The sequence below is a fragment of the Bos mutus genome, chromosome 22 (assembly GCF_027580195.1).
Source record: "Bos mutus isolate GX-2022 chromosome 22, NWIPB_WYAK_1.1, whole genome shotgun sequence".
In the NCBI taxonomy this organism is placed as follows: domain Eukaryota; kingdom Metazoa; phylum Chordata; class Mammalia; order Artiodactyla; family Bovidae; genus Bos; species Bos mutus.
The window spans coordinates 70,312,742-70,384,830 of NC_091638.1; the positions used below are offsets into that span (position 1 = coordinate 70,312,742).

General features: G+C 39.9%; 1 protein-coding gene across 1 annotated transcript; it reads left to right on the top strand.

The window, feature by feature from the left end:
• Positions 1 to 1,259: 1,259 nt before the first annotated feature.
• On the top strand, positions 1,260 to 36,322 carry LOC102276947 (solute carrier family 22 member 10). Its single transcript, XM_005904862.1, has 10 exons — positions 1,260 to 1,661; positions 20,657 to 20,760; positions 26,647 to 26,801; positions 26,903 to 27,071; positions 28,764 to 28,887; positions 29,456 to 29,571; positions 31,630 to 31,844; positions 34,059 to 34,167; positions 34,627 to 34,830; positions 36,262 to 36,322. Exons 1-10 carry the CDS (start codon positions 1,260 to 1,262, stop codon positions 36,320 to 36,322), a joined length of 1,659 nt encoding a protein of 552 aa, XP_005904924.1.
• Positions 36,323 to 72,089: the final 35,767 nt, after the last annotated feature.

The following is a 72,089-nucleotide window of genomic DNA, read 5'->3' on the forward strand; positions in this document are numbered from 1 at the left end:
AACCTAAATAGCATATTAAAAAGCAGAGACATTACTTTGCCAACAAAAGTGCATCTAGTCAAGGCTATGGTTTTTCCAGTAGTCATGTATGGATGTAAGAGTTGGACTTTAAAGTAAGCTGAGTGCCAAAGAATTGATGCTTTTGAACTGTGGTGTTGAAAACTCTTGAGAGTCCCTTGGACTGCAAAGAGATTCAACCAGTCCATCCTGAAGGAAATCAGCCCTGAATATTCATTGGAAGGACTGATGCTGAAGCTGAAACTCCAATACTTTGGTCACCTGATGCAAAGAACTGACTCATTGGAAAAGACCCTGATGCTGGGAAAGATTGAAGGTGGGAGGAGAAGGGGACAACAGAGGATAAGATCGTTGGATGGCATCACCGACTCAATGGGCATGAGTTTGAGTAAACTCTGGGAGTTGGTGATGGACAGGGAGGCCTGGCATGCTGCAGTCCATGGGGTCGCAAAGAGTCGGACACCACTGAGGGACTGAACTGAACTGAACTTTTACCCTCATCAAGAGGCTCTTTAGTTCTTCTCCACTATCTGCCATTAGAGTGGCATCTGCGAATCTGAGGTTATTGATATTTCTCCCAGAAGTCACGATTCCAGTTCATGATTAATCCAGATTGGCATTTCACATTATGTACTTTGCATATCAGTTAAATAAGCAGAGTGACAACATACACCCTAGTTGTTCCCCTTTCCCAACTTTGAACCAGTTAGAAATTGCATCATACGCCACTTTAATTAAAAGCAAAGGATTGTATTTTCTTGAGTAGTGTGTTGTTACAGAACAAACAAGAAAAAAACCATTTGTTTTCTTCTCTTTCCTAGAATAGTCTTTGTGTCTCTCCAGTTCCGTTTTTTAGAAACGACTGAAGACTGTGTAGCTTACTTTAAGGTTATTCAAAGGTCACGTACATGACAAAGTCCTATGCCAGTTTCACAAAATCACAAAGGACAAACACATTCAGAGAGTAAATATTTAAACAGATTTAATATTCATGAGATACAGATATCTTTGGTAAATAATTTTCTCTATAACTTTGCTAAAAAGCAACCACCCCATGCTTTCAAAAGGACTAGGGAAACTGATTCCATTGCTCTGTTACAGTAGTGAGGTGGGTTAGACCCAGGCATGAGAAACTGGCATGAGGTCGCATAGACTTAGTGTGAATTAAAGAAAACATTTTCTCCCCTTGAACTTCTCTCTGTAAAGTCATTTTGACTCCTCTTGAATATCACCTGTTTGCAATGGCCTTTGAGGAGCTCCTGGATAAAGTTGGTGGCCTGGGGAAATTCCAGATACTTCAGATGGCTTTAATTTTCCCTTCTTTCATGATAGTAGTCTGTCACTCACTGTTGGAGAACTTCACTGCAGCCGTTCCTGGTCATCGCTGCTGGGTCCACATCCTCGATAATGCCACTGTCTCTGATAATGACACTGGGATCCTCAGCCCTGATGTCCTCCTGAGAATCTCCATCCCACTGGATTCAAACTTGAAACCAGAGAAGTGTCGTCGTTTCCTCCACCCCCAGTGGCAGCTCCTTCACCTGAATGGGACTTTCCCCAACATGACTGACCTGGACACAGAGCCCTGTGTGGACGGCTGGGTGTATGACCACAGCTTGGTCTCCTCCACCATCGTGACTGAGGTAAAGGCCCAATTTACTTCTTATAAGTGTAGGTGTATACTCAGTCATGTCCTGAACATACAGTCGTGTCCTGAGTCATATCCTGTTTGAAAGTAAAAGTTAGTCACTCAGTCGTGTCCAACTCGTGACCCCATAGACTGTAGCCCACCAGGCTCCTCTGTCCATGGAATTCTCCAGGCAAGAATACTGGAGTGGGTTGCCATTACCTTCTCCAAGCGATCTTCCTGACCCAGGGATCGAACTCAGTTCTTCCTCATTGCAGGCAGACCCTTTACCAACTGAGCCACCAGGGAGTGCTCCTATCCTGTTTAGAATAACATAAATGAATTCTGAAGGAGATCAGCCCTGGGACTTCTTTGGAAGGAATGATGCTAAAGCTGAAACTCCAGTACTTTGGCCACCTCATGCGAAGAGTTGACTCATTGGAAAAGACTCTGATGCTGGGAGGGATTGGGGGCAAAAGGAGAAGGGGACGACAGAGGAAGAGATGGCTGGATGGCATCACTGACTTGATGGACGTGAGTCTGAGTGAACTCCGGGAGTTGGTGATGGACAGGGAGGCCTGGCGTGCTGCGATTCATGGGGTCACAAAGAGTCGGACACGACTGAGTGACTGATCTGATCTGAAACAGGGTTCAAGTCTTCAGCCACTGAGTAGATAATGTAGCCAGCTTCCTTTCATACTTTTAGTAAGGAGTGATTGATTATCCTTTTAATTGCCAAGCACTTTATTCTTTTTAATTTATTTATTTACTTTAATTGGAGGATAATTACTTTACAATATTGTGATGGTTTTTGCCATATATCAGTATGAATTGGCCATAGGTATACATGTGTCCCCTCCATTCTGAAGCCCCCTCCCATCTCCCTCCCCACCCTATCCCACCAGGTTGTCACAGTGCACTGGCTTTTCATGCCCTGTGTCATACATCAAACTCACACTGGTTATCTATTTTACATATGGTAATTTTAAAAACCCAGAAATAATCAAATGGGACTTAAATAAACTTAAAAGCTTTTGCACAAAGAAGGAAACTATAAGCAAGGTGAAAAGACAGCCCTCAGAATGGGAGAAAATAGTAGCAAATGAAACAACTGACAAAGAATTAATCTCCAAAATACACAAGCAGTTCATGCCACTCAATACCAGAAAAACAAACAACCCAATCAAAAAGTGGGCAGAGGCTGAGGACAAGATGGGAGAGGAGTAGGTGGAATACATCTCTCTCCACGGATATATCAGGAATACACCTTCAAACACAGAAGTGCATGCAGAACACCAGCTGAGAGCAGACAGGAGTACCTGACCAGCAGAAAAGAATATGTAGAACCATGCAAAACTCGGTAGGATGAAGGAACTAGGGGGGAAAATAGGAGTGTTAGTAGGACTGGACCTGCCCTTGGTGGGAGGGGGAACTGAAGCAGGGGTCCAGTCCCCACAGTGGGACAGTTGTCCGAGTCAGAGGAGAAACATTTAAGGCTGAGAGTGAAACAGCTGATCTGTGGCAGCCTAAATGGAATGAGAATCAGACAGTCCTTGCTGCAGCCATACATACCTCAGACAGTAACACTGGTCTTCTGGAAGGCGCAGCAGCTGGGAGCTGGAGTTTAGGGATTGTGGTGCACTCCCAGGGCGAGGGCTGCTGTTGACTGTGGAGAGACTGAGGGGATGTGAGGGAGGAGATTGTGGTGGGAAATGCCGGTGGAGGAAAGCTCGGCAGCCATGGAAGCAAGGTGATACTGCTGAGTCACATGTAGGGGGTGAAGCCATTACCATAGCCTCTCTCTCCCCACACACCAGCATTGGCAGCTGAACAATAGACAGCCTGGTCTATCAAATGCCTGACGCACTGAACTAGAGTAGGACCCCATCCAGGGTGCTCCTTTCGGTGACTGATATGCCAAACTACAGAGTAGGACCCCAGCCAGGGGGACCCCTCTATGTGCCTGATTCACTGAACAACAGAGAGGGACCCCAGGCAAGGGAGCCCTCTAAGTGCCTGCATAAGCAGAGCAATGGAGAAAGACTGGCCAAAGAGACCTGATCGCCAGCTACAAGAAGCTTGAAGAAAGACTCTGATAGGGCCATAACTCCTGTGACAGAGGCAGTCAGTGTCCCTGCACACGTGGCACCAGCAGGGTCCCCACAAGCCAAGAAGCTGTGCTGCCTTCACGCTCAGCTCTCACTGGGGCAGAGCTGCCACAGGCAAAAAAAGTCTGGTGTCTATGCACGCAAGATCACTTCTGTCGTGTCCAACTCTGCGACCTTGTAGACTGTGGCTTGCCAGGGTTCTCTATCAGAGAGGGTGTTCTTCAGGCAAGAATATTGGAGTGTATTGGCCAAAACTGGTTGCCATACCCTTCTAGAGCACTATATTTCCTGCTGCCCTAGCCGCCAACCCACCTGAGTACTTGGTGCTGCCAGAATCCCTGCAACTGCAGTACCTCCACACCTGGCCCTCACAGGAGCAAACCCAAACCCTCCAGGACAGCCTCAGAGCTAAACCCCAGTGGACAATCCACATGTAGAGGTGGATTGTGGATTTCAAAACCACAATTGAAACCCAGGGACAGTGTAGCTAGGGAAAAAGACCCAAAACTTTCTCACCAGCTGTACAAGCTCCAAAGTAAATCCACATGATCAACTAAGCAGACTCTGTGTCTATGGAATATATCAAAGGTCATTGAGAGTTCCCACAAAAGAAAACACACTAGTTCTGATAGCTGTGGACATTGAAGGCAAGAACATACAGGAGTAGGACCAGATTAGAATTTGAGCTGCCCCCACAGCAGGTCCAGAGATTAGCACATGTTGGAGGGCATCCTAGGGAGATAAGGTGAACTGTGATTCCCAGGGAGAGAAACTGACAGCAGTGACTCAAGAAAAACATTTACCATTCTTATTTTTTTACTTGTTCTGTAGATTCTTTTGGATTTTTTTTTCTTTTCTTCCCCTTTGTTGTAGTTGTTGATTTTTTCGGCACTAAGAAATCCAATTAAGTTTTTGAGCTTTTTTTTTTTCCAGTAACATTTTTTATTGTTGTCATAAACCTCTGCCTCTACATTGGGCTTTTGAAGTTCTGTGGAGTTTTCCTCTTTTCTTTTCTCTTTTTTAATTTTTTAAACCTATTATTATGTTTCTGCATTGATTCCTCTATTTGCTATTCCTACTGTTCTTTTACCCTTGTATCAATCTTTAATGTATACAAATTTTCTTTGTCTACCTCTATTTAACTTTGCACAGCTATTTTTTCTTTTCTTTCTCTCCTTTCCTCTCAACATATTTGTTAGATTTATTTTCATTGCTTTATTTCCCAATTGGCAACTTGCTTTAGTTTTGTTTTCCAGTTTGTGCTTTAATTACTTTTGTTCTAGTAGATATAATTTTCTGTTTCCTTAGTTTACCAGGTCAGTCTACTGTACTTTATTTTTATTGGACTGTTTTGATTTTGCTTGTGGGAGTATATGTATATGTGTATTCAGTCACATTTTCTATCATTGTTATAAACCTCTGCCTCTATGTTGGGCTTTTGCAGCTCTGTGAAGTTATCCTTTCTTTTCCTTTTTTCTTTCTTCTTCCATTTTTTCGTTTTCTCTTTTTTATAATTTTAATTTTTTAAGCCTATTATATTTTTTGTACATTTATTCCTTTGTTTGCCTTTCCTACTGTTCTTTTCCCCTTGCAGTTAATCTTTAATGTATGTAAAACTTCCTCATCTACCTCTATTTAACTTTGCATATCTATTCTTTCTTTTCTTTCTTTCCTTTCCCCTCAATATATTTGTTAGTTTTGTTATCATTGCTTTATTCCCCACTTGGCTGGCACCTTGCTTTAATTTTGTTTTCCAGTTTGTGCTTAAGTTAGTTTTGTTCTTAACTGGTAAATGTAATTTTTTATTTCTTTTGTTCACTGGGTCAATCTACTATACTTTATTTTTGTTAGACTGTTTTCACTTTGCTCATGGGTATATATGTATATGTGTATATTCCATTATTTTAATTATTATTTTCCTGATTTTGTAATTTCCATTTGTCTGTGGTTCATCTTTGGTTTCTTGGTTTTTGATATTTGTTTTAATCTAACTTAATGCCATAACAAGCCACTTGTGGAATCTTTGTTCCTGACCAGAGATCAAGCCCTGAGCTTTTGGAATGGGAGCACTGACTCCAAGGCCTTAGACTACCAGAGAACTAATCCTAGGGAGTATCAAATAGTGAGAACTCACTCAAAGTAAACCACTTGAATACAAGAACCAGCATCACCCAATCACCAATAGAACCCTGTGAAAGATGCCTCATCTAAACAACAAACAAGACAAAAATACAAACCTAATCATCATCAGACAGGATTATCACCTCACTCAGCCTTGCCATTAGAGGGAAGACAAACAAACAAAAACTCAGCACAAATCTCACCCTATACGAAGCTCACACAAACCACTGGACCAATCTTAGGAGGGCAGAAACAAAAAGGAAAACAGAATTCAACCTTCTTCAAGGAAAGAATTCAACTTTCCTTGAGGCCTTGGAAAAGGATACCTCAAACACAATAACTTAAAAAAAATAATAATGAAAAGGAAGAGAAATACTGCACAAATGAAGGAACAAACTAGAAAAACAGAAGTCCAAATAAATGAAGAGGAAATGGGAAAAATACCTGAAAAATAATTCAGAATAATGATAGTAAAGATGATCAAATACCTTGAAAATAAAATGGAGAAAATGCAGGAATCAATTAACAAAGACCTAGAAGAATTAAGAATAAACATACAGAGACAAGCAACACAATTACTGAAGTCAAAAATACTCTAAAGCAATCAATAGCAGAATATGTGAAGCAAAAGAATGAATTAGTGAGCTGGAAGATAAAATAGTGGAAATAAGTTCTGAAGAGCAGAATAAAGTTAAAAGAATGAAAAGAGCTGAGAACAATCTCAGAGACCTCTAGGACCACATCAAATGCACCAGCATTCCAATTATAGGGGTCCTAGAAGAAGAGGAAAAGAAAGGATATGAGAAATTTTTTGAAGAGATTATAGTTGAAAATTCCCCAACATGGAAAAGGAAATAGTCAATCAAGTCCAAGAGGCACAAAGAGTCCCATACAGGATAAACCCAAGGAGAAACATGCCAAGACACATACTAATCAAGCTAACAAAGACTAAACACAAAGAATATTAAAAGAAGTAAGGGAGAAGCAACAAGTAACATACAAGGGAAACCCCATATGCTTAACAGTTGATCTTTCAGCAAAAACTCCACAGGCCAGAAGGGAATAGCAGGATATATTTACAGTACTGAATGGGAAAAATCTACAGCCAGGATTACATACCCAGTAAGGATCTCATTCAAAATTGATGGAGAAATAAAAAGCTTTTCAGATAAGTAAAAGTTAAGAGAATTCAGTACCACCAAAGCAGCTTTACAACAAATGTTAAAGGGACTTATATAATCAGGCAATACAGGAGAAGAAAAAAGATCTACAAAATCAACCTCAAACAATTAAGAAAAGGGCAATCAGTTCACTTCCGTCCCTCAGTCGTGTCCGACATTTTGTGACCCCATGAATCGCAGCATGCCAGGCCTCCCTGTCCATCACCATCTCCCAGAATTACTCAAACTCACGTCCATCGAGTCGGTGATGCCATCCAGCCCTCTCATCCTCTGTTATCCCCTTCTCCTCCTGCCCCCAATCCCTCCCAGCATCAGAGTCTTTTCCAATGAGTCAACTCTTCGAATCAGGTGGCCAAAGTACTGGAGTTTCAGCTATAGCATCATTCCTTCCAAAGAAATCCCAGGGCTGATCTCCTTCAGAATGGACTGGTTGGATCTCCTTGAAGTCCAAGGGACTCTCAAGAGTCTTCTCCAACATCACAGTTCAAAAGCATCAATTCTTTGGCGCTCAGATTTCTTCACAGTCCAATTCTCACATCCCTACATGACCACTGGAAAAACCATAGCCTTGACTAGATGGACCTTTGTTGGCAAAGTAATGTCTCTGCTTTTGAATATGCTATCCAGGTTGGTCATAACTTTCCTTCCAAGGAGTAAGCGTCTTTTAATTTCATGGCTGCAGTCACCATCTGCAGTGATTTGGGAGCCCAAAAAAATAAAGTCTAACACTATTTCCACTGTTCCCCCATCTATTTCCCATGAAGTGATGGGACCAGATGCCATGATCTTCGTTTTCTGAAAGTTGAGTTTCAAGCCAACTTTTTCACTCTCCTCTTTCACTTTCATCAAGAGGCTTTTTAGTTCCTCTTCACTCTCTGCCATGAGGGTAATGTCATCTGCATTTCTGAGGTTATTGATATTTCTCCTGGCAATCTTGATTCCAGCGTGTTCTTCTTCCAGCCCAGTGTTTCTCATGATGTACTCTGCATATAAATTAAATAAGCAGGGTGACAATATACAGCCTTGACATACTCCTTTTTCTATTTGGAACCAGTCTGTTGTTCCATGTCCAGTTCTAACTGTTGCTTCCCGACCTGCATATAGGTTTCTCAAGAGGCAGGTCAGGTGGTCTGGTATTTCCATCTCTTTCAGAATTTTCCACAGTTTATTGTGATCCACACAGTCAAAGGCTTTGGCATAGTCAATAAAGCAGAAATAGATGTTTTTCTGGAACTCTCTTGCTTTTTCCATGATCCAGCGGATGTTGGCAATTTGATCTCTGGTTCCTCTGCCTTTTCTAAAACCAGCTTGAACATCTGGAAGTTCACGGTTCACGTATTGCTGAAGTCTGGCTTGGAGAATTTTGAGCATTACTTTACTACCATGTGAGATGAGTGCAATTGTGTGGTAGTTTGAGCATTCTTTGGCATTGCCTTTCTTTGGGATTGGAATGAAAACTGACCTTTTCCAGTCCTGTGGCCACTGTTGAGTTTTCCAAATTTGCTGCCATATTGAGTGCAGCACTTTCACAGTATCATCTTTCAGGATTTGAAATAGCTCAACTGGAATTCCATCACCTCCACTAGCTTTGTTCAAAAAGGCAATAGGAACATGTATATCAATAATTACTTTAAATGTAAATGGATTAAATGCTCCAACCAAAAAACAGACTGGCTGAATGGATACAAAACAAGACCCATATATATGCTGTCTACAAGAAACCCACTTCAGACCTCAAGACACATATAGACTGAAATTCAGAGGATGGAAAACATATTCCATGCAAATGGGAAGCGAAAGAAAGCTGGAGTAGCAATCCTCATATCAGACAAAATAGACCTTAAAATAAAGAGGCTTCCAAGAGATAAGGAAGGACACTTCATAATGATCAAGGGATCAATCCAAAAGGAAGAGATAACAATTGTACATATCTATGCACCCAACATAGGAGCACCTCAATACATAAGACAAACACTAACAGGCATAAAAGGAGAAATTGACAGTAACACAATAATGGTAGGAGACTTTAACACCCCACTCACATCAATGGACAGATCATCAAAACAGAAAATTAATAAGTAAACACAAATCTTAAACAATGCATTAGATGAGATGGATCTCATTGATATCTTCAGGACATTCCATCTGAATGCAGGAAAATACATCTTCTTCTCAAGTGCACATGGAACATTCTCCAGGATAGACAACATCTTGGGTCACAAATCAAATCTCAGTAAATTTAAGAAAATTGAAATCGTATCAAGCGTCTTCTCCATTGACAACGCTATGAGACTAGATATCAATTACAAGAAAAAAAAAAACAGTAAGAAACACAAAAACATGGAGATTAAACAACACGTTTCTAAATAACCAGCAGGTGACTGAAGAATCAAAAGGGAAATCAAAAAATTTCTGGAAACAAATGACAATGAAAACACGACAACTCAAAACCTATGGGATGCAGCAAAAGCACTTCTAAGAGAGAAATGTATAGCAGTACAATCTTACCTCAAAAAACAAGAAAAACATCGAATAGACAACCTAACTTTACACCTAAAACAACTGGGAAAAGAACAAAAAGCCCCAAAATTAGTAGAAGGAAAGAAATCATAAAGATATGAGCATAAATAAATGAAAAATAAATGATGGAAACAATAATAAAGAATTCTAAAACTAAAAGCTGGTTCTTTGAGAAGATAAACAAAATTGCAAGCCTTTAGCCAACTCATCAAGAAAAAAACAGAAGAATCAAATCAACAAAATTAGAAATGAAAAAGGAGAGGTTGCAACAGACAGTGCAGAAATACAAAGGATTATAAGAGACTATTATGAACAACTATATGGCAATAAAATGGATAACCTGGAAGAAATGGACAGATTCTTAGAAAAGTTCAATCTTCCAAGACTGAACCAGGAAGAAACAAATTATGAACAATTACAAGCACTGAAATTGAAGCTGTGATCAAAAATCTCCCAAAAAACAAAAGCCCAAGACCAGATGGTTTCACAGAAGAATTCTATCAAGCATTTAGAGAAGAGCTAATACCCATCCTTCTAAAACTCTTTCCAAAAATTGCATATGAAGGAACACTGTCAAAGTCATTCTACAAGCCCACCATCACCCTGATACCAAAACCAGACAAAGACAACACAAAAAAAGAAAACTACAGGCCAATATCACTGATGAACATAGATGCAAAAGTCCTCAACAAAATTTTAGCAAACAGAATTCAGCAACACATCAAAAAGCTCATACACCATGATCAAGTTGGGTATATTCCAGAAATGCAAGGATTCTTCAATATACACAAATCAATCAATGTGATACACCATATTAACAAACTGAAAGACAAAAGCCATACGACAATCTCAACAGATGCAGAAAAGGCCTTTGACAGAATTCAGCACCAATTTGTGATTAAAACTCTTCAAAAAGTGGGCATAGAAGAAAGCTACCTCAACATAGTAAAGGCCATAGATGATAAACCTACAGCAAACATTATTCTCAATGGTGAAAAACTGAAACCATTCCACCTAAGATCAGGAAAAAGAGAAGGGTGTCCACTTTTGCCACTGTTATTCAACATAGTTCTGGACCACCTACATACAGCAATCAGAGAAGAAAAAGAAATAAAATGAATCCAGGTCAGAAAAGAAGTAAAGCTCTCACTGTACATAGAAAACCCTATGACATGATACTGTACATAGACAGATGACATGATACTGTACATAGAAAACCCTAAAGATGGTATCAGAAAATTACTAGTTAATCAGTGAATTTAGCAAAGTTGCAGGATACAAAATCAATGCACAGAAATCACTTGCATTTCTATATACTAACAATGAAAAATCAGAAAGAGAAATTAAGGAATCCATTCCAGTCACCATTATAACAAAAAGAATTAAATATCTAAGAATAAACTTACCTAAGGAGACAAAAGAACTGCACACAGAAATTATAAGACACTAATGAAAGAATCAAAGATGACATAAACAGATGGAGAGATATTCCATGTTCTGGGTAGGAAGAATCAATATTGTGAAAATGACTTACTACCAAATGCAGTTTACAGATTCAATGCAATCCCTGTCAAATTACCAATGGCATTTTTCACAGAACCAGAACAAAAAATTTCACAATTCATATGGAAACATAAAGACCCTGAATAGCCAAAGCAGTCTTGAGAAAGAAGAATGAAGCGGGAGGAACCAATCTTCCTGACTTCAGATTATACTACAAAGCTACAGTCATCAAGACAGTATGGTACCGGCACAGAAACAGAAATATAGACCAATGGAACAGGACAGAAAGCCCAGAAATAAACCCATGCACCTTTGGGTAACTTATTTTTTAAAAAGAAGGCAAGAAGATAAAATGGGACAAAGACAGCCTCTTGAATAAATGGTGCTGGGAAAACTGAACAGCTACATGTAAAAGAATGAAATTATAACACTTCCTAACACCATACACAAAGATAAACGCAAAATGGATTAAAGACCTAAATGTAAGACCAGAAATTATAAAACTCATGGAGGAAAACATAGGCAGAACACTCGATGACATAAATCAAAACAAGATCCCCTATGAACCACCTCCTAGAGTAATGGAAATAAAAACAAACAACACATGTACCCCAATGTTCATTGCAGCACTGTTTGTAATAGCCAGGACATGGAAGCAACCTAGATGTCCATCAGCAGATGAATGGATAAGAAAGCTATGGTACATATACACAATGGAGTATTACTCAGCCATTAAAAAGAATACATTTGAATCAGTTCTAATGAGGTGGATGAAACTGGAGCCTATTATACAGAGTGAAGTAGGCCAGAAAGAAAAACACCAATACAGTGTACTAACACATATATATGGAATTTAGAAAGATGGTAACAATAACCCTGTGTACGAGACAGCAAAAGAGACACTGATGTATAGAACAGTCTTATGGACTCTGTGGGAGAGGGAGAGGGTGGGAAGATTTGGGAGAATGGCATTGAAACATGTAAAATATCATGTATGAAATGAGTTGCCAGTCCAGGTTCGATGCATGATACTGGATGCTTGGGGCTAGTGCACTGGGACGACCCAAGGGATGGTATGGGGAGGGAGGAGGGAGGAGGGTTCAGGATGGGGAACAGATGTATACCTGTGGCGGATTCATTTTGATATTTGGCAAAACTAATACAATTATGTAAAGTTTAAAAATAAAATAAAATTTAAAAATAAAAAACAAACAAAAGTAAACAAGTGGGACCTGATTAAACTTAAAAGCTTTTGCACAGCAAAGGAAACTATAAGCAAGGTGGAAAACAACCCTTAGAATGGGGGGGAATAATAGCAAATGAAATAAGTGGCAAAGGATTAATTTCAAAATATAAAAGCAGGGAGCATGTATACCTGTGATGGATTCATTTTGATGTTTGGCAAAACTAATACAATTATGTAAAGTTTAAAAATAAAACTAAAAAAATTAAAAATAAAAACATTTTCCTCATAAAAAAAAAAAAAAGCAGCTCATACAACTCAATACAAGAAAAACAGACAACCCAATCAAAGAGTGGGAGAAAGACCTAAGCAGACATTTCTCCAAAGAACACATACAGATGGCAAACAAACACATGACAAGATGCTCAGCATCACTCATTATTAGAGAAATGTAAATCAAAACGACAATGAGATATCACCTCACACCAGTCAGAATGGCCAAAATCAAAAAGATTACAAGTAATAAATGCTGGAGATGGTGTGGAGAAAAGGAAATGCCCTTGCACTGTTGGTGGAAATGTAAATTGATACAGCCACTATGGAAGACGGTATGCTTCTGCTGCTGCTGCTGCTGCTGCTAAGTTGTTTCAGTCGTGTCCAACTCTGTGCAATCCCAGAGATGGCAGCCCACCAGGCTTCCCCATCCCTGGGATTCTTCAGGCAAGAACTGGAGTGGGTTGCCATTTCCTTCTCCAATGCATGAAAGTGAAAAGAGAAAGTGAAGTTGCTCAGTCGTGTCCGACTCTTAGCGACCCCATGGACTGCAGCCTACCAGGCACCTCCATCCATGGGATTTTCCGGGCAAGAGTACTGGAGTGGGTTGCCATTGCCTTCTCCAGGAAGATGGTATGGAGATCCCTTAAAAAACTAGGAATGAAACCACCATATGACCCAGAAATCCCACTCCTACACATATACCCTGAGGAAACCAAAATTGAAAGAGACACATGTATCCCATTGTTCACTGCAGCACTATTTACAGTACCTAGGTGAAATCCCTTATGATTATACAGTGAAAGTGAGAAATAGATTTAAGGGCCTAGATCTGATAGATAGAGTGCCTGATGAACTATGGAATGAAGTTCGTGACATTGTACAAGAGACAGGGATCAAGACCATCCCCATGGAAAAGAAATGCAAAAAGGCAAAATGGCTGTCTGGGGAGGCCTTACAAATAGCTGTGAAAAGAGAAGCAAAAAGCAAAGGAGAAAAGGAAAAATATAAGCATCTGAATGCAGAGTTCCAAAGAAGAGCAAAAAGAGATAAGAAAGCCTTCCTCAGTGATCAATGCAAAGAAATAGAGGAAAACAACAGAATGGGAAAGACTAGAGATATCTTCAAGAAAATCAGAGACACCAAGGGAACATTTCATGCAAAGATGGGCTCGATAAAGGACAGAAATGTATGGACCTAACAGAAGCAGAAGATATTAAGAAGAGATGGCAAGAATACACAGAAGAACTGTACAAAAAAGATCTTCACAACCCAGATAATCACGATGGTGTGATTACTCATCCGGAGCCAGACATACTGGAATGTGAAGTCAAGTGGGCCTTAGAAAGCATCACTACGAACAAAGCTAGTGGAGGTGATGGAATTCCAGTTGAGCTATTTCAAATCCTGAAAGATGATGCTGTGAAAGTGCTGCACTCAATATGGCAGCAAATTTGGAAAACTCAGCAGTGGCCACAAGACTGGAAAATATCAGTTTTCATTCCAATCCCAAAGAAAGGCAATGCCAAAGAATGCTCAAACTACTGCACAATTGCACTCATCTCACATGCTAGTAAAGTAACCCTCAAAATTCTCCAAGCCAGGCTTCAGCAATATGTGAACCGTGAACTTCCAGATGTTCAAGCTGGTTTTAGAAAAGGCAGAGGAACCAGAGATCAAATTGCCAACATCCGCTGGATCATGGAAAAAGCAAGAGAGTTCCAGAAAAACATCTATTTCTGCTTTATTGACTATGCCAAAGCCTTTGTCTGTGTGGATCACAATAAACTGTGGAAAATTCTGAAAGAGATGGGAATACCAAACCACCTGACCTGCCTCTTGAGAAACCTATATGCAGGTCAGGAGGCAACAGTTAGAACTGGATATGGAACAACAGACTGGTTCCAAATAGGAAAAGGAGTACATCGAGGCTGTATATTGTCACCCTGCTTATTTAACTTATATGCAGAGTACATCATGAGAAACACTGGACTGGAAGAAACACAAGCTGGAATCAAGATTGCCAGGAGAAATATCAATAACCTCAGATATGCAGATGACACCACCCTTATGGCAGAAAGTGAAGAGGAACTAAAAAGCCTGTTGATGAAAGTGAAAGAGGAGAGTGAAAAAGTTGGCTTAAAACTCGACATTCAGAAAACGAAGATCATGGCATCTGGTCCCATCACTTCATGGGAAATAGATGGGGAAACAGTGGAAATCATGTCAGACTTCATTTTGGGGGGCTCCAAAAGCACTGCAGATGGTGATTGCAGCCATGAAATTAAAAGACGCTTACTCCTTGAAAGGAAAGTTATGACCAACCTCGATAATATATTCAAAAGCAGAGACATTACTTTGTCAGCAAAGGTCCATCTAGTCAAGGCTATGGTTTTTCCAGTGGTCATGTATGGATGTGAGAGTTGGACTGTGAAGAAGGCTGAGCACCAAGAATTGATGTTTTTGAACTGTGATGTTGGAGAAGACTCTTGAGAGTCCCTTGGACTTCAAGGAGATCCAACCAGTCCATTCTGAAGGAGATCAGCCCTGGGATTTCTTTGGAAGGAATGTTGCTAAAGCTGAAACTCCAATTCTTTGGCCACCTCATGGGAAGAGTTGACTCATTGGAAAAGACTCTGATGCTGGGAGGCATTGGGAGCAGGAGGAGAAGGGGATGACAGAGGATGAGATGGCTGGATGGCAAAACTGACTCGATGGACATGAGTCTGAGTGAACTCCAGGAGTTGGTGATGGACAGGGAGGCCTGGCATGCTGCGATTCATGGGGTCACAAAGAGTCAGACACAACTGAGTGACTGAACTGAACTGAACTGAACTGAACTGAAGGGCTTCCCTGGTGGCTCAGACGGTAAAGCATCTGCCTGCAATGTGGGAGACCCGGGTTCGATTTTAGGGTCGGGAAGATCCCCTGGAGAAGGAAATGGCAATCCACTCCAGCACTCTTGCCTGGAAAATCCCATGGACAGAGGAATCTGATAGGCTGTAGTCCATGGGGCTGCAAAGAATTGCACACGACTGAGTGACTTCACTTTCACTTTCAGAACATGGAAGCAACCTAGACGTCCATCAACAGATGAATGGATAAAAAAGTTGTGGTACATATACACAATAGAATATTACTCAGCCATAAAAGGGAACCCAACTGAGTCAGTTCTAATGAGGCGGATGAACCTAGAACCTATTATACAGAATGAAGTGAGTCAGAAAGAGAAAGATAAATAAATACCATATTCTAACTCATATATACGAATCTATAAAAATGGTACTGAAGAGTTTATTTACAGGACAACAATGGAGAAACAGACATAGAGAATAGACTTATGGCCATAGGGAGAAGGGAGGAGAGGGTAAAATGTATGGAAAGAATAACTTGGAAACTTACGTTCAGTTCAGTTCAGTTCAGTTTAGTCGCTTAGTCGTGTCATGAATCACAGAACGCCAGGCCTCCCGGTCGATCGCCAACTCTCAGAGTTCCTTCAACCTCATGTCCATCAAGTCGGTGATGACATCCAGCCATCTCATCCTCTGTCGTCCCCTTCTCCTCCTGCCCCCAATCCCTCCCAGCATCAGAGTCTTTTCCAATGAGTCAACTCTTCGAATCAGGTGGCCAAAGTACTGGACTTTCACCTTCAGCATCAGTCCTTCCAATGAACACCCAGGACTGATCTCCTTTAGAATGGACTGGTTGGATCTCCTTGCAGTCCAAGGGACTCTCAAGAGTCTTCTCCAACATCACAGTTGAAAAGTATCAACTCTTCGGTGCTCAGCTTTCTTCACAGTCCAACTCTCACATCCATACATGACCACTGGAAAAACCATAGCCTTGACTAGATGGACCTTTGTTGGCAAAGTAATATCTCTGCTTTTGAATATGCTATCTAGGTTGGTCATAACTTTCCTTCCAAGGAGTAAGCGTCTTTTAATTTCATGGCTGCAATCACCATCTGCAGTGATTTGGGAGCCCAAAAAAATAAAGTCATCCACTGTTTCCACTGTTTCCCCATCTATTTTCCATGAAGTGATGGGATAAGATGCCATGATCTTAGGTTTCTGAATGTTGAGCCTTAAGCCAACTTTTTCGCTCTCCTCTTTCACTTTCATCAACAGGCTTTTTAGTTCCTCTTCACTTTCTGCCATAAGGGTGGTGTCATCTGCATATCTGAGGTTATTGATATTTCTCCTGGCAATCTTGATTCCAGCTTGTGTTTCTTCCAGTCCAGCATTTCTCATGATGCACTCTACATATAAGTTGAATAAGCAGGGTGACAATATACAGCCTTGATGTACTCCTTTTCCTATTTGAAACCAGTCTGTTGTTCCATGTCCAGTTCTAACTGTTGCTTCCTGACCTGCATATAGGTTTCTCAAGAGGCAGGTCAGGTGGTCTGGTATTCCCATCTCTTTCAGAATTTTCCACAGTTTACTGTGATCCACACAGTCAAAGGCTTTGGCATAGTCAATAAAGCAGAAATAGATGTTTTTCTGGAACTCTCTTGCTTTTTCCATGATCCAGCGGATGTTGACAATTTGATCCCTGGTTCCTCTGCCTTTTCTAAAGCCAGCTTGAACATCTGTAAGTTCACGGTTCATGTATTGCTGAAGCCTGGCTTGGAGAATTTTGAGCATTATTTTACTAGCATGTGAGATGCGTGCAATTGTGCAGTAGTTGAGCGTTCTTTGGCATTGCCTTTCTTTGGGATTGGAATGAAAACTGACCTTCTCCAGTCCTGTGGCCTCTGCTGAGTTTTCCAAATTTGCTGCCATATTGAGTGCAGCACTTTCACAGCATCATCTTTCAGGATTTGGAATAGCTCAACTGGAATTCCATCACCTCCACTAGCTTTGTTCGTAGTGATGCTTTCTAAGGCCCACTTGACTTCACATTCCAGGATGTCTGGCTCTAGGTGAGTGATCACACCATCATGATTATCTTGATCATGATGCTCTTTTTTGCACAGTTCTTCTGTGTATTCTTGCCACCTCTTCTTAATATCTTCTTACATTACCAAATGAAAAATAGATAGCCAGCAGGAATTTGCTGTATGACTCAGGAAATTCAAATAGGGGCTCTGTATCAGCCTAGAGGGGTGGGATGGGGAGGGAGATGGGAAGGAGTTTCAAAGGGAAGGGTATATATGTATACCTATGGCTGATTCATGTTGAGGTTTGACAGAAAACAGCAAAATTCTATAAAGCAATTATCCTCCAATAAAAGATAATAATTTTTTAAGTGGGCAGAAGACCTAAACAGATATTTTCCAAAGACATAGAGATGGCTAATACATGAAAAGATACTCCACATTGCTCATTATTAGAGAAATGCAAATCAAAATCCCAACAAGGTATTCTCTTACCAGTCAGAATATGAAAGTGAAAGGCATTCAGTTGTGTCTGACCCTTTGCAACCCCATAGACTAAACAGTCCATGGAAATCTCTAGGCCAGAATACTGGAGTGGGTAGCCTTTCCCTTCTCCAGGGGATCTTCCCAATCCAGTCAGAATAGCCATCATCAAAAAGTCTGCAAACAATAAATGCTGGCCAGGGTGTGAAGCAAAGGGAACCCTCTTATATTGTTGGTGGGAATGCAAACTGATACAACCACTATGGAAAACATTAAAAAAAAAAAAAAACTAAGAATAAAACTACCATAAGACTCAGCAATCCCACTGCTTGTCATATACTCTGAGGAAACCAGAATTGAAAAAGGCACTTTATTTTTCAATATTAAGTGTAGTGACAAAACAAACTAGAAGTGAATTTTAGTATCACAAAGCTTTAAATTGTGTGAAGGTGTACAGTTAGAAAAGACATAATATGTGAAAACTACCCTTGGTAGAATATTCTTGCCTTACTTGCAAATTGGAAATACGTGTATCAATTTTTTAATTTCCATATCCTGGCTACTTGTCAAAAAATGAAATCAGAGTGCATTTCACCCTAAATGTAAAATCCAGGCATCATAAATTTTTTAAAAATGTATTTAGTGTGTCCAAAATCACTGCAGACAGTGACTGCAGCCATGAAATTAAAAGACACTTGCTCCTTGGAAGGAAAGCTATGACAAATCATGACAACATGTTAAAGAGCAGATCCATCACTTGCCGACAAAGGTCTATATAGTCAAAGCTATGATTTTTTCAGTAGTCATGTATGGATGTGGGCATTGGATCATCAAGTAGTCCATGCCCAAGAATTGATGCTTTCAAATTTTGGTGCTAAATAGGACTCTGGAGAGTTCTTTGGACTGCAAGGAAATCAAACCAGTCAATCCTAATGGAAATCAACCCTGAATACTCATTGGAAGGACTGATGCTGAACCTGAAGCTCCAGTACTTTGGCCACCAGAGGGAAGATCTGATTCATTAGGAAAGACCTTGATGCTGGGAAAGATTGAACTCAAAAGCAGAAGGCAGTGGCAGAGGATGAAATAGTTAGATAGCATCACTGACTCAATGGACAAGAATTTGAGCAAACTCCCGGAGATAGTGTAAGACAGAGGATCCTGGTGTTCTGCAGTCCATGGGATCACAAAGAGTCACACTTGACTTAGCAACTGAACAACAAAACAAAAGACAGAAACATTGATATATGCAGTGCTAAGTGAATATGAAGATTGGCCCTGACATAACCTACAGGATTTAGCTGAGGATCTGAAAAAGTCATGCCTAATCCTAAAGAAAGGCAATACCAAAGAATGCTCAAACTACTGCACAATTAAACTCATCTCACACGCTAGTAAAGTAATGCTCAAAATTCTCCAAGCCAGGCTTCAGCAATACGTGAACCATGAACTTCCAGATGTTCAAGCTGGTTTTAGAAAAGGCAGAGGAACCAGAGATCAAATTGGCAACATCCGCTAGATCATGGAAAAAGCAAGAGAGTTCCAGAAAAACATCTATTTCTGTTTTACTGACTATGCCAAAGCCTTTGTCTATCTGGATCACAATAAACTGTGGAAAATTCTGAAAGAGATGGGAATACCAGACCACCTGACATAGTTAGAACTGGACATGGAACAACAGACTGGTTCCAAATAGGAAAAGGAGTACATCAGGGCTGTATATTATCACCCTGCTTTTTTAACTTATATGCAGAGTACATCATGAGAAATGCTGGACTAGAAGAAGCACAAGCTGGAATCAAGATTGCTGGGAGAAATATCAATAACCTCAGATAGCAGATGACACCACCCTTATGGCAGAAAGTGAAGAGGAACTAAAAAGCCTGTTGATGAAAGTGAAAGAGGAGAGTGAAAAAGTTGGCTTAAGGCTCAACATTCAGAAAACAAAGATAATGGCATCTGGTCCCACCACTTCATGGGAAATAGATGAGGAAACAGTGGAAACAGTTTCAGACTTTATTTTTGGGGGCTCCCAAATCACTGCAGATGGTGACTGCAGCCATGAAATTAAAAGACGCTTACTCCTTGAAAGAAAAGTTATGACCAACCTAGATAGCCTATTCAAAAGCAGAGACATTACTTTGCCACCAAAGGTCCGTCTAGTCAAGGCAATGGTTTTTCCAGTGGTCATGTATGGATGTGAGAGTTGGACTGTGAAGAAAGCTGAGCACCGAAGAATTGATGCTTTTGAACTGTGGTGTTGGAGAAGACTCTTGAGAGTCCCTTGGACTTCAAGGAGATCCAACCAGTCCATTCTAAAGGAGATCAGTCCTGGGTGTTCATTGGAAGGACTGATGCTAAAGCTGAAACTCCAATTCTTTGGCCACCTCATGGGAAGAGTTGACTCATTGGAAAAGACTCTGATGCTGGGAGGGATTGGGGGCAGGAGGAGAAGGGGATGACAGAGGATGAGACAACTGGATGGCATCACTAACTCGATGGACATGAGTTTGGGTGAACTCCAGGAGTTGGTGATGGACAGGGAGGCCTGGCGTGCTGCAATTCATGGGGTCGCAAAGAGTCAGACATGACTGATCGACTGAAATGAACTGAACTGAAACTGTGACTAGAATGACATGGAGAAGTAAAGGTTGTAAAGGAAACCAGAGAGTAGTTCATTAAAGGACTACTAGATTGAGCAAATATGTAAGGATGTAACATACTGTGAAGCTCCTCTGTGCTGATTTCTTTCTCTTCCAGTGGGACCTCGTATGTGATCAACAGTCCCAGAAACCACTGATTCAATCCCTAGTCATGGCTGGAACACTGGTGGGGGGCCTCATCTATGGCCATCTCTCAGACAGGTGAGTATCTCCACATCACTGCTGCCCCTCCTCTGTAGTGTGTTCACAGTTTATTATTACTTGTTTCGTAAGGAAATGTTTCTTTAGTTCAAGGATACAATTTATGCTGCTGTGGGTTGCCTTGGTTTCCAGGGAGCTATAGATGGAAATTCAGAATTAGACTCATTGTGATGAATGCGATTTGTTGCCACGGGTCTCTCTGTTTTAACACAGAAATAACCTTTCCATAAGATTAAGGGCAGGGGGCATTTCAGAACAATTTTTAGAGGCAAGTTACCATAAAATTAGAGAGACCTCATAAAGATGAGAAGGAGTTACCAATGAGAAAAGAGAAGGTGTTTTCAAGATAGGTGGGTCAGCCTGTTTGAAGAAACAGAGTTGTAGCCCTTTGCCATGAAGTCTGTGTGTCCCTCACAGATCAGTGAGCTAAATGCTTGTAGGTTCCTACCTTGGTCCTCATGTCATGGTCTTGGGGGGGGGGCGGGGGGAGGGAGTGGGGAGGGGGGGTGTTCAGTCACTCAGGGTGTCCGACTTTTTACAGCCCTATGGACTGCATCCCTCCAGGCTCCTCTATCCACAGGATTTTCCAGGCAAGAATACTGGACTTGGTTGCCATTTGCTCCTCCAGGAGATCTTCCCGACCCAGGGATCAACCATGTCTCCTGCATTCCTGCATTGGCAGGCAGATTCTTTACCATGGAGCCACCTAGGAAGCCCATATCATGGTTACCCTACAGTAATTAGTGCTCTATGAAACTTCTGTGTTTCTGGGATGGTACTGAAGTTGGAGTAGAAATTATTGTGTCTATAATCTGGTTGTGTGATTATGTTAAAAAAAAAAAGAAAGAAAGAAAAAGCCTACTTACAGGTAATATTTGCCACCATATAAGCAATTAACTAATCCATAGACCTCATGTGTCACAATATGTGGTGTGAGAAGTTTGGGTTATCCTGTACCTGACAGTGGTCATTCTTAAAGTACATTCTTAAAGCAATAGGACAAACATGACAGCTACACATTTAAGTGTCCTAAAGGGGAAATGGGAGGCTTAGAGTAAGTATCCCTTGTCATTTGTAAACCTAATATTATTTAATCTTATAGCTGAAAATTGCGGACTCTGACTGTATCACCTCAGTGTAATTAGTCAAAGATTTCTGGATCAGAGTGCTCATTTGGACCAGCCTACTGACTGAGCCTTTTATGACTATTCATAATAAAATGCTGATTGAGAGTTTAGATGGACATAGAGTCATAGGTGTCTAGGTTTGTGTGTCTGTGTGAGTTATGATAGGAGTTGAGAGTGGAAAATTAGGTGAAGAGATAACATTGTAGCTAAGCTAAGGATTTTAAACTGACATAGGTAAAAAGTTTATGAGCACTGGCATCAAAAGCACAAATAGGAAAGGGAGACTATGTCAAAACAAGTCTGCTGCATAGCAAAATAAATGATTGACAAAATAAAAAGGAAATATGTAGAATGAGAGAAAAATATTTGAAAGCCATGTATCAGATAAAGAGTTATATCCAAAATGTACAGGGAATTACTACAACCATTTGAAAAAAACATAAATAACCTGTTGCTAAAATTGGGCAAAGGAGCTCAGTAGATAGTTCTTCAAAAAAAAGACAAAGAAATAGTCAACAGGTATATGAAGAGATACTTAGTATCACTGATCATCAGTTCAGTTCAGTCACTCAGTTGTGTCCAACTTTTTGTGACCCGGTGGACTGCAGCACACCAGGCTTCCCTGTCCATCACCAACTCCCGAAGCTTGCTCAAACTGATGTCCATCGAGTCAGTGATGTCATCCAACCGTCTCATCCTCTGTCGTCCCCTTCTCCTGCCTTCAATCTTTCCCAGCATCAGTCTTTTACAATGAGTCAGTTCTTCACAGCAGGTGGCCTTCCAATGAATATTCAAGACTGATTGCCTTTAGGATCGACTGGTTTGATCTCCTTGCAGTCCAAGGGACTCTCAAGAGTCTCCTCCAACAGCACAGTTTAAAAGCATCAATTCTTCAGCACTCAGCTTTCTTTATAGTCCAACTCTCACGTCCATACACGACTACTGGAAGAACCATAGCTTTCACTAGATGGGCCTTTGTCGGCAAAGTAATGTCTCTGCTTTTTAATATGCTGTCTAGGTTGGTCATAGCTTTTCTTCCAAGGGGCAAGCGTCTTTTAATTTCATGGCTACAGTCACCATCTGCAGTGATTTTGGAGCCCCCAAAAATAAAGTCTGTCACTGTTTTTATTTTTTACCCATCTACTTGCCATGAAGTGATGGGACTGGATGCCATGGCTTTAGTTTTTTAAATGTTGAGTTTTAAGCCAGCTTTTTCACTCTCCACTTTCACTTTAATCAAGAAGCTCTTTAGTTCATCTTTGTTTTCTACCATAAGGGTGGTGTCACCTGCGTATCTGAGGTTATTGATATTTCTCCTGGCAATCTTGATTCCAGCTGGTGCTTCTTCCAGCCTGGCATTTCGCATGATGTACTCTGCATACAAGTTAAATAAGCAGGGTGACAATATACAGCCTTGATGTACTCTTTTCCCAATTTGGCATCAGTCGGTTGTTCCATGTTTGGTTCTAACTGTTGCTTCTTGACCTGCATACAGATTTCTCAAGAGGCAGTTAAGGTGGTCTGGTATTCCCATCTCTTTAAGAATTTTCCACAGTTTCTAGTGATCCACACATGTCAAAGGGTTTGACATAATCAATAAAGCAGAAATAAATGTTTTTCTGGAACTCTCTTGCTTTTTCTATGATCCAATGGATGTTGGCAATTTGATCTCTGTTCTTCTTCCTCTGCTAAATCCAGCTTGAACATCTGGAAGTTCACGGTTCATGTACTGTTGAAACCTAGCTTGGAGAATTTTGAGCATTACTTTGCTAGAAAAATCAAAACAACAATGAGATAGAGCCTCACACCATTTGGATGGACATTGTATCCAAAACACTGCTGTCAATCCCGGAGTCAAAGAGCTTTTTCCTCATGCTTTCTCCCAGGAGTTTACTGTTTCCGGGCAATGTTTAAGTCATTCAGTTCAGTTCAGTTCAGTTCAGTTCAGTCGCTCAGTTGTGTCCGACTCTTTGTGACCCCATGAATTGCAGCACTCCAGGCCTCCCTGTCCATCACCAACTCCCAGAGTTCACTCAGACTCACGTCCATCGAGTCAGTGATGCCATCCAGCCATCTCATCCTCTGTCATCCCCTTCTCCTCCTGCCCCCAATCCCTCCCAGCATCAGAATCTTTTCCAATGAGTCAACTCTTCGCATGAGGTGGCCAAAGTACTGGAGTTTAAGTCATTAATCCATCTTAAATGAATTTTTGAATGATATGAATAGGGATCAAAGTTCATCCTTCTGCATGTGATTACCCAGTTTCTCAACATCATTATTGAAAAGAATATTACTGGCTCCTTTATCAAATGTGATATCTGAATAATTAATTTCTGGAATCATGATAAGAGCATTATTATATGTGTCCATCTTTATGGCAGTACCATAATCTTTTTATTACTGTAGCTTTATGGTATACTTTGAAATCAAAAGTGTGATGCTTCTAAGCTTGTATCTTCTTTGTCATAATTGCTTTGGCTATTTGGGAACATGTATGATTTCACATAAATTTTAGAATAGCTTTTGCTATTTCTGTGAAAAATGCCATTGGAATTTTTTTCATTGCAATCTTTTGGCAAGCATGGGAAGTAAATACCACTTGTATCAGCAGTTTACAATGTATAATAAGTTAATTAGCCTGGGGCATTTAAATTAGTAAGCTGCAGAGTCCGAACTCAAACCCCAAGACTTTTTATTTAGTAAACTTTATTTCTTAGAGTAGTTTTATGTTCATAGCAAAATTGAACAGAAAGTACAGAGATTTCTCATATACCCTTGATGCTGATAGTGGGGAAGATTACCATTGGAATTTTGATAGAGATCACATTGAATCTATAGATGGCTTTGGATAATATAGACATTTAAACAATACTAATTCTTCCAATCCATGTACATTGGTTATCTTTCCATTTGTTTGTGTCTTCTCCAAGTTCTTTCATCAAAGTCTTGCTGTAGTGTCTATGTATTTCATCTCCTTCATGAAACTGATACTTACTTTATAATTTTGATGCTATAGTAAATGGAATTGCTACCTTTTAAATTTCTCAGACATTGCATTCTTGGTGTATATAAATGCATTTAACTTCATATGTTGATTTTTGTATCTTGCAGTTTACTGAATTTGTAGATTGGTTCTAGCAAGTTGTTTGGTTGAATCTTTAGGATTTTCTATTAATATATATAAGTTCATATTATCTGTATCAAGGAAAATAAAATTCTTCCTTTCCAGTATGGTTACATTTTTCTTCTTTATCTTGCCTGATATCCCTAACAAGTACTTCCAGAATTGTATTGATAGAACTGGTGTGAGTGGGCACTTTTTATTCCCTGAACTTAAAGGAAAATCTTTCAAACTGTCTCTGCTGAGTATGATGTTCTCTGAAGGATTGTCTATATCACATTTATTGTGTTGAGTTATATTCCTTCTATACCACCGAATTGAGTATTTTTTATCATGAAAGGGTATTGTATCATGTCAAAAGGCTTTTTCATGTTTTGAGATCCTCTTTGGTATGCCCAAACTATCCCTTCCTTCCTGACAACTATAAGTTTGTTCTTTAAGTCTATGAGTCTGTTTCTGATTTGTAAATAAGTTCATTTCTATCATTTCTTTTTAGATTCTGCATATAAGGAATGCCATATGACATCTTTCCTCCTCTGTCTGACATTTTATTCAGTATTTCAATCTGTAGATCCATCCATGTTGCTGCAAATGCCATCATTTCATTCTGTTTTATGGCTGAATTATATTCCATTGTAGATATGTACCCCATCTTCTTTATCCATTCATTTATCAACAAACAATTCGATTGCTTTCATGCTTTGGCTATTGTAAATAGAGTTGCAATGAACATTGGGATGCATGTATTTTAAGGCCCTCTTTTCTTGATACCCAATGAAACAGAGAATTCACTTTTCCTTATTTGTTTTTCACCTTCTTTTTCCTTCATTCTCCATCTTAGGTAATTCTTTCATCTGAGATATTTATATAACAGCCTCTGGCTGAATTATGGTGCTCTTATATTCTGTTCTAGAAAAGTATATTGCTTTAGGCCAATAAAATCAGATTCAACAAAGAGTGACTGTTACCTAACCCTTCAACAACTTTCATGCATTATTCCACTGATCTTTTGCATCCGTTTAGCCTTGCCTGTGTGGTCCTTGAGACCCAAGTACACTTTTAGCTCTCTTATGTTTCAGACACTTAAGAGACTATACACCAGGTTAAACACAGGCTAATACATGACTGCTTACAAAGGGTTACAATTTCCAACACCATGGTTTCTTCTGTGAGGTTATTTTTATTTTTGGCCATGCCACATGGCTTGCAGGATTTTAGCTCCTGGATCAGGAACAGAACTCATGCCTTCAGCAGTGAAAGCATGGAGTCCTAACCACTGGAACACCAGGGAAGAAAGTCAAAAAGAGAAAAACAAATATCATAAATTAACACATATATGGAATCTAGAAAAATGGTAGAGATGAACCTATTTGCAAAGAAGAAATAAAGACACAGATGCACAGTATCTTTTATATGGTGTCAGAGGCATCTGGTGGTTATATGATGAAGTTTTTGTATTATTAGCATATAGTCAAAGATTGTTGCTTTATGGAGATTTGCATTGTTGATTTAGCTCTTGTTTACTCAAGCTTTCAGGTACATGATTCTCTTGTTAAAGTTATAGAGTATGTTTTTGCTTTCTTAATTTGTTACCATAAATTATCATTACTCACATCACCTAAGCTGACTGTTTTGTAGGTTTGGGCGAAAGCTGATTCTCAAGTGGTGTTTACTCCAACTTGCCATCTCTGGGACCTGTACATCCTTCGCTCCCAACATCTTCATTTACTGCTTACTACGCTTCTTGTCGGGCTGTTCCATTGCAGTCATAATAACAAACAACTGTTTTCTAAGTAAGTCAACAATTCTGATCTAATCCATCTTCTTAGCCTTGAATTTGAGCTTGAAATTTCACACTTATTTGACATGATAACACTGTTTTAATATCTTTCAGTTATAGAGTGGACAAGATCCCAGTCGAAAGGCATGGTATTAACATTGATATACTGTGCCCTTAGTATTGGACAGATGATGCTGGGAGGACTGGCTTTTGTCTTTCGAGAATGGCGCACCCTGCAGCTGGTGTTGTCTGTACCTTTCTTTGTCTTCTTTCTCTCCTCAAGGTATGAAGTGTTCTCTCTCTCTCTTAAGGAAATCTGGGATAAAATGCACATTGAATTTGGATATATTGATTTTCTTATTCCCCGGCACATTCTTATTGTTTGGACCTGAAATCCATGTCTCTCACCTGTTCATTCTGGGCAATTTGAGTTTTGAGAAACATAACATGGAGTAACAATAATCTTTCTGCCTGTGAGTTCTGGGTATTTTCTGCCATCTGGTTCCTAAGTCTTTCCCAATATAAAGGTCATAGAGCTATTCCAATATTATTTTCCTTAATATAAAATACAGACTCAATTTTTTATATAAAAAAAGATATACTTTTAATTCTATTTGGCTTTGGAATGAATCAGGTCACAGAAAAGCTTTCAGTGATTTGCTCTGTTGCAGATGGAATTGGATGAAAAAGATGCAGAAAATTTATTCAAAGAGCTGTTTCACAAACTAGCAACAAGATTTTCCACTAGTTAAATTTGCATGCAAATTAGATGATTTACATTATGAATTCAGCACTCCTTCTTCCCTTAAATAACTTTAATAAATAATTATTAATGGATAACTTCATTCCCACACTAAATCCAATCTAGGAAAAATCAGATTTAGGAGAAGACAAGGAGATGACTGCAGGTTTTATAGAACAAGATGAGTTCAGAGAGAGAGGACAGTATAATCCATGTCAGACTCATCTGTTAAGTCATTCTATATTTGTAACAACACTACAAGGAAGCTAGCACTACTGTATCCATGTTATTAATGAGAAAACTGAGGCAGATGTAAAGAAGCAATTTGTTATTAATTGGTATTAGTAACTGGATAATTAGTTATCAACATAACTAGTAGTAGCAGGAGCAATTGTAGTCATTGTTAGGCTTTAAGCTGACATTATGGGGGCTTCTTTTTTAAAGAAATAGATACTATAAATATATATCATGTGCAAAAAGTTGTTTGTCCCATGCCACAGTGGAAGGAAATTATCATGTGAGGGACTCTCAAGATTAAGCTTGTCAAGCTTCTTGTAAATTCTCCTAGTGAGTAAGCAGAGAGGCAATTTGACTCCAAAGTCTGTGTTCCTTACTAGTAGTACAACTTTCAAGTGCACTGTCATGGAGTGGTTAGTCTCATATTCTCCTAGTATTTGTATAATAGATCTGGATTTTCTCACATTCCCTGGTGACTCAGACAGTAAAGAATCTGCCTACAATGCAGATTGGGTTCAGTCCCTGGATCAGGAAGATCACCTGGAGAAGGGAATAGCAACCCACTCCAGTATTCTTGCCTGGAGAATTCCATGGATCCTGGCGAGCTACAGTCAGTGGGGTCACAAAGAGTGGTACACGACGGAGCAGCTAACACTAACTAACTCATCCAACAAGTGAAGTGTTATATTTTAGATGGATAGCAAAATGCAGCTCTTATCAATTGACACGTGACAAATAATCAATGGCCTCTCAGGTGGTGCTAGTGGTAAAGATTCTGCCTGCCAATGCAGAAGACAACGCAAGAGATGTGGGTTCGATCCCTGGGATAGGAAGATCCCCTACAGAAGGAAATGGCAATCCACTCCAGTTTTCTTTTCAGGAAAATCCCATAAACAGAGGAGCCTGGCAGGCTACAGTCTTTGGGGTCTCAAGGAGTCAGACAGGACTGAGCGGCTGAGCACAACTGACTGCACTTGCGTGCTCATTTTTCATCAGGTGGCTGGTGGAATCTTCTCGATGGCTGATTATCACCAATAAACCAGATAAGGGCTTAAAGGAACTTAAAATAGTTGCACACAGAAATGGAATGAAGAATGCTGAAGAAATCCTGAACTTGGAGGTGAGTGGGAAAGGGAAGGGAATATGGTTACTTGGTTGAAGGGAAATCATAAACTGACCTGCCTTCTCCTTCTTGAGATAGACAAGCTGCTTTTCTAACAAGGACAGCTAGTTGAGAATGAAAATTCCCTAATCTTTCATGGGCATCTAATATAAAAGAAGCTTTGAGCACTGTGCAGCTACTTCTTTCTTTTTTAAACTTTATTTTGTGTTGGACTATTGCTGATTAACAATGTTGTGACAGATTAGGTGAACACTGATGGGGATTCAGGGATACATATAGGAGTATCCTTTAGCTCACTTCCTCTGAATCTAAAACTTTTCTACTCTTGAGTCACCCTACCTCCATCTATGGCCTCTTCTTCAAAATAGCACTTTAGCATTTAATTTCCTGAAGTCTCCCTTAACTCCCTACAACTTCCTTCATTTCATGTTCACATGTGATTGTGTATACAATACGATATACTAGAAAGAAAGAGAACACATATCTCTTGTCCTCTTGTGTGCCAGCGCACATCACAATTCCTGGCACTATGTTAGCAAATGCTACATGTTTGTTGTTGTTGAAGGGTTTGAGAGCGACCATGCAGGAGGAGCTGGAGACAGCACAGACTAAAACAACTATGTTTGACTTGTTCCGCACACCCAACCTGCGAAAAAGGATCTATCTCCTGTCCTTTGTGAGGTAGGCTACACATAGTGCATGTGAGAAGAAACATGAATCTGTTTATTTCAAATGTTATAACAGTATCGTGAGAGAAAGGGCATACTTGCATTTTTTAAATTAATTTATTTATTTTAATTGGAGGCTAATTACTTTACAATATTGTAGTGGTTTTTGCCATACATTGACATGAATCAGCCATGGGTGTACATGTGTCCCCCATCCTGAACCCCCCTCCCACATCCCTCCCCAACCCATCCCTCAGGGTCACGCAGTGCACCGGCCCTGAGCGCACTGTCTCATGCATTGAACCTGGACTGGTGACCTATTTCACATATGGCAATATACATATTTGCATTTAAAAGATGAAGGAAATAGGCCAAGTAAGACTCATGTGGAACTGATTTTACAATGACAGTTCAGTCATCTCACACTGTCAGTCTCTTCATTGGAGATTGAGGTTGAGAACTTCCCTCACAGTACAGATTTTGGCACTTAATTTTCTTCATTTATTCTTTGAATTTTAATTGAAGCAAATCTGGCACACTGTAATGTGAAAAGATCACAAATAAATACAGATCAATGAATATTTCAATGTCTAATAATGCACCCAACATACAAATCAAGATAGAACAGTCCTAATTTCCCAGGAGTTCTGCTCATGTAACCCATATAACCACCACCACCTCCACCACGACCCCACTCTCATCTCCTCCTCACTGCCCTGAACTGTGCACTGTTCCGATCTCCATCACTACAGATGAGTGGTGCCTGATCTTAACCTTCACATAATAAATGACAGAAGCATTCTGTGACAGGTCTCCTTTCTTCAGGCTCATTCATGAAGATTCACCCACTCTGTTGCTTGTACCTGTAAACCTGGTAAACTGTTCTCCCCAGTGTTCTAGTTTCTATTACATGAATACACTGCAATGTCTGTATGTACTTCAAACTTGGTGGACTTTATTTGTTTCCTTTTTGGATACAGTTTGTGTGCTAGAACAAGATTTGCTTCTGTAGCAAATCTTGTTCATTATTTCTTGACGAGATGTAACTACTAACTTTGATAGAGTCAGGAGGAGAAACTTTAATTTTTGAAGACTTACACATACATCAGCCACTGGAAAATACATACCCACTGCCAATCTTAAGAAGTAACTACTAAGCTGAACAATTTACTTCTTTCCAGACATATCTTAGTAGATGTCTGCATTTAAATGCATTGTGCTGTTTCAACATTTCTTTACTCACTAGGAAACACAGATTTATGTTCTGGAATCCTACACAATCAGAATGGAAGAAAAAAGTATAGATAATGATCAAGAAAGACCTTGCTTAAAATTGCTGTGATCTGTGGTATTTCTTGTTGTAAGTTCTAAGTGTAGCTCTCTCTGGTTGTAGTAGATCTTTAAAGTGGGCTCATGTCTAGATGCTTTCTGTGTAAGATGTAGATCCCCTGTGGCAATATTTCACTACATTTCTGATGGTACAGTTGGTGCACATTTGCTTTCTGAATTCTCCCATTTTCCCTTGGTGCTAAGAAATCAGATACAAAGTTTAAATTCCCCAGAATTCTGTTAGACCCCAGGGCACTGCTCCCAGGTCAAGGAGATACTGGTAGTCTCTTTGCAACTTCAATCATAGTTGAGAAAAAGGGAATTCTTCCCAGTACTGGTGTTGGGGGACGAGAGGGAGGACTCACAGAATTCATACACACATACGTACATTTATGCAGACAACACACAAAAAGAAATCCTTCTCCAATTTATAAGTTTTAATCATTCTGTATTCAATTTCTCTAAACCATTCACTTTGGTGGACTGGGCCAGATTATGTATTCCTGTCATTGTCAACTCTATGCTTAGGGACTCAGAAAAAAAATGACAAGAGGGAGTGTCACTTTCATATACAGACACATAATCTTTTATTGTATCTTTATCACCTTAAAATGAAGTATTACAGAAATCAGACTGGGCCTTTATTCTTTAACCTTGACCATTGGCTGCCTGGGTCAACATAATCATCAATGACAGCAATGGGCTCTAATCTATGGCTTGGGTCTTCTTTTGTTCACTACAGATTTGCAGGCACAATACCCTTTTTTGGCATTATTGTCAATCTACAGCACTTTGGAAGCAATATTTTCCTGTTCCAGGTAATCTTTGGAGCTCTCACTATCTCAGTCCGATGTCTTGCACTTTACCCACTGAACAATGTGGGCCGTCGACCAACCCAGATGTTTTTCATGTTCCTGGTGGGACTTTCCATTTTGATCAACATGTTTGTGCCTCAAGGTGAGAGAAGATTGGAATTTGGGGAAAGGAAGTGTCTTTTTCAAACCACCATGGATTGTGTTGGGTCATACTGTCTGGAGCCAGCAGTGAAGAATGGTATCAATTAAAAAGAAAGAAAAAAAAAAAAAAAACGAACCACCCCCACACCTCAGGGCCTTTTAAGGTAGATCAGACAGCATTCTGTCTATGGAACGTATTTCTCCCAGTGCAGTGCCCTATCAGAGACCATGACCCCAAACCCTGAGACTGAAACTCTTGCCTTCAGAGACAGCCCACACTCTGTCTATGGAGCAGGTGGTCGTTTAGTTGTTAAATCATGTCTGACTCTTGCAACCCCATGTTGTGGTCCATAAGGCTCCCCTGTCCTCTGTCCATGGAACTTTCCAGCAAGAATACTGGAGTGGGTTACCATTTCCTTCTCCAGGAGATTTTCCCGACCCAGGGATAGAACAAGGCTCTCCTGCATTGTAGGTGGATTCTTCACCAAGTGAGGCACCAGGGAAGCCCAATTAAAGGCTAAGCCCTACCCAAACCAATCAAAGAGTTTATGAGAAATTCTAATAAGATTTTAGAAAAAGAACCAGAGATCAGCAAGTGGCAGTTCAGACATCCATTTATCATCTTACATAGTGAAAGTTGTCTATAAACTGGTACCATTAGTCCTGACAGTTCCTCTAGGACAGGACTTATTCAGTCGCCATTCACACTTTTAATAACAAGGATGGAGGGGTGAGATCTTGCAATTATATCCCAGGTGAAAACAGAGTATGGTCACTCCCTCTGTTTTGGCTCAGTACCAGATATGATGGGGCTACCCTGGTAGTTCAGCTGGTAAAGAACCCACCTGCAATGCAGGAGACTCTGGTTTAATTCCTGGGTCAGGAAGATCCCCCAGAGGAGGACATGGCAACCCACTCTAGTATTCTTGCCTGGAAAATCCCAGGGACAGAGGAGCCCAGTGGACTACAGTCCATAGGGTTGCAAAGAGTTGGACACAACTGAAGGAACTGCACGTGCATGCACTTGGTAGTTCTATTTTTAGTTCTTTACAGAACCTCCATACAGTTCTCTATAGTGGTTGTATCAATTTATATTCCCATCAACAGTGCAAGAGGATTTCCTTTTCTCCACACATTCTCCAGCATTTATTGCTTATAGATTTTTTTGTTGATGGCCATTATGACTGGTGTGAGGTGATATTCCATCGTAGTTTTGATTTGCATTTCTCTAATAATGAGCAATGTTGAGCATCTTTTCATGTGTTTGTTGGCCATCTCTATGTTTATGTCTTCTTTGGAGAAATATCTATTTAGGTCTTCCACTCGTTTTTTATTGTGTTGTTTGGGTTTCTTTTATATTGAGCTGCATGAGCTGTTTGTATATTTTGGAGATTAATCCCTTGTCAGTTGCTTCATTTGCAATTATTTTCTCAGATTCTGAAAGTTGTCTTTTCATCTTGTCTGTGGTTTCCTTTGCTGTGCAAAACTTTTAAGTTTAATTAGGTCCCATTTATTTGTTTTCATTTTTATTTTCATTACTCTATAAGGTGCAGCTAGGGGATCTTGCTGCCATTTATGTCAAAGAGTATTCTGCCTGTGTTTTCCTTTAAGAGTTTTATAGTGTCTGGCCTTACAGTTAGGACTTTTATCCATTTTGAGTTTATTTTTTTAATAGGGTTAAGAAATGTTTACATTCCATTCTTTTTCGTGTAGCTGTCCAGGTTTCCCAGCACCAAATATTGAAGAGGTTGTCTTTTCTCCATTATATTTTCCTTCATCCTTTGTCAAAGTTTAGGTAACCATAGTTCATGAGTTTATGTCTGTACTTTCTATCCTACCCAAAGCAATCTACAGATTCAATACAATTCCCATTAAATTGCCAATGGCATTTTCAAAGAACTAGAACAAAAAAATTTGTATGGAACCACAAAGAACTCCCAATAGCCAAAGCAACCTGGAGTAAGAAAAATGGAGCTCAAGGAATCAGGATCCCTGAATTAAGACTACACTACAAAGCTATGGTAAACAACACAGTATGGTACAGGCACAAAACAGAAATATAAATCACTGGAACAGGATAGAAAGCCCAGAGGTAAATCTACAATATATTTAAGAAATACAAACAGCCTATAGAGTTTTTTTTACTGACTAAATTTTGTGGATGTTGATTTCTTCAGCCCAGATTTTTTAATCTCACTGATCTTCTCGTCTCCAGATATGCAGACCCTGCGTGTGATTTTGGCAAGTGTGGGAATTGGCTGTGCTGCTGCCTCTCACACCTGTTTTTCTGTTCACCAAAGTGAACTCCTCCCCACGATTGTCAGGTATGAGTTTATGAATACTCTGCCAGGGCCCAGAAGAGAACTTTCCCAGCTAATTGGTGCTTATTCAAGAGAATAAACATAATAAGATCTGTTATTATAAAGCAATTATCAGTATTTGTAATAGTGCTTTAAAAATAATTATAACCAAAATTACTGCAAATGCTGACTTTGTGCCATGTACCATGCTAAGCAGTACTTCAATGCATCCTCTCTTAACTTTTTAGAAGATTTGTCAGACTAGTCACAATATGTAACACTCTGTTTAAAGAGTAATTCATATTGACCTTGACAAAGACATCTAGCAAATCACAGAGCAAATGACAAAAGCAAGACGTTTTCATCAAGCTCATGATTTAATACTTGTGGGGTTTTCTGGTTCAAAATAAAGTCAAAATAATAGATCATGAATTAAAGTCCAGAATTTAACTGGATTATTATATATTGTCATTTACCCTTCAGAGCAAAAGCTGCAGGATTAGATTTGTTGGCTAACAGGTGTGGGGCAGCACTGGCTCCCCTGCTGATGACCCTAGTGGTGTATCTACCCACTCTGCCCTGGATCATCTATGGAGTGTGTCCCATCATTGCTGTTCCTGTTCTCCTTCTCCTACCTGAAACTAGAAATCTGCCTCTGCCTGACACCATCCAGGATGTAGAAAATAAGTGAGTAAACCTTCTAACCATCCCCTGGGAGGGACTGTGTGCTTTGGATCTGTGGGTGAGAAAGGCAACACACCACATGGGTCCCTCAGATCACTGGGGAGGCTGAACCTTGCCAGGATACTCCCATCTCGGGCCATTGCCTTCATGAGTGGTGAGGTCATTTCTATTCACTGTGAGTTTCAATCTAGACTGCAGAGATCCCTTCTGCCCTGTTCTCTTTGGTAGTTTTAGTGCTGAAGAGAAGATATTAGCTCTACTAATATCTTAGGGCACATCTTACCTGCCCTCATGAGAGACATACATTTCCGATCATATTTCATGGTCTTCAGATCCATAAAAATTAAAGTTTCTGTTTAAAAAGATACTAGAGAGATAAATATTATATTGGTGCCTATAAGACTAGGCAATTTTGCTGCCATAAATAATGGAAATATTGAGGATAAGGAAAATAAGAAACTGGTAAAAAATATTTGTAAATAAGAAAAATGTTCGGTCACTCAGTCATGTCCAACTCTTTGCAACCCCATGGACTGTAGCCCACCAGACTCCTCTGTCAATGGAATTTTTCACACAGGAATACTGTGATAGGTTGCCATTTCCTACTCCAGGAGATCTTTCTGACCCAGGGAATGAACTCCAAATTCTTGTGTCTTCTGCATTGGCAGGTAGATTCTTTACCACTGCCCCACCTAGGAAGACCATTACTGACCTACAGCTTCCATAATGAAGTGACTCAAACTGAGCTCCTTAAATAACAGAAATTTATTGTCTCACAATTATATAGGCTGGAAGTCTGAGCTGTAGTTGTTGGCAGGGCCATGTCCCCACTATAGGCTCTAGGGAAGGGTCTGTTCCAGGTCTCTCTTACATTTCAATAGTTTCTTTGCTTGTGGCAGCATAACTCCAATTTTCACATGGCATCTCCCTGCACACTTCTGTGTCCTGATGTTCCCTTTGTGTAAAGACACCAGTCTAATTGGATTAGGGGCCCATCCTAGCCCAATATGACCTCATCTTAATTCATTTTATCTGCAACTTCCCTGTTTCCGAATATGGCAATCTCACATTTGAGGTACTAAGAGTTATAACTTGAACACATGAATTTTAGGAGAGACATGATTCAACCCGTAACAAACGGGGAACTCCCTTAGGATTTTCAGTTCACCTCTTTCAGCCTTTCTTCCATCACTGGCCAGACCTCTAAAGAGACCAAATGATAGTAGCAACTTTCTAGGATCTCCACAGTCAGCAGAGCCTATTCCAGCATGAGTGTCAATCCCATAGATTTTATTGAATTAAAAAAGATGATGGAGAGGATCAATTTGTACTTATGTATGGAGGGCACACAAACCTATTTTCACATTTTCTTTTTTAAAGGTTGTTTTTCATTTACTTATTGGTTGGTTGACTGGTTGTTTCTTGTTTTCCCAGGAAAAAATTTTCAAGGAAAGTAAATGAAAAAGATTTCTACATAAAAGTGACAAAGTTTTAAGGAGTTATTGGTGAAGAAAAGAAAAATACAAAGAACAAATATGAATTTTCCTTTTTATTCACAAACTAGCAAGAAAATATACTGGAAAATGTATCTCACTTACAATCATTATATTAATTTGCACTTTATCATATACTTTGTTGGAACATGTAATTTCATGAACAGTTTGATTTGGTGGGAAGTAGTTTAAAAGTTTTGAATTTATCAATAAACTATTAATAGACAGGATGATTCAGATTCAGAAACAAAGAAACACCATGGAATTAGGATCTGACTGGTTGATACATGGAACAGCATATGGTGAACTTTAAAAAAATTTACAAAAATCAGAGCACTATATCATATGTAAATGGCCATTGAAAGAAATCCGGAAACAGATACCCAATATGTATATGCTTAACATAATACATTTGACATCATAAATCTCCTTCAAAAGAAAGCTTATGTAATCCTTGAATATCTTGTGTGTGTGAGCTCAGTCGTGCCTGACTCTTTGCGATCCCATGGACTGTAGCCCACCAGGCTCCTCTGTCCATGGACTTTTCCAGGCGAGAATACTGGAGCAGGTTGCCATTTCTTTCTCCAGGGACCTTCCTGACCCAGGGATCGAACCCACATCTCTTACATCTCCTGTATTCGCAGGTTGGTTCTTTACCACTAGTGCCACCTGGGAAGCAATCTTTGAAAATACAATCATTGAAATGATAATAGTGACTTTTTTAATGGCGGGATTTAAATGACTATTACTTTCTCTTTGGATTTTCTCTTTTCATATTTTCAACAATTAGCATATATAATTTTAGTATTTTAAGACATCAAAATTGAAGTATAAGCAACTTCAAATGTGTATGCATTTAATAAAATCACTACAAGTTAAAAACTATACTCCCAATCTCTCAATTTACCCCTCTCCTTCTTTACCCCAGTAACCATAAGACTGGTTTCTACGTCTGCAACTCAATTTCTGTTTTGTAAATAGGTTCATATACACACTGTGTTGTGCTGTACTTAGTTGCTCAGTTGTGTCCAGCTAGATGACCCCATGGACTGTAGCCACCCAGGCTCCTCTGTCCATGGAGATTCTGCATGTAGGAATGCTGGAGTGGGTGGTCTATCCCTTCTCCAAGGGATCTTCCCAATCCAGGAATTGAACCGGGGTCTCTTGCATTGCAGGAGAATTCTTTACCAGCTGAACTACCAGGGAAGCCCCATATACATACTACAAAATATAAAACAGGTAACTAATAAGGACTTACTCTATACCACAGGGAACTCTACTCAATAATCTGTAATGATCTAGAAGGGTAAAGAATCTTAAAAAGATTGGATATATCTGTATGTATAACTAATTCGCTCTGCTGTGAAGCAGAAAATAATACAACACTATAAATCAACTATGAAGTGAAGTGAAGTCGCTCAGTCGTGTCTGACTCTTTGCGACCCCATGGACTGTAGCCTACTGGGCTCCTCATCCAAGGGATTTTCCAAGCAAGAATACTGGAGTGGGTTGCCATTTCCTTCTCCAAGGGAACTTTCCGACCCAGGGATCGAACCCATGTCTCCCACATTGTAGGCAGACGCTTTACCGTCTGAGCCAAAAGGGAAGGCTGTATCAACAATACTCCAATATAAAAATTTTTAAATAACAAAATATATGATTCAATGGGAAAAAACTGTATTTCAAGTGTGATGGCTAATCCATATAGGAAAAGTTAATAGCAATTTAAGACACAACAAATCTGAAAAATAATATTTCATTTTAAAAAGAACAGACTCAAAAGTAATAACAATTCTCATTGTGGTTGGGGGTACACTGCAATAGGCATTCATATACAAGACAACGTGGTATAGTTTAAAAAAGCCAATATGCTCTAATGCTGCCAAAAACAGTTGACATTATGTTAAGAGTTCTACTCAATTTGTAGTTCCTCAAACACTTGTGTATGAAAAGTGAAAGTGAAAACCACTCAGTCATGTCCGACTCTTCACGACCCCTGGACTATACAGTCAATGGAATTCTCCAAGCCAGAATATTGGAATGGGTATCCGTTCCCTTCTCCAGGGGATCTTCATAACCCAGGGATTGAACCCAGGTCTCCCACATTGCAGGCGGATTCTTTACCAGCTGAGCCACAAAGGAAGCCCAAGCATACTGGAATGGGTAGCCTATCCCTTCTCCAATGGAGCTTCCTGACCCAGGAATCGAACTGGGGTCTCCTGCATTGCAGGTGGACTCTTTACCAACTGAGCTATCAGGGGAGCCCCTTGTCATGTATATGTAACATACAAAGGACTTAACTTGTTCCTGTGGATACAGAGATTTGATGAGACAAAAAACATAATATCAGAACTCTCATGTAGGCCACAGTGCAACTTGGGTGTCATATTTTGATTTTCTATAAGTCTGTGATTATAACTTGGAGGCTCAAGTCTCTCCAATTTGGAAGGATTCCAGAATTATGTTGCATGTATATTCTCAAAATCTCTCCACTGTGGTATCTTTATACAAAGCCAAAATTATGAGTTTCAGATGAAAGGGTGGGTTTCATTATTCTGTTGACTTCTTGCATCTCAATCACAACAGAGAGAAGAATTTCTCTTTTCTCAAATAGTGATTGAAGCTGGAAAGAGACATCTGTGTCACCTTGATCTAGGAGCACAGTTTCCTAGAATCTAACACAATTCTGGGAAACTTAAACTTCATTTCTGATTTCTTAGGACTAAGAGAAAGTGTAAGGATACGGGAAAGCAAACTTGCACCATCAGAAATGGAATCAAAGCTTTCCAATGGGTGGTCTACATTTTACCCAGAAAGCATCTAAGGGAAGAGGTCCACTTTAATGATCTACTACACCCAGAGAGAGCTACACTTAGATATTGCAACAGACGAAACACCACAGATCAGAGCAATTGCAAGCAAGGCCACTCTTGAACATTATCTCAGCTTTTTCCTTGTACTTTGTCTATGATTCAGAAACATAATTCTCTGTCTGAGTGAATACTGAAAAGGTGAAAAAGCACAATGCAATTAAATGCAAATGGGGTCCACTAGGATATGCCCTCAGTTCAGTCAATCAGTCAAGTCCGACTATTTGCGACCCCATGGACTGCAGCAGGCCAGGCCTCCCTGTCCATCACCAACTCCCAGAGTTTACTCAAACTCATGTCCATTGAGTCAGTGATGTCATCCAACCATCTTATGCTCTGTCGTCCCCTTCTCCTCCTGCCTTCAATCTTTCCCAGTATCAGGGTCTTTTCCAATGAGTCAGTTCTTTGCATCAGGTGACCAAAGTATTGGAGTTTCAGCTTCAGCACCAGTCCTTCCAATGAATATTCAGGACTGATTTCCTTTAGGATGGACTGGTTGGAGCTTCTTGCAGTCCAAGGGACTCTCAAGAGTCTTCTCTAACACCACAGTTCAAAAGCATCAATTCTTTGGGACTCAGCTTTCGTTATAGTCCAACTCTCACATCCATACATGAGTACTGGAAAAACCACAGCTTTGACAAGCTGGATCTTTGTCAGCAAAGGAATGTCTGCTTTTTAATATGCTGTCTAGTTTCGTCATAGTTTTTCTTCCAAGAAGCAAGTGTCTTTTAATTTCATGGCTGCAGTCACCATCTGCAGTGATTTTGGAGCCCCCAGAAATAAACTCTGTCATTGTTTCCATTGTTTCCACATCTATTTGTCATGAAGTGATGGGACTGGATGCCATGATCTTAGTTTTTTGAATGTTGAGTTTTAAGCCAAGTTTTTTACTCTCCTATTTCACTTTCATCAAGAGGTTCTTTAGTTCTTCTTCCCTTTCTGCCAGAAGGGTGGTGTCATCTGCATATCTGAGGTTATTGATATTTCTCCCAGCAATCTTGATTCCAACTTTTGCTTCATCCAGTCTGGCATTTTGCATGATGTACTCTGCGTGAAAGTTAAATAAGCAGGGTGATAATATACAACCTTGATGTACTCCTTTCCCAATTTGGAACCAGTCTGTTGTTCCATGTCCAGTTCTAACTGTTGCTTCCTGACCTGCATACAGATTTCTCAGGAAGCAGACCAGGTAGCCTGGTATTCCCATTTCTTGAAGAATTTTCCACAGTTTTTGTGATCCACAGAAAGGCTTTGGCATAGCCAATAAAGCAGAAGTACATGTTTTTCTGGAACTCTCTTGCTTTTTCAATGATCCAACGGATATTGGCAATTTAATCTCTGGTTCCTCTTCCTCTGCTAAATCCAGCTTGAACATCTGGAAGTTCGAGGTTCATGCATTGCTGAAGCCTGGCTTGGAGAATTTTGAGCATTATTTTGCTAGCATGTGAGATGAGTACAATTGTGTGGTAGTTTGAACATTCTTTAGCATTGCCTTTCTTTGGGATTGGAATGAAAACTGATCTTTTCCAGTCCTGTGGCCACTGCTGAGTTTTCCAAATTTGCTGCCATATTAACTGCAGCAATTTCACAGCATCATCTTTTAGCATTTGAAATAGCTCAACTGGAATTCCAATACCTCCCCTAGTTTTGTTTGTAGTGATGCTTCCTAAGGCCCATCTGACTTCACATTCCAGGATGTCTGGCTCTAGGTGAGTGATCACAACATCATGATTATCTTGGTCGTGAAGATCTTTTTTGTATAGTTCTTCTGTGTATTCTTGCCACCTCTTCTTAATATCTTCTGCTTCTGTTAGGTCCATACCATTTCTGTCCTTTATTGTGCCCATCTTTGCCTGAAATGCTCCCTTGTTATCTCTAATTTTCTTGAAGAGATCTCTAGTCTTTCTCATCCTATTGTTTTCCTCTATTTCTTTACATTGATCACTGAGGAAGGCTTTCTTATCTCTCCTTGCTATTCTTTGGAACTCTGCATTCAAATGGGTTTATCTTTCCTTTTCTCCTTTGCCTTTCACTTCTCTTCTTTTCTCAGCTATTTGTAAGGCCTCCTCAGACAGCCATTTTGCCTTTTTGCATTTCTATTTTTTTTGGGGGGGGGGCGGGTGGAGGGGTGCAGGATGGTCTTGATCACTGCCTCCTGTACAATGTCATGAACTTCTGTCCATAGTTCTTCAGGTGCTCTGTCTATCAGATCTAATCCCTATAATCTATTTCTCACTTCCACTGTATAATCATAAAGGATTTGATTTAGGTCATACCTGAATGGTCTAGTGGTTTTCCCTACTTTCTTCAATTTAAGTCTGAATTTTGCAATAAGGAATCCATGGTCTGAACTCCTTAAGTTTCCATTAATATTCATTTTATTCATCTTATGTTCCCATAAGTATTCATCTTATGAAAACTAAATCACTAGCAAGGAGAACATCCTACTGCTACATCAACAGAATGGATGGATCTTCATGAATGAGCATGAGGAAAGGAGGTTTTCACAGAATCTTCTTACCATTTACATTATGTGAAGGTTAGGATCAGACTAAACTGTAATACAGCGATGGAGATCAGGACAGTACACAGAACATGACACTGAGAAGGAAATGAGAGTGAGGCTGTGGTGGTGGTGGCTATTAGTGTGATACAGGATATAAATGAGAGGATCTTCTGAGGGTTTCAAATTTTTCCATCTTGATCAGGACTTTGGTTACATTTTAATTATTGAAATAGTCATTGACATGTACATATTCTCTATTCATGACTTCATGCACGAGATTTGCTTCAACTAAAATTCAAAGAAAAATGAAGAATATTAAATGACAAAATCTGTACTGTGAGGGAAGTTCTCTACATCAGTCTCCAGTGATGAGACTGACAGTGTAATATGAATAAGGAATTCTACACAATGTAATCAGTTCCATGTGAGTCTTATATGATGTGTTTTCCTCACCTTTATCTCCAAATCAATCTTCTCACAACACTGTTATGAACTTTGAAATACATAGATTAGATACATGTCCCCACTCTTTGAATATTGTCATGTACCGTATGACGCTCACCTCACAAAGAACAGGAGCAAATCCTCTTACCTAGGTTGGGTGTGCAGAACAAGTCAAATAGGGTAGTTTTCATCTGTGCTGCTTCCAGTTCCTCTTCTCAAACCCTTCAACAAAAAACACATATCATTTGCCAACATAGTGCCAGGTCTTGTAATGAGCACTGGCACACAATACACAAGAGAGATGTGTTCCCTTTCTTTCTCTATAACATAGTATACATGCAATCACAAGTGTGGAGGTGATATGAAGGATGGTGTAGGGAGCTAAGGGAGACACCAGGAATTTATATAGCCACACTGATATTTTGAAAATGGGAACAAAGAGGAGTCCAGGGCATCCCAGAGAGCATGTGTACTGGAGACTCACATCAGGAAGTGAGCTAAATGAAGCAATAGTTGCACAAAGGGCAAGACTTCTCTTCTATGAGCTAGACATGACAGAGAAGGGAACTGAGCTTATATTCTCAACTAATTTCTCTTGTTATTAATAGAAAAGCAGTTTTTCTGTCTCAGTAAGGAGAAGGCAGGTTTCATTTTGTCTACCTTCCAATCCATTAGCCACCTTCCCTTTCCTCCTCTCTTCTGTGGTCAGGGTTGCTTCACCGTTAATTATTCCATGTCTGTATGCAGCTTTTTAAGTTCATTGTTAGCAAAGTAATGCTCAAAATCCTTCAAGCTGGGCTTCAACAGTACCTGCATGAAGGACTTCCAGATGTACAAATGGGATTTAGAAAAGGCAGAGGAATCAGAGATCAAATTACCAACATCCATTTTATCATAGAAAAAAACAGGGAATTCCAGAAAAACATCTACTTCTGCTTCATTGACTATGCTAAAGCCTTTGACTGTGTGGGTCACAACAAACTGTGGAAAATTCTTAACAAGATGGAAATACCAGACCACCTTACCTGCCTTCTAAGAAACCTGTATGCAGGTCAAGAAGCAACAGTTAGAAATGGAAATGAAACAACAGACTGGTTTGAAGTTGGGAAAGGAGTACGTCACGGCTGTATACTGTCACCCTGTTTATTTCACTTACAGCAGGAGTGCAGCAGGCAAAATGTCAGGCTGGGTGAATCACAAGCTGAAAGCAAGATTGCCGGAAGAAATATCAACAACCTCATACATGCAGAAGGTACCACTCTAGTAACAGAAAGTGAGGAACTAAAAGTCTAAAGAAATAAAGAATCTCTTGATGAGGATGAAAGAAGAGAGTGAAAAAGCTGGCTTAAAACTCAACATTCAAAAACTAAGATCATGGCATCCAGTCCCATCACTTCATGCAAAGAGATGGGGAGAAAGTGGAAACAGTGACAGATTTAACTTTCTTGGGCTCCAAAAGCACTACAAATGATCATTGCAGCCATGAAATTAAAAGATGATTGCTTCTAGGAAGAAAAGCATTGACAAACCTAGACAGTGTTTTAAAAGGCAAAGACATCATTTTGCCAAAAAAAATCTGTATTGTCAAAGCTATGATTTTTCCAGTAGTCATGTACAGTTGTGAGAGCTTGACGATAAAGAAGGCTGAAAAAAAAAAAAAAGTGAAGTCGCTCAGTTGTGTCTGACTCTTTGTGACCCCATGGACTGCAGCCTACAAGAGTCCTCCATCCATGGGATCCTCCAGGCAAGAATACTGGAGTGGGTTGCCATTTTCTTCTCCATGAGCCCCGAAGAACTGATGCTTTCAAAGTGTGGCACTGTGGAAGACTCTTGAGAGTCCCTGGGGCTGCAAGGAGAACAAACTTGTCAATCCTAAAGGAAATCAAATCTGAATATTCACTGGAAGGGACTGATGCTGAAGCTCCATTCTTTGGCCTCCTGATGCAAATGTTGCCTCATTGGAAAAAACCGTGATGCTAAATAAGATTGAAGGCAAAAAGAGAAAGGGGTGGCAGAGGATGAGATGATTGTATGGCATCACCAATTCAATGAACATGAGTTTGAGCAAACTCCAAGAATAGTGAAGCACAGAGAAGTCTGTCATGCTATAGTTCATGGGATTGCAAAGAGTCAGACACAACTTAGCAACTCAACATCAGCAACAAAGTACTCGTGAGGTTTATTGATGATAATCAGCTGCCAAGCAGATTCTACCAGCCACCTGCTGAATGATGGGCACACAAGTTCAGCCAGTTGTCTCTCCATTATTTGTCACATTATTATTGATAACAGATGCTTTTTGCCTTCCATCTAAAATCCATCACTTCACATAGAAATTCATGTTCTGTTAAACAAATTCTAGGAAAATATGAGCTCCTAAATATTATAAATATATAGTAATATATATTGTAAATAAATATTAACTCAAATATGAGTTTCTTTGTACTACATACAAAGGATCACAGACTTTGGAGTCAAACTGTCCCTCTGTTTATTTACCAGGGGATTTTTAAAGAAACTTTAAAGTTTAAACTTAAAGTCACTCACAAGCATAATTTCCTCCCGAAGTTTGGCATGTAATCTAGCAATTTTGTGCACATAGTGTATTTTCATAACACATATTCTTAAAAGAAGAAGCCCTTAAATTATGTAAGCTCCAACACCAACAAGTATTGTAAGTACACCTGCTACTTACTACTCCACTACCAGCGTTATTGGTAACTGACTACACAAATGAGTCACTTATTCACTGGGTTAGTCAAAAAGTTTGTTCAGAGTTTTCAGTAACATCTTACAGAAAAAACAATTTTTTTGGCTAACCCAATATATCTCACTCAGTTCTCTCATCAATAAAGTAAGGAAAGGAACTTTCCTGGCAGTCCAGTGGTTAAGGCTTTTCCTCCAAACACAGCAAGTGTGGATCAACCTCTGGTTGGGGAACTAAGGTCCCACATGCCTGGCAGCCAAAAAAACAAAACAAACAGAAACAATACTGCAACAAATTCAATAAAGTCTTGTTTTAAATGGTCCACATTTTAAAAATTAAATAAGAAAGAGTGGCACAATATTGATTAAAGGGGAAAATCTACAACCAAGATACTCTAACCAGCATCACTCTCATTCAGATTGGACAGAGAAATAAAAAGCTTCACAGGCAAGCAAAAACTTAGAGAATTCAAAACCATCAAATCAGTCATACAAAAATGATAATGGAACTTCTGTAGGTAAGGGAGGCAGAAAAGAGGCCACAACTGTATATAAGAAAATCTTAATGGGAAACCACACAGGTAAAGGCAACCATAAAGTCATTGTAAGACATCATCCACACACAAAGATGATATCAAAACCGGTAATAATTATTAGAAGGGAAGAACACAGCTGCAGGAAATGGGAACTACACTTGAAATTAAGAAACCAGCAACTTAAAAGAACCTTGTACATATATATAAAACTAATAAAAATTCCAACATATGGAGGCTGAACAACACGCTGCTGAATAACGAACAAATCACAGAAGAATTCAAAAAAGAAATCAAAATATGCATAGAAATGAATGAAAATGAAAACACAACAACCCAAAACCTGTGGGACACTGTAAAAGCAGTGCTAAGGGGAAGGTTCATAGCAATACAGGAATACCTCAAGAAACAAGAAAAGAGTCAAATAAATAACCTAACTCTACACCTAAAGCAACTAGAAAAGGAAGAAATTATGAACCCCAGGGTTAGTAGAAAGAAAGAAATCTTAAAAATTAGGGCAGAAATAAATGCAAAAGAAACAAAAGAGACCATAACAAAAATCAACAAAGCCAAAAGCTGGTTCTTTGAGAGCATAAATAAAATTGACAAACCATTAGCCAGACTCATCAAGAAACAAAGGGAGAAAAACCAAATCAATAGAATTAGAAATGAAAATGGAGAGATCACAACAGACAACACAGAAATACAGAGGATCATAAGAGACTACTATCAGCAATTATATGCCAATAAAATGGACAACGTGGAAGAAATGGACAAATTCTTAGAAAAGCACAACTTTCCAAAACTAAACCAGGAAGAAATAGAAAATCTTAACAGACCCATCACAAGCACGGAAATTCAAACTGTAATCAGATATCTTCCAGCAAACAAAAGCCCAGGTCCAGACGGCTTCACAGCTGAATTCTACCAAAAATTTAGAGAAGAGCTAACACCTATCCTACTCAAACTCTTCCAGAAAATTGCAGAGGAAGGTAAACTTCCAAACTCATTCTATGAGGCCACCATCACCCTAATACCAAAACCTGGCAAAGATCCCACAAAAAAAGGAAAAGACAGGCCAATATCACTGATGAATATAGATGGATGCAAAAATCCTTAACAAAATTCTAGCAATCAGAATCCAACAACACATTAAAAAGATCATACACCATGACCAAGTGGGCTTTATTCCAGGGATGCAAGGATTCTTCAATATCCGCAAATCAATCAATGTAATACACACTAACAAATTGAAAATAAAAGCTGTATGATCATCTCAATAGATGCAGAGAAAGCCTTTGACAAAATCCAACAGCCATTTATGATAAAAACTCTCCAGAAAGCAGGAATAGAAGAAACATACCTCAACATAATAAAAGCTATATATGACAACCCCACAGCAAACATTATCCTCAATGGTGGAAAATGGAAAGCATTTTCCCTAAAGTCAGGAACAAGACAAGGGTGCCCACTTTCACCACTACTATTCAACATAATTTTTGAAGTATTGGCCACAGCAATCAGAGAAGAAAAAGAAATAAAAGGAATCCAAATTGGAAAAGAAGAAGTAAAACTCTCACTGTTTGCAGATGACATGATCCTCTACATAGAAAACCCTAAAGACTCCACCAGAAAATTACTAGAGCTATTCAATGAATATAGTAAAGGTTCAGGATACAAAATCAACACACAAAAATCCCTTGCATTCCTATACACTAATAGTGAGAAAATAGAGAAATTAAGGAAACAATTCCATTCACCATTGCAATGAAAAGAATAAAATACTTAGGAATATATCTACCTAAAGAAACAAAAGACCTATATATAGAAAACTATAAGACACTGGTGAAAGAAATCAAAGAGGACACTAATAGATGGAGAAATATACTAGTTCATGGATTGGAAGAATCAATATAGTGAAAATGAGTATGCTACCCAAAGCAATCTATAGATTCAATGGAATCCCTATCAAGCTCCCAAAGGTATTTTTCATGGAGCTAGAACAAATAATTTCACAATTTGTATGGAAATACAAAAAAACTCGAATAGCCAAAGCAACCTTGAGAAAGAAGAACGGAACTGGAGGAATCAACCTGCCTGACTTCAGGCTCTACTACAAAGCCACAGTCATCAAGACAGTATGGTACTGGCACAAAGAGACAGAAATATAAATCAATGAAACAAAATAGAAAGCCCAGAGATAAATCCACGCACCTATGGACACCTTATCTTCAATAAAGGAGGCAAGAATATACAGTGGAGAAAAGACAATCTCTTTAACAAGTGGTGCAGAGAAAACTGGTCAACCACTTGTAAAAGAATGAAACTAGAACACTTTCTAACACCATACACAAAAATAAACTCAAAATGGATTAAAGATCTAAATGTAAGACCAGAAACTATAAAACTCCTAGAGGAGAACATAGGCAAAACACTCTCTGACATAAATCACAGCAGGATCCTCTATGACCCACCTCCCAGAATATTGGAAATAAAAGCAAAAATAAACAAATGGGACCTAATTAAAATTAAAAGCTTCTGCACAACAAAGAAAACTATAATCAAGGTGAAAAGACAGCCTTCAGAATGGGAGAAAATAATAGCAAATAAAGCAACTGACAGAATTAATCTCAAAAATATACAAGCAACTCCTGAAGCTCAATTCCAGGAAAATAAATGACCCAAAGGAAACTATAAGCAAGGTGAAAAGACAGCCTTCAGAATGGGAGAAAATAATAGCAAATGAAGCAACTGATAAACAACTAATCTCAAAAATATACAAGCAACTCCCACAGCTCAATTCCAGAAAAATAAATGACCCAATCAAAAAATGGGCCAAAGAACTAAATAGACATTTCTCCAAAGAACACATACAGATGGCTAACAAACACATGAAAAGATGCTCAACATCACTCATTATCAGAGAAATGCAAATCAAAACCACAATGAGGTACCATTTCACGCCAGTCAGAATAGCTGTGATCCAAAAGTCTACAAGCAATAAGTGCTGGAGAGGGTGTGGAGAAAAGGGAACCCTCTTACACTGTTGGTGAGAATGCAAACTAGTACAGCCACTATGGAGAACAGTGTGCAGATTCCTTTAAAAACTGGAAATAGAACTGCCTTATGATCCAGCAATCCCACTGCTGGGCATACACACTGAGGAAACCAGAATTGAAAGAGACACGTATACCCCAATGTTCATCACAGCACTGTTTACAATAGCCAGGACATGGAAGCAACCTAGATTTCCATCAGCAGACGAATGGATAAGAAAGCTGTGGTACATATACACAATGGAGTATTATTCAGCCATTAGAAAGAATACATTTGAATCAGTTCTAATGAGGTGGATGAAACTGGAGCCTATTATACACAGTGAAGTAAGACAGAAAAAAAAAAAAACAAAAAAAACCACCAATACAGTATACTAACGCATATATATGGAATTTAGAAAGATGGTAACAATAACCCTGTAAGGGAGACAGCAAAAGAGACACAGATGTCTAGAACAGTCTTTTGGACTCTGTGGGAGAGGGCGAGGATGGGATGATTTGGGAGAATGGCATTGAAACATGTATAATATCATATGTGAAATGAATTACCAGTCCAGGTTCGATGCATGATACAGGATGCTCGGGGCTTGTGCACTGGGATGACTCAGAAGGATGGTATGGGGAGGGAAGTGGGAGGGGGGTTCAGAATGGGGAACACGTGTACACCCGTGGCAGATTCATGTTGATGTATGGCAAAACCAATACAATATTGTAAAGTAAAAAAAAAAAAAAAAAGAACCTTGTACATATATAGATTGCTATATAAAAACTCAAGGCTGGGGTGCTTCCCTGGTGGTCCAGTGGTTAAGAATTTGCCTTGCAATGCAGGGGACACTGGTTTGATCCCTGGTCAGGGAAATCCTGTATGCCGTGGAGCAACTAAACCTGTGACCACAACTACTGAGTCTGTGTTCCAGAGCCCATGTCAGAGTCAAAGTGAAAGTCACTCTGCCGTGTCTGACTCTTTGCAACCCCATGGACTATACAGTCCATGGAATTCTCTAGGCCAGAATACTGGCGTTGGTAGCCATTCCCTTCTCCAGGCGATCTTCTCCACCCAGGGATCGAACCCAGGTCTCCCACATTGCAGGTGGATTCTTTATCAGCTGAGCCACAATGGGAAGCCCAAAAATACTGGAATGGGTAGCCTATCCTGTTGGGGGCCAGAGTGAGGTACTCCGCCCATGGCAAAGGTCATGAGGAAAGAGGTTCGACATACGCAAAGGCGGGATCGAGCCTCAGGAGTCCCCCTGGAAATCCTCGAGCGTCTACCCCCATAACCAGAGCCTGCCTACTTTACTACTTTGTGCTCTTACCTACACCTCTGACTTTACGGGGGGCTGTCCCCCACCACCTCTTTCGGAGAAGGAGTTAACCTAGAGCCCCAGTCAATAAAAACTCTTGGGTGTGACAAGAGTGTTTTAACCTACGAACTCCTCTGAAGGTTCTCTAGCCTGCCTGACAGGCTCGTCCGGCCACATGTGATTGCTCACAGCCTCCCAACCGTGAGAGGCACGAGATGCTTTAAACCCTCTAAAAACAGGTTCTTTAGAGAAGTTAGAAAACTATAAGTATAGTGGGCTAATTAGAAATTGTGTTGGTGAAGGGTTTTTCATTTGTTGAGCCAATGTTTGTTGCTAAGTCTCCATATCCCCTGCCCTTACACACATTAATGAATATATAGAATTAACCTTTTATATTAATCACATTAGACCTTAGGCTAAGTAAATTCTTTCCTTAACTAAAACCCACTACACCCTCACCCTGTAGGAATGTAACTTTATTTGGGTGGCGTCTGTTTTGAGAATAATCAGCCCTGGAGAAATAAGTGTCCTGATTGACTGACCACTGTCACAAGGAGAGGGTCGTAAATTGTCAGCAGGCCCCCCTGGCCAGAAGATGATGTAACACCCCTAAGACCTCTGTATACATTTGTATGAAGCACCTGACTTTGATAAAAGTCAGGACTGCTGACCCCGAGTGACTTTTGCATAACATCTCAGTGTATAAAAGTAGACCATGGAAAATAAAGAATTGGGATCAGTTCCTTGAAATACTGGTCTCCCCATTCTCTCTCTCACTCTGGCTGAGTCTCCATCTGGAGCGTGGAACCCACCAAGCTTACTAATTTTGCCTGGGCTTCTAAGATCCGACCGGGGAGGCCTCAGTGTCTCCTCTCCTTTGGGAGAATGGAAGGATGCCTGTGGCCTACGTAAGTGGTGCAAGCTTCTTGTCTTGAAGTTTTATTGGTCCCCCGCGTAAACCAAGCTACTCAGCCTCTTTTCTTCACTGAATTTTCCTACTGAGCTATGCTCATTCTATTACTCCTTACATCTCTAATTAATATCTAATTGAAGCTATCGTATCCTGATCCTCGCCGACGCCGTCTCTCCTTCGAATACCCTGGATCAGCCGGGGCTGGTCCCCGGCACTATCCCTTCTCAGGAGCCCATGAGCAGCAACTAAAGCCCCTGCACTGAAACTACTAAAGTGAGGGTACATAGAGCCTGTGCTCCACAACAAGAAAAGCCACTGCATTGAGGAGCCCACACATGACAACCAGGAGTACCCTCACACGCTACCACTAGAGAAAGCCCCCACGTGCTGGTTTTCATAATGGCTGCATCAATCTACATCAGCACTGAAAGTGTACAAGTGTTCCCTTCTCTCAACATTATCACCAGTACTTATTATCTATTATCTTCTTGATGATAGGTATGGATGAAAACCAACAGCCAATCAAAAGAAACAGAGCATCTTTTCAAGCCAACCTGAGCGTTATAATCCAGAAGACAAACTTCCAGAAAATTCTGAAGTCTGTTCTGTTTGTTAGAAGTTGAAGCCAAAGAAATAAATGTTTTAAGACAGAGAATCATACATCAAAATGTCACACTGACATTTGTCCAGTTCTGAATGTAACAAGTGAGAATAGGTCACCATGACTCATTTCCGTTGAGCTTGCATCCCCGATTCGGTTGAGCATGCAAACCACAGAGAAGGTCTGGTTAATGTCTAACATAGATGCACATTAAGGAGGGACCAATTAAGGGCCAGGAATACGCTATGCTTCAGTTTTCAAGTCCAGCCTTAAAAAAATTTTTTTTTGTTCCATCATAGCCATTCCATCAGGTGTGACCTACCCCAGTGTAGTTTTGGTTTACATTTCTCTGATGATTGATGATGTTGAGCAATTTTTCATATACCTGTTAGCCATTTGTATCTCTTCCTTGGAGAAATGCTTATTCAGTTCCTTTGCCCATTTTTCTGATTCCATTTTACAGTGATAAGATTCAATATCAATAACCTCAGATATGCAGATGATACCACCCTTATGGCAGGAAGTGAAGAGGAACTAAAGAGCCTCTTGATGAAGGTGAAAGAGAAGAGTGAAAAAGCTGGCTTAAAACTCAACATTCAAAAAACTAAGATCATGGCATCTGGTCCCATCACTTCGTGGCAAATAGATGGGGAAACAATGGAAACAGTGACAGACTTTATTTTCTTGGGCTCCAAAATCACTGCAGATGGTGACTGCAGCCATGGAATTAAAAGACACTTGCTTCTTTGAGGAAGAGCTGTGATCAACCTAGACAGCATATTAAAGAGCAGAGACAATACTTTGCTGACAAAGGTCCATCTAGTCAAGGCTATGGTTTTTCCAGTAGTCATGTATGGACATGAGAGTTGGACTATAAAGAAAGCTGAGCGCCAAAGAATTGATGCTTTTGAACTGTGATGTTGGAGAAGACTCTTGAGAGTCCCTTGGACTGCAAGGAGATCAAACCAGTCCATCCTGAAGGAAATCAGTCCTGAATATTCATTGGAAGGACTGATGCTGAAGCTGAAACTCCAATACTTTGGCCACCTGATGCAAAGAACTGACTCATTGGAAAAGACCTGATGCTGGGAAAGATTGAAGGCAGGAGGAGAAGGGGACAACAGAGGATGAGATGGTTGGATGGCATCACTGACTTGATGGACATGAATTTAAGCAAACTCCAGGAGCTGGTGATGGACAGGGAAGCCTGGAGTGCTGTAGTCGACTGGGTCACAAAGAGTCAGACATGACTGAGCAACTAAACTGAACTAAAGATACAAATAACATAAAATTTACATTCCGAGAATTATAATCCAAATATTGGCTATATTCTCTCATGTTATGTAATACATCCTTGGGTTGTTGTTCTTGTTGCTGGCCAGTCACTAAGTCATATCTGACTCCACGGACTACAGCATGCCAGGCTCTTCTGTCCTCCACTATCTCCAGGAGTTTGCTCAAATTCATCTCCCCTGAGTCGGTGATGCTATCTAACCATCACATGGTCTTCTGCCTCCTTCTCCTTTGCCTTCGATCTTTCCCAGCATCAGAATTTTTTCTAGTGATTCAGCTCTCCACATCAAGTGGCCACTCTATTGGAACTTCAACTTCAACATCAGTCCTTCCAATGAATATTCAGTGTTGATTTCCTCTAGGATTGACTGGTTTGATCTCCTTGCCATCCAAGAGATTCTCAAGAGTCTTCTCCAGCACAATTCCAAAGCATCAGTTCTTTGGTGCTCAGCCTTCTTTATGGTCCACCTGTCACATCCATACACAACTACTGGAAAAACCATAGATTTGACTATATAGACCTTCGTTGGCAAAGTAATGTCTCTGTTTTTTAATACCTTGTGTAGGTTTGTCATAGCTTACCTTCCAAGAAGCAAACATCTTTTAATTTCATGGCTGCAGTCACCATCTGCAGTGATTTTGGAGCCCCAAAAAATAAAATCTGTCACTGTTTCCATTGTTTCCCCATCTATTTGCCACGAAGTGATGGGACCAGATGCCATGATCTTAGTTTTTTGAATGTTGAGTTTCAAGCCAGCTTTTCCACTCACCTCTTTCATCTTCAAGAGGCTCTTTAGTTTCTCTCCACTTTCTGCCATTAGAGTTGTATTATTTGCATATTGAAGTTGTTGATATTTCTCCCAGCAATTGATTCCAGCTTGTGATTCACCCAGCCTAGCATTTCACCTGATATACTCTACATGTAAGTTAAATAAGGTTTGATATACAGCCTTGTCTCCTTTCCCAGTTTGGAAACAGAAATTGCACCACATTCCACTTTGCTTTAATTAAAAGCAAAGGATTGTATTTTGTTAATTATTTGTTGTTAGAGTACCAACAATGAAACACTTGCTTTCTGTTCTTTTCTCAGAAAAATCACAGGGCATCTACTCTTTCGCCTCTCAAATTCCATTTTCTGTAAATGACTGAAGACTGTGTAGCAGACTTATTATAGATTACTCAAAGGTCAAGTACCTGGCAAAGTCCTATGCTGGTTTCATAAAATCACTGAGGACAAACATATTCAGACAGTAAATCTTTAAACAGATTTAATGTTCATCGGATACAAGTATTTTTGGTAAATAATTTTCTCTCTGACTTTACAAAAAATCAAACACCCAATGCTCCCAAAGGAACTAGGGAAACTGATTCTTTGATCTATTGCAGTAGTGAAGCAGGTTAGACCCATGGATGAGAAACTGTCATGAGGTCACATAGATGTACTGTGGGTTAATGAAAGAAAATATTTTCCTTCCTTTAAGCTTCTCTCCACAAAGTCATTTTGACTCCTCTTGAATACCACCTGTTCCCAATAGCCTTTGAGGAATTCCTGGATGAAATTGGTGGCCTAGGGAAGGAAATTCCAGATACTTTAAATGGTTTCCCTGATAGCTCAGTTGGTAAAGAATCCACCTGCAATGCAGGAGACTCTGGTTCAGTTCCTAGATTGGGAAGATCTGCTGGAGAAGGGAAAAGCTATGCACTCCAGTATCCTGGCCTGGAGAAGTCTATGGATTGTATAGACTCCCGAAGAGTCAGAAACGACTGAGCAACTTTCACTTTCACTTTTTCAAATGGTTTTAATTCTCCCTTCTCTCATGATAGTAGTCTGTCATATGCTGTTGGAGAATTTCACTGCAGCTATTCCTGGTCATCACTGCTGGGTCCATATTCTTGATAATGCCACTATCTCAGATAATGACACTGGGATCCTCAGCCCTGATGTCCTCCTGAGAATATCCATCCCCTTGGATTCTAACTTGAAGCCAGAGAAACTTCACCTTTTCCTCCACCCCCAGTGGCAGCTCCTTCACCTGAATGGGACCTTCCCCAACATGAGTGAGCAGAACACGGAACCCTGTGTGGACAGCTGGGTGTATGACCTCAGCTTGTTCTCTTCCACCATTGTGACTGAGGTAAAGGCCTCATTTACCTCTTGTAACTATATGATCTCTATGTTTAGAATAACATAAACAGGGTTCAGGTTTTCAATTACTGAGTAGATAGTATAGCCAGCTGCCTTTTATTCTTTTAGTAAGTACTGGTTATCTTTTTAATTACCAAGGACTTTGTTTTTTATTACAATTGAATCTAGTAGAAATTTGGAGAAGGAAATTGCAACCCACTCCAGTGTTCTTGCCTGGAGAATCCCAGGGACGGGGGAGCCTGGTGGGCTGCCGTCTATGGGGTTGCACAGAGTCGGACACGACTGAAGCAACTTAGCAGCAGCAGCATAGTAGAAAAACAAACTGGAAACAAATCTTAGTATCACAAAACTTTAAATTGTTTTAAGGTATACAGTTAGACAAGATATAATGAGTGAAAAATTATCCTTGGTCAAATGTTCTTAGCCTACTTGCAAATTAGGAAATAGTTCCTACTTGGAAATAGTGGTATTAATTTTTAAAAATTTCCATGTCCTGGCTACTTCTCAGAGAAACATATAAGAGTGCATTTCACTCTAAGTGTAAAATCCAGACCTCATTGATGAAAAAAGTCCTTAATGTTTTTCATGTGTGGCAAAGATTTAGAACCACCAAGGAATGCAGTGCTAAGTGACTATGAAGATTGGCCCTGATATAACCTAAAGGAGTTAGCTGAGGGCTTCTAGAGAAAGCTATTTAAGCTGAGACTTGAATGATATAGATGAGTAAATGTGGTAAAGAAAACCAGAGAGTGTGCTCACTGAGGGCTATTGAAGTGAGTGAACACTGAGGGCTATCAGATGCTGTGAAGCTGCTCTGTTCTGACTTCCTTCTCTTCCAGTGGGACCTTGTATGTCATTATCAATTACAGAAATCAGTGTTTCAGTCCCTATTCATAGCTGGAATGCTGGTGGGAGGCCTCATATATAGCCATCTCTCAGACAGGTGAGTGTCTCCACATCACTGTTACCCTTCTTCTGTAGTATTTTCACAGTTTGTACTTAATTATTTCATGAAGAAGTCTTTACTGAGTTCCAGTATGTAATTTATACTGTTGGGGGTTGCCTTGATTCCCAGGGAGCTATAGATGGAAATGCAGAATTAGACTCATTTTGATGAATGTGATTTGTTTCCACAGAGTTCTCTGTACTGGTTATAGAAATGACCTTAGATCTGGGGGTATTGCAGAGAAGTTTTTAGAGGCAAGTTACCAGAAAAAATAATTTATGAAGTTGAGAGTTGCCATTGGGTAATTGGACATGGAACAACAGACTGGTTCCAAATAGGAAAAGGAGTTCATCAAAGCTGTATATTGTCACCCTGCTTATTTAACTTATATGCAGAGTACATCATGAGAAACCCTGGACTGCAAGAAACACAAGCTGGAATCAAGAGTGCTGGGAGAAATATCAGTAACCTCAGATATGCAGATGACACCACCCTTATGGCAGAAAGTGAAGAGAAACTCAAAAGCCTCTTGATGAAAGTGAAAGTGGAGAGTGAAAAAGTTGGCTTAAAGCTCAACATTCAGAAAACGAAGATCATGGCATCCGGTCCCACCACTTCATGGGAAATAGATGGGGAAACAGTGGAAACAGTGTCAGACTTTATTTTTCTGGGCTCCAAAATCACTGCAGATGGTGACTGCAGCCATGAAATTAAAAGACGCTTACTCCTTGGAAGGAAAGTTATGACCAACCTAGATAGCATGTTCAAAAGCAGAGATATTACTTTGCCAACAAAGATTCGTCTAGTCAAGGTATGGTTTTTCCTGTGGTCATGTATGGATGTGAGAGTTGAACTGTGAAGAAGGCTGAGCGCTGAAGAATTGATGCTTTTGAACTGTGGTGTTGGAGAAGACTCTTGAGAGTCCCTTGGACTTCAAGGAGATCCAACCAGTCCATTCTGAAGGAGATCAGCCTGGGAATTTCTTTGGAGGGAATGATGCTAAAGCTGAAACTCCAATTCTTTGCCCACCTCATGGGAAGAGTTGACTCATTGGAAAAGACTCTGATGCTGGGAGGGACTGGGGGCAGGAGGAGAAGGGGACGACAGAGGATGAGATGGCTGGATGGCATCACTGACTCGATGGACGTGAGTCTGAGTGAACTCCGGGAGTTGGTGATGGACAGGGAGGTCTGGCGTGCTGCGATTCTTGGGGTCGCAAAGAGTCGGACATGACTGAGCGACTGATCTGATCTGATCTGAATAAGAAAAAAGTGCCTCAAGATAGGCGATTCAGCCTGTTTGAAGAAACAGCACTATAGCCCTTTGTCATAAATTCTATGTTAAGTCCCTCACAGATTCAGCTAGCTAAATAGTTTCAGGTTCCCACCTTGGTCCTCACGTCATGGTTAACCTCACTGCAGTATTCATTTCTATGAAACCTGTGTGATTTGTAAGATGGTACTGAAGTTCAGTTTAAGAAATAATTGCACCTATAATCTGGTCTCTGGTTTTGTCTTAAAAAAAAAAAAAAAAAACCTAATTAGGGGTAATACTTGCAACCATATACGGTAATTAATCTATAGGCCTCATGGGTTTTAATTTGTGTTGTGAGAAGTTTGGGTTGTCCTGTGCCTGGCAGTGGTAATCCTCAAAGTAAGAGAACAAACAAGATAGCCACACACTCAAGTCTCTCACAGGGGAATGAGAAGCTTAAAAATATTCCTTGTCATCTATAAGTCTAATATCATTTAACATTAAGTTGAAAATTATGAACTCTGAATATATCACCTGAATGTAATTCATAAAAGATTTCATGCTCAGAGTGCTCGTATTGACCAATCTGAGCCCTTTATGATGATTCACAATAAAATGCTAATTGATGAGTTTAGATGAGCATAGGGTAACAGATGTGTGTGTCTGTGTGTCCATGTGAGTTAGGATAGGAGATGAGGGTGGAAAATTCAATGAAGAGAGAACCTTGAAGCTAAGCTAAGTATTTTAAACTAAAAATAGGCCAAAAGCTTATGAGAATTGACCTCAAAAGCAAAAATAGGCAAAGGGGACTATGTAAAACCAAAAGTCTTCTGCACAGCAAATAAAATAATCAACAGAATAAAAAGGAAGCCTCTTAGCCTCATCCACCAGAGGGCAGACAGAAGAAGCAAGAAAAAATACAGTCCCACTGCCTGGGAAATGAAAACTGCAGTAACAGAAAGTTAATCGCATCTCTAACATAAATAACAGCAAGATCTTCTAGGACCCACCTCCCAGAGTAATGGAAATAAAAACACAAATAAACAAATGGGACCTAAGTAAACTTAAAAGCTTTTGTACAACACAGGAAACTATAAGCCAGGTGAAACGACAGCCCTCAGAATGGGAGAAAACAATAGTACATGAGACAATTGACAAAGAATTAATCTCCAAAATATACAAGCAGCTCATGCAGCTCAATTCCAGAAAAATTAACAACCCAATCAAAAAGTGGGCAATAGACCTAAACATATATTTCTCTGTATGTAAGAAGACATACAGATGGCTAACAAACACATGAAAAGAAGTTTAACAGCATAGCATATGCAACTGGACGTTGAAAGAAATCCGGAAGCAAAAGCCCAATATGTATATGCTTAGATACAAGGACTGATGTTGAAGCTGAAACTTTAATACTTTGGCCACCTAATGTAAAAACTGACTCCTTCAAAAAGACCCTGATGCTGGGAAAGATTGAAGGCCGGAGGAGACGGAGGACAGAGGATGAGATGGTTGGATGGCATCACCAACTCAGTGGACATGAGTTTGAGCACGCTTTGGGAGTTGATGATGGACAGAGAAACCTGGCGTGCTGCAGTGCATGGGGTCGCAAAAAGTCCGACATGACTGAGAGACTGAACTGAACTGAACATGATACTTTTGACACCATACCCCCATGCATGGGCGCAGTCAGTCCTGTCTGACTCTTTGCGACCCCATGGACTGTAGCCCATCAGGTTCCTCTGCCTATGGAATTTTTCAAGCAAGAACACTGCAGTGGGCTACCATTTCCTACTCCAGGGGACCCTCCGACCCAGGGATAGAATCCACATCTCCTGTAGCTTCTGCTTTGTCAGGCGGATTCTTTCCCACCAAGCCAACTGGGAAGTTCTTAACATCATACATCATATGCAAACACAAAGATTATATAATCTTTGGAAACACATTCATTGAAATGATAGCAATGGTGACCTTTTAATGGTGTGTTTTTAAGTGATTGTTACTTTGCAATTTTCTCTTTTCATATTTTCAACAATTACCATATATAACTTTAACATTTTTAAGATGTCAAAATTAAAAGATACACAACTTCAAAATGTGTGTACATTTTGTAAAATCACTACAAATCAAAAACTGTACTCCCAAGCTCCCAATTTATTCCTTCTCCCTTTTCCTGCCTAGTAACCATAAAATTATTTTCTACATCTTTGACTCAATTTCTGTTTTGTAAATAAGTTCATATATATATACTATGTATAAATAGATAACTAACAAAGACCTATTGTATAGCAGCACAGCGAAATCTACTCATTACTCTGTAATGAACTAGATAGGAAAAGATCCAAAAAAAGAGTGAATATATTTTTCCATATATCTGATTCACTTTGCTGTGCAGCAGAAAGTAACACAACGTTGTAAATCAACCATACTCAATAAAAAAATTTTAATAATAAACTATGATTCAGTGGGGGAAAAAACTATATTCCAAGTGTCATAGCTAATTCAAACAGAACAAGTGGCAAAACCAATACAATATTGTAAAGTAATTAGCCTCCAATTAAAATAAATAAATTTAAATTTTAATAAATAAATAAATAATAATAATAATTTAAGACAAACCCAGTTTGAAACGTTAAGTTTTCATTTTAAAAACAACAGGTTCAAAAGTACTAATAATTCTCATTGTGGGTGAGGGTACACTGCAATGGGCATTCATATACATGAAAACATGGTATAATTTAAAAAATCAAACATGCTGTGAAGCTGCCTAAAACAGCTGACATTATATTAAGAGTTTTATTTCACTTTTTGTTCACCAAGCCCTTGTTGCACATATATAACATACAAAGAACTTGGCTTGTTCCTGTGGATAGGTTTGATGAGACAAAAAGCATAAAATCAGACTATCAGAGAGTTCACAAATGCAGTTAAGGTGTCACGTTATGATTTTCTTCAAGTCTGTGATTTTAACATAGAAGCTCAAGTCTCTCTAAGTTGGCAGGATTCCAGAATTATTTTGAGTGCATATATCTCAAAATCTCTCCATCTGAGGTATCAAAATTCTTTATACAAAGCCAGAGTTAGAGGTGAGATATAAAAGAAGGGGCTTTCATTTTTCTGCTCAAAAAGATTACTAGGTCTCCTGAAGAGCATCCTTCGTTCCTATCCACTTTGCAGCTCTACAATTCTTTGCTTCTCCCAATAGATTTTGTCTAATATATTGAGATTAATGGATAGTTTTTCTTGTTTACTCTGTTGAAATGGTGAATTACATTAATATATTTTACAGGGTTAAACTGATTTGCCACTATGGTAAGCCTACACGTTCAAGATATAGTAACCTTTTTTAACACATTATTTGATTTGATTTGCTAAAAATTTTAGTGAGAAGCTTTGAATCTATGTTAATGAGAGTTACTGTTCTCTAGATTACTTCTCGGTTTATCTTTATCCCAGTAACGTTACCCACATAGAAAGTTAAGAAACATTTTCTCCTCCTCTGTTCCTGAAGGAGTATGCGAAATTAGAATTGTCTTCCTCAAGTATTTGGTGGAAATTTTCAGTGAAGATGCTTGTAGTTTCCCTTGTGGGAGAACGTTTAACTATAAATTTAAACAATTTTTTGCCATGTGTGTGTGCTTATTCACTCAGTCAAGTCCAACTCTTTGAGACCCTATGGACTGTAGCCTGCCAGGCTCCTCTGTCCACAGAATTTTCCAGGCAAGAATACTGGAGCCAGTTGCCGTTTCCTTCTCTAAGGGATCTTTCAGATCCAGGGATCGAAACTGTGTCTGTTGTGTCTCCTGCATTGGCAGGCAGAATTCTTTAGCACTGAGCCACTGGGAATAGATATAGACTATTTAGTTTATGTCTTTATGAATAGTTTCTCTCCTCATCATAGATTCCATTTTCTTTACTTGGTAATTTTTGACAGAAGCCAAGCATTGTGACTTTCAATTTCTTGGGTGCTAAATATTTTTCTACTCCTGAAAATTTCTTTGAGATACACCTAAGATACTTGGAAACACTGATTTTTTGGGGTCTCAGAAAGTCCAGGAGACTGCATATCAGGCAGCCGTTTGGACTCACTAACAGGCTGTCAATACTGGCAAGGGGTTAAGGAACCACAGGCAAATCTGGACTTATCTCCTAGCTTGTTGACCAAGTCTGTAAACAAACCAGGCTTGTTTGCTTGTTATCACAGCAAGACAAACACTGAGGTTTGCAACAGAGAAAGATTTTTTTCATGAGGCAGTCAACTGAGAACACAGAACAGATCTCAGAACTGCATCCCCAAAGGCCAAAGGCTTGAGATATTTATGATATAAAGAAGCAGAGTGGTCACAGGCATTTGGAGAGGAGATTGGAGGTGAGGTGAAGTCATTCATTTCTCTGCAGGCCCAGGTTTAGGGTTAGTGGACTCAGTTAGTTTTAGCCAGGTGTATTGGGCAAGAGTTGACTCCAAACTTTTGGAAAACAACTTAAGCCCCCATTACTACAGTGACTCATGCATCAGAAGCATGGTCTATAGGGGTGGTTAGAAATCTGATGATAAATTACCTAGGGTTCATGTAGTTTGGAGAAGGCAATGGCACCCCACTCCAGTACTCTTGCCTGGAAAATCCCATGGATGGAGGAGCCTGCTGGCTGCAGTCCATGAGGTCGCTAGGAGTCAGACACAACTGAAGCAACTTAGCAGCAGCAGCACCAGCTGCTGATTTTTTCCCCTTTTCTCTAATTCATATTCTCCAAACTTCATGCTGCTGCTGCTGCTGCTGCTGCTAAGACGCTTCAGTCGTGTCTGACTCTGTGCGACCCCATAGACGGCAGCCCACCAGGCTCCCCCGTCCCTGGGATTCTCCAGGCAAGAACACTGGAGTGGGTTGCCATTTCCTTCTCCAATGCATGAAAGTGAAAAGTGAAAGTGAAGTCACTCAGTCGCGACCCCATGGATTGCAGCCCACCAGGCTTAAGTAGGTTTAATCAGTAAGGGCAGGTTACAAGCAAAGGGGTTTGTGAGCCATTGTTCCCTTATCTGCTGTTCTATAAGACACACTCAGTGAGTTCTGTTAAGTGCCATCTTCCGTTGGTTTCATAATTTCTCCCTCTTCATCTGCTTTTTCTTTCTAGTACCAAACTTTATGTGTTCTCTGCTTCCTGTCCACTTTCTTTTTGTCCTATTCCTTATTTTATCTTTTTAAAAACTTAACTATCTACAGAAAACAGCTTTTAAAAGGCACCCATATATACACCTTATATACTAAAATGAAGTATATATTACTAGTTTACTGTGGTACAGAGCTTTCCTTAGGAGAGGAGGATGGCTCTGATGCTAGGAAAGATAGAGTAAGCCTACTACATCTGGGCTCTTTCACTAAATGCACATTGAGAACTGGGGGGAAAATGTATGAAACAACTATTTTAGATTGTGAAAGTATATTACAGTAATATATTTACACGTCTAAAATCAATAGCAGAGAGTAGATGAGAGGGCTTCCCTGGTGGTCCAGTGGTTAAGAATCTGCCTTGCAATGCAGGGGACACTGGTGCAACTCCTAGTCCTGGAAGATCCCACATGTTGATGGGCAACTCAGCCTGTGCCCCACAACTGCTGAACCTGTGCTCTGGAGCCCACAGGCCGCAACTACTGAAGCCCTAGGGTTTAGAGCCTGTCCTCCACAACATGGGCTTCCCTGGTAGTTCAATTGGTAAAGAATCCACCTGCAATGCAGAAGAACCTGATTCAATTCCCGGATCGGGAAAATCTGCTGGAGAAGAGATAGGCTACCAACACCAGTATTCTTGGGCTTCCCTGGTGGCTCAGCTGGTGAGGAATCTGCCTGCAATGTGGGAGACCTGGGTTTGATCCCTGGGTTGGGAAGATCCCGTGGAGAAGGAAAAGGCTACCCACACCAGTATTCTGGCCTGGAGAATTCAATGGACTGTATAGTCCATGGGGTCGCAGAGTCAGACACAACTGAGCGACTTGCACTCTGAAACAAGAGAAACCACGCCAGTGAGAAGCCCATGCACTGCAACAAGAGAGTAGCCCCCTACTCTTCACAACTAGGGAAAGCTTACATGAAACAATGAAGACCCAGCAAGCCAAAAATAAAATAAAATATGTCAGTCAGTCAGTTCAGTCGCTCAGTCATGTCTGACTCTTTGTGACCCCATGGACTGCAGCACGCCAGGCTTCCCTGTCCATCACCAACTCCCAGAACTTGCTCAAACTCATGTCCATCAAGTCGGTGGTGCCATCCAACCATCTCATTCTCTGTTGTCCCCTTCTCCTCCCACTTTCAATCTTTTCCAGTATCAGGGTCTTTTCAAATGAGTCAGCTCTTCACATCAGATGACCAAAGTATTGGAGTTTCAGCTTCAGCATCAGTCCTTCCATTGAATATTCAGGATTGATTTCCTTTAGGATTGACTGGTTTGATCTCCTTGCAGTCCAAGGGACTCTTAAGAGTCTTCTCCAGCACCACAGTTCAAAAACATCAATTCTTCAGTGCTCAGTTTTCTTTATAGTCCAGCTCACATCCATACATGACTACTGGAAAAACCATAGCTTTGACTAGATGGACCTTTGTTGGGAAAGTATTGTCTCTGCTTTTTAATATGCTATCTAGGTTGGTCATAGCTTTTCTTCCAAGGAGCAAGCATTTTATTTTTTACAGTATGAAGAGGCAGAAATAAAATTTAAAAAATAAAAAAATATTTAAAGTAGATGGGAGAGAAAATAGAAGTATATAGGAGTAAAGTTTCTATGTATTCTTAAAATTTAATGAGTGTAAATATGAAATAGTTTCTGATAGGTGATGCTGTGTTTTGTAAACTTTAGAGCAACCTCTGAGGGAAAAATAGCTTAAATTTCTTAAATGAATTAAATGATACACTAGAAAATATTTACTTGAAACAAAAGGTGGTATTAAAAGAGGACCAGAGGAACAAAATAGTCATGAGACAGAAAGAAACAACTGGGATGTGATTTGGGGAAGTGATACCAGTCCATGGCATTTTGACATAGCACTCTGAACAAACTAAGACAGAAACCAGTTTCCTTTTATTTTTTAAAATTGAGATATAAGTCACTATGGTATCACATAAGTTTGAGGTATACTATATGTTGATTTGATACACATATATTGCAGTATGATTACCAGCATAACATCAGCTAACATCTCTACTATGTCACACATTCACAATTTCTCTTCTTCTGTGGTGAAAACAATTAAAATCTCATCTCCTGGTTCCTGTGGGGAAGGATGGGAGGAAGGGATAGTTAGAGAGTTTGGGATGGATGTGTACACACTGCTTTATTTTAAATGGACAACCAACAATGACCTACTGTATAGCACATCTGCTCAATGTTATGTGGCAGCCTGGATGGGAGAGAATGGATACATGTATTTGGATGGTTGTGTCCCTTCCTTATCCACCTGAGTCTATCACAACCTTGTCAATCAGCTTTACCCCAATACAAAATAAAAAGTTATTTTAAAAGAAGAGGGAAAACCATTTTAATGAAAATAAAATAGCAAAAAAATCTTTCTTGAATTACTATATGTCAGTTAAAATTTACGGTAGAAATTTCACATGAAGTGAAAAGAAAAAGCATTAGAAATGGCTTCTTTTTTAAATAGATGAACTGAACTGCAAAAGATCTGATAGTTCTTCACATGGCAATAGTTGTAAAACTATGAATAGAGTTAAAATTCTATTTAAAAACGGATAACCAACAAGGACTTACTGTATAACACATGGAACTCTGCTCAGTGTTATGTGGCAGCCTGGATGGGAGGGGGTTTGGAGGATGGATACATGTATATGTACAGCTGAGTCCCTTCTCTGTTACCTGAAACTATCACAACATTGTTACAAAATAAAAGTTAAAAAAAATAAAATAAAATTTGAGTCCATAAAAAACTCATCTTGTAAACAATTTGAAGTTTATAAAACAGTATTTTTTACTATAATCACTGTGCTATATATTAGTTCTCCAGAACTTACTTTCTATAGTATTTACCTATACCTGCAAGTTTGTGCCCTTGAACAACATCACTCTAATTCTCCCTTTCCCAAACTGTTGGCAACAAACCATTCTAATTTCTATTTTCACAAATTTGGGTTTTTAAGATTCCACATTAACATGACATCATGCAGTGTTTATCTATTTTTGACTGACTTATCTCAGTTTAATGGCCTCAAGGTCCAACTGTGTTATCACAAATGGCAGGATTTTCTTCTTTTCCGTGGCCATATAGTATTCCACTGTGTGTGTGTGTGTGTGTGTTGTTTAGTCATGAAGTCATGTCCAGCTGTTTTGCGATCTCATGGACTCCAGCCTGTCAGGCTCTTTGTCCATGGGATTTCCCAGGCAAGAATACTGGAGTGGTATGTGTGTACCACTTTTTACAAAATCCATTCATACATTGACAGCACTTCGTTCCCATATCTTGGCTATTTTGATAATGCAGAATAAACATGAGGGTACACTTTATCTCCTCAATATACTATTTTAATTTCCCTCAGATATATTACCAGAAGTGGGATTGTGAATCATATGATAATTCTATTTTTGACTGAGGAACCCCTGCTGGTTTTCACAAAGGCAGCACCGATTAACATTCCCACCAACAGTGTGCAGCGGCTCCCTTTCCTCCACCATCTGCAGCGGCACTTGTCATGTCCTCTCTTCTTGATGATAGTCGTTGCATTTGGTGTGAGGTGACAGCTCTCATTGTGGTTTTGATTTTTATTTCCTCAGTGATTAGTGACGTTGAGCATTGTTTCATATATTTTTTGGCCATCTGCATGACTTTTTGGAAGAAATTCTGCTTTGTTCTTCTACTTCAGGTGTTTCGTTATTGTTACTATTGAATTGTCTGAGGTGTTTTGTGTATTTTAACTCCTTCTCTGATGTGCTGTTTGCAAATGTTTTCTCTCATTCCATAGTTGCCTTTTCATTTTGTTGATAGTTTCAGGCCAATTTCCTTTGGGATGTGGATGCAAAAATCCCCAATAAAATACTAGTGAATTAAATGTTCCAACTATAAAATTATTATTATATAAACACAACCAAGTGTTATTAATCCCAGAAATACAAAATTGATTCAGCTAACATAATTAACTAATACTATATCAATAGATAGATAACTCAAAACTACTTAATTGTACCAATAGAAAAAAATTATTTCTTAACATGAAAAACCCCTGCATGGTAAAAATGTTCAATAAATGCACAATAGAAGGGGACTTCACCCTAATAAAGAGTACATATACCTCTTCATTTTTTTAATTGTTCCCTTTGCTGTGTAGAAGCTTTTGAGTGTGATGTAGTCCCAGCTTTCTATCTTGGTTTTATCACCTGTGATTTTGGTGTCTTCTATGAAATCATGGCCAAGACCAATGTCTAAAAAGTTTTCCCCTGATTTCTTTGAGATGTTTTATGACACAACTCTATTTGTCTTGCTAACAAATAGAATATTATTTGGCCTTTAAATGAAAGCAAATCCTGTCATTTGGGACAATATGGATAAGCATACAGACACTAAGATACTAAACAAGTGGAATAATCCAGTTACAGAAGGACAAATACTGCATGATTCCAATTATCTGAGGTCCTAAAATAGTCAAAACCATAGAAGCAGAGAGGAGAATGAATGGTAGTTGTCAGAGGCTGTGGGAGGGGGGAATTGTTCTTCAGTAGGTATAGGTTTATTTTTTCAAGATAAATAAGGCTATAGTTAACACTATGGTATTATACATTTTAAAATATGTTGAAAGGGGAATTTCCAGGAGGTATGGTGAATAAGAATCCACTTGCCAGTGCATGGGACACGGGTTCAATCTGTGGTCTGGGAAGACTCACATGCCTTGGAGCAACTAAGCCTGTGTGCCACTACTACAGAAGCCCATGCACTCTAGGGCCCAAGAGCTGCAACTACTAAGCCCATGTGCTGCAACTGCTGAAGCCCAAGAACCTAGAGTCTGTGCTCTACAAGAAAAGCCACCACAATGAGAAGCCTATGCACCACAATGAAGAGTAGCCCCCACGTGCTGCAACTAGAGAAAGCCCACATGCAGCAATGAATACCTATTGCAACCTATATATCTGTATATACGTTGAAGGGATGGATTTTGTATGAAATATTCATTGAAAAAAACTACAAAAGAGCATATGGAAATTTTTGGAGATGGCCTATTGGATCAGTGCCTTAAGGTACTGTTAGTATCATATGTATATGCATGTATACAATCTCAACAAAACATATACACTAAATGTGTACAGTTTTGTGTATCAATAAAGCTAGAAAAGAGCATATATGAAAAACATCTATGATCACTTTTGAGCTTTGTTTGTTTGTCTTTTTGTTCATGGTGTAGGGTGGAGGTCCAGAAAACCTTTTGGGTTCATTTATTTGTTCAAGCATCATTTCTTAAAGGATTCCTTTCCCTCACTAAATTTTTCTTGTCTCCTTGGTTAAAAATCAACTGACCATAACTTTAAGGTTTACTTTTCTGATCTCAATTTTATTCTTTCAAACTAGTGTTAATGTTTAATATTTGTATACATGGTGTATACATGAGTGTCTTTTGAAAATTGTTTCTGTAAATAAATCCCAAGATGGTAACAATAACCCTGTGTACGAGACAGCAAAAGAGACACTGATGTATAAATCAGTCTTATGGACTCTGTGGGAGAGGGAGAGGGTGGGGAGATTTGGGAGAATGGCATTGAAACATGTATAATATCATGTATGAAATGAGTCGCCAGTCCAGGTTCGAAGCACGATACTGGATGCTTGGGGCTGGTGCACTGGGACGACCCAGAGGGAGGGTATGGGGAGGGAGGAGGGAGGAGGGTTCAGGATGGGGAACACAGGTATACCTGTGGCGGATTCATTTTGATATTTAACAAAACTAATACAATATTGTAAGGTTTAAAAATAAAATAAAATTTAAAAAACAAAACAAAGAATGGAACACATGAAGACAAAGAGAAAGCAGAGTAGCTTATAAAGTTTGGTAGCAGGAGAGAGAAATATAATGAAGAGGAAAAAATTAAAGATATTCATAGAAGCCAAGTCTTTCAGGAGATATGAGGAAATGAGATTCCTTGTAAAAATGAAAGGTTTGGCTTTGAGGCAGGAGAAGGCCATGCTATGCAGAAGGAAAAATGCAGAGTTTGGGGATAAAGATACAGGGGAATAAAAAATGAGATCTCTACTGTTCTTTGTCCCTTAACTGATGTAAGTAACAGGGTTCCCAGCAGGAGGACACATATGAGAGGCAGTGCTGTAAGTTTGAGGAGAGAGGACTGGGTACAAAAATTGGATGACTGGTTCCCACCCCCCCCCAAAGACACAGCATATATCAACCTGAAAATATAGTACAACTGCCAGGAAATTCCAAGAATTCACTTGGTAGTTACTGTAGGGTAAGGGAGTTAGAGAAGGCAAGGTTCAGAAAAAGAATGAGACCGGCACTTTACAGGAGCAGATCACCTTTAATGAGGTGAGAAGGGGCAGCAGTCAGATTAGTGAGCAGCAGCACTAACCCAAGAAAAGAGTAAGTATATATAGGCATGTTTGTGGAACTCTACTGTCTTAAGGGGGCCTGTTCTTCAAGATTGTTTGGAGTAGTTATCTCTTAAATGGCTGGGGTAAGGAATTCTGGAGATTGGCCAGAGGCTGGACCAGCTGGGAGTTGAGCACAATCAACCTTAATGTCCTTTTTTTTTTTTCCCTTTGGGTGAAAGAGTTCTTTGTTTTGCATAGAATGGTGGGGAGGACCCTAGGGGAGTTTTAACTCCCGGCTATATTGAGCCATGTAACTTTCCTTCATTCCAGACCCTAAGGAATATATACAAAAAGAGAAAGAGAGGTGAGTGCTGTTAATGTTCAGGGCTTCTTCATGCTGATAAATGAGGGTCAGGGGTTTGTGGTCTGGGAGGAAGGAAGTCTAAGGCCTGTGTTATTGATTTTCTATTTTAGCCATCAGGGTCTCAAGCAAAATAACAGTCGTGACTTGATCTCAGGAAATGGCTCAGATTCAGTCTTTGAAGAATCCCTGGAAAAGATTAAACAAACAAGGCCCAAAGGTGAGTAGGAAGACGATAAAAATGAATGGTCCAAGAAGGGGTAAAACCCAAGGCATCCAGTTCCAATTGGTTAACCATGACTTCCAGGAATTGCTTAATCTCTGAGGGATTCATAAGGCTCGATCTGTAAGGTTTTTTGCAGCTGCTTGGACAATACCTGACTGGTTGACATAGAAACAGCAGGATTAGTCTAGAAAAAGGCACAGACCTCCCTTCTCTGCAGTAAGTAGATCTAATCCCCTTCTATTTTGTAATACTACAGCCACCAAGGAATCAAGTTGATTTTGGATAGTTATTAGGCCTTGAGCTATTTCATGGAGGCTGTCTGATAAGTCTGTAGAAAGTGTCTGGTAGTTTTGGATGGAGGTGGTTAAGCCAGGGGTTCCTGTTCCAATTCCAGCCGCTATTCCTAGTACTACTAAGAGGGTAATGAAATGAATGGCTCATTTTATTCTCTTGTGGATGAGAGGAATAGGTAAGGGTTGATCATTGGGGGTTATTAAAATGTTTGGACTGGCGTATACTAGGGTGCAGGTTCCGGTCCAACTAGTAGGTAGACAGAGGTATGTAGACATCCCACACAGGAAAAATAGGCTATGTGTCGTAATATAACCGCTGAAGTTGATGGCAAAGAGGAATCAAGGTGGAGGCGGGGGATGGGGGTTGATCATTTGTTCAAGGGCACTCAGAGACCCTGCTAAGGTGGCCCCACGATGGGAGAAGTGGAGGAATATGCTGAGGGAAACCGTCCTGTAAAGTTTAAAGAGTGTCCTGTAGAAAAATAAATAAATAAATAAAGAGTGTCCTGTAGGCCCAGAAACATTATATATATGGGACTTTGGAGTCAGTAAGGGGCTGATCAGTTATATGTTCAAAGAGATTAAGTGTCATGTCTAAGGTCTGAACACAGTCATGAGATAGGTGTTCTGCTTCTGGATCTGGTGTAGGGAGTAAGCTAGCAGGATTAAAATGTTTACAAGGCATAAAAGAAAGGGATGGGTCGAGGAGGTGTGCGTGGAGGATTTGTAATTGAGCAGGGGGCAGAGAAAGGAAAGCCCAATGAGAGAGTAAGCCTTTGAAGGAATGAGGTGAGCATACATCTAAAGGAGCATTCCGGTTTAGTTTTTGGGCTTCAGGTATTAAGAGGGTGGCTGCAGCTAAGGCCTGCAGATAAGGTGGGTATCCGAGCATGACGAGATCAAGTTGTTTAGAAAAGTAAGCCAGAGGGCCCCATATGTCCCCCCTTTTTTGGCACAGAATCCCTAAGGCATGTCCTTGTCTAGAATGTACAAAAAGGAAAAAAGGCTTGGTGTAATCAGGTAAGTAAAGAGAAGGGGCCTGTAGTAAATGTTTGATAATAGTCTGTATTGGGGTGTGGAGAGAGATGGGGGCCAATAAGGGTTCATCTAAGTTTCCTCAAGTAGCTTGGTAGAGAGATTTTGCGTAGAGGGCAAAATTTGGGACCCATATTCAAAAGAAGTTTAATAGACCTAAATAGAGAAAGAAGTTCCCTCTTGGTTTGGGGCCTGGGGGTCTGTGTCAAGGCTCGAAGTCTCTGAGCTGGGATTATTTTGGATGTGGGAGTGAGAAGTAATCCCATGTAACTGACAGTGGTGGAAGCAATTTATGCTTTGGAGACTGAGGCTCTGTAGCCCCAGTTGCCTAGGGCATTTAATACCATCACAGTGTGGGCTAGGTAGTTGTGTCAAGAGGAACTACATAACAATAAATATTCTACATATTGGAGTAAGGTAGTAGAGCCTAGGTCTAAAGTTTGTAGGTCTCTTTGGAGGGCTTGACCAAAAAAATGAGGGTTATCTCTAAACCCTTGTGGTAAAACAGTCCAGGTTAATTGTTGAGATTGATATGTGTCTGGATCCGTCCAGGTGAAGGCAAATAGGGGCTGTGAGGAGTGGTGTAGAGGTATAGTAAAGAAAGCATCTTTGAGGCCTAATATTGTGAAATAGAGTGTGTCAGGGAAATATGAGAGAGAAGGGTGTAGGGATTAGTGACCATGGGGTGTACGGATATAATGGCCTCATTGATCTTGTGAAGATCTTGGACTCGACGCCTAGGAATGCAGTCCCTTTTTGACTGCCAGTACGGAGAAGGCGATGGCACTCCACTCCAGTACTCTTGCCTGGAAAATCCCATGGATGGAGGAGCCTGGTGGGCTGCAGTCCATGGGGTAGGGAAGAATCGGACACGACTGAGCGACTTCACTTTCACTTTTCACTTTCATGCATTGGAGAAGGAAATGGCAACTCACTCCAGTGTTCTCACCTGGAGAATCCCAGGGACGGGGGAGTCTGGTGGGCTGCCGTCTATGGGGTCACACAGAGTCCGTCGCGACTGAAGCGACTTAGCAGCAGGATAGGAGTATTATGAGGAGAACAGATAGACCGCAAAAAGCCGGCTTTAAGCAGTTGGGAGATGACTGGTTTAAGTCCTTGTTAGGAGTCTGTGGTCAGGGTGTATACCTCTCTGAGAGGAAACAAGCGTTTGCTTCGGGTCCTGGCTGACAGAGGCCGGGTGGAAATCTCTTTTGGGGTTTCGGAGTCATCCCTTCCTGTTTTGGAGGAGGAAGGGCTAGAGGATAGGGTCTCGCCTCCGGAAGTTTTCTCTCCAGGGCAGTAGGGAGGAGGCTCATCTGCCAGGTCAAAATCGGGGGCTGAGGGTTTAGGGGGCCTTTTAGGGGCTTTAGATTTGGATTCTTTTGTAATGGAGGGGGAGAGAGAGCAGAGGAGGATTGATAGGTGGAACAGTCCTTGCAGAGAGAAGGACAGCTTCTAAGGTCCCAGAAGGCTTGAATATAGGGGACCTCCGACCATTTGCCATTCCATTTGAGGAATTTGTGAGATCTGATAAAATATTGAAATCAAAAGTCCTGAACTCAGGCCAGCGGTTTTGGTTATCCAGTTTGTATTGAGGCCAAATTTGAGTGCAAAGTGACTCGAGTTTATGAACCTTGAGATCAGTCAAGAGTAGAGATTTGAGGTTTTGTTTTACGAAGGCCATGGGAGAGTCCCGTGGGACAGATTGGCTTGCCTCTATAGCAAATGACTAGCGACTGTACTGTCAAGAGAAAAGG

Excerpts from the sequence above, each read along its gene's own strand:
- LOC102276947 (XM_005904862.1), top strand. The coding sequence starts at position 1,260 with ATGGCCTTTGAGGAGCTCCTGGATAAAGTTGGTGGCCTGGGGAAATTC. Across the intron at positions 20,761-26,646 it reads TATGGCCATCTCTCAGACAG|GTTTGGGCGAAAGCTGATTC; the intron begins GTGAGTATCTCC and ends ACTGTTTTGTAG. Across the intron at positions 26,802-26,902 it reads AACAAACAACTGTTTTCTAA|TTATAGAGTGGACAAGATCC; the intron begins GTAAGTCAACAA and ends AATATCTTTCAG.